This window comes from Crinia signifera, chromosome 12 (assembly GCF_055691185.1).
Source record: "Crinia signifera chromosome 12, ASM5569118v1, whole genome shotgun sequence".
Taxonomy (NCBI): domain Eukaryota; kingdom Metazoa; phylum Chordata; class Amphibia; order Anura; family Myobatrachidae; genus Crinia; species Crinia signifera.
The window spans coordinates 13,913,262-13,973,261 of NC_139228.1; the positions used below are offsets into that span (position 1 = coordinate 13,913,262).

The 60,000-nt window shown below is 43.0% G+C and overlaps 3 protein-coding genes across 3 annotated transcripts; all 3 read left to right on the forward strand.

Annotated features, from left to right (window-relative positions):
* The first annotated feature begins 30,210 nt into the window (after positions 1–30,210).
* Positions 30,211–31,146, forward strand: LOC146050305 (olfactory receptor 5V1-like). Its single transcript, XM_083167237.1, has one exon. The coding sequence runs from the start codon at positions 30,211–30,213 to the stop codon at positions 31,144–31,146; it is 936 nt and encodes a 311-aa protein (XP_083023363.1).
* Positions 31,147–41,300: 10,154 nt separating this feature from the next.
* On the forward strand, positions 41,301–44,017 carry LOC146049893 (olfactory receptor 1F1-like). Its single transcript, XM_083166564.1, has 2 exons — positions 41,301–41,486; positions 42,913–44,017. Exon 2 carries the CDS (start codon positions 43,014–43,016, stop codon positions 43,917–43,919), a length of 906 nt encoding a protein of 301 aa, XP_083022690.1. The 5' UTR covers positions 41,301–41,486; positions 42,913–43,013; the 3' UTR covers positions 43,920–44,017.
* A 7,600-nt stretch (positions 44,018–51,617) lies between these two features.
* Positions 51,618–52,523, forward strand: LOC146049482 (olfactory receptor 5V1-like). Its single transcript, XM_083166025.1, has one exon. It carries the CDS (start codon positions 51,618–51,620, stop codon positions 52,521–52,523), a length of 906 nt encoding a protein of 301 aa, XP_083022151.1.
* Positions 52,524–60,000: the final 7,477 nt, after the last annotated feature.

A 60,000-nucleotide genomic window follows, 5' to 3' on the forward strand; every position in this document is an offset into this window, starting at 1 on the left:
CACCCAGCAACAAATAGACATACATCCAAACTCATTTATATTTCATAGATTCATAAAAACATATATATGTATATATAAAAATAGAAAAATACAAAAATACATTATAAAAAGTTTATTAAAAATCATTAAAGGTGTATATGAAACTTGGTGCCTGATCTCAGCCTGTAACAACAAAATATACATTAGCAGCAAGAAAATATATATATACAATTATAACATGCAGTATTGCAGTCTTGGTAATACAATATAAAAGAACAAAATCTATATAGCAGCATTTGATGAAGCATAGTTACATAATTAATTTTTCTAAATTTATATCTATATACATAGACAGATTCTAGCAGCAAACATGATAGTTAAAAGAGATATATATTAATAATATGAAGATGATAAGAGAGTGATTAGAACATGGTATCAGATATTCATACATTATGTCGACACAAGGGTCGGCATCACCACTGTGAACACGATGTCCGATCATGACCTCCTATTAGTCTGAAGTACAGAGCACAGCTCAACATTGTCCATCAGACCAGGGGGCCAGCGATACCAGGGCACCGATTAATCACAGAAAGGGGGTGATGTCACAACCCTCGTTTAAACCTCTAGGGGCCATAGTTCCCAGCGTGTAAATCCAGAAAGTTTCTCTTTTGCTTAGTTTTTTCTGGATATCCCCACCACGCTCATCTAGAGTAACATGTTCAATGGCTTTGAACGTTAGATTATCGACATTAGAGTCACAGCAGTTCATAAAATGTCTCGGTACACTATGTTGAAACACTTTGTTCTTTATACTTCGAGCATGTTCTAAAATGCGCAATTTTAGTTGCCTTTTAGTTTTACCTACGTAGCGTCTCCCACACCTACATTCTAAGAGGTAAATAACATTAGTAGTAGTACAACACATACGACTTTTTATCTCGAAGAACTTGCGGTTATCATGATTATAAAACTTGTGTCGTTCTCGACTTGCATGTCGACAAATTTTACATTTATTACATGGGAAGAACCCTTTAGTGGTACATAACCAGCCATTGCTGCTTTCAGATCTAAGGTTACTGGGAGCTAAAATGGATTTTAACCCCTTCCCGACATTTGACGTATATATATACGTCATGGCCGGGATGTACTTCCCGACACATGACGTATATATACGTCATGACTTTAAACTGTCACCGCGTCTATAGACGCGGGGACAGAGGGACGATGTCTGCTGTCCCTGACAGCAGACCTGTCCCTGCATGCCCAGGGGGGGCTGCGATGCCGCCCCCCCGTCGGCGATCGCTGTGATTGGCTGTTCAGTGTGAACAGCCATTCACAGCGTTTTCCTGTGTTACCGGCGAATCAGACGCCCGGTAACACAGGTGTCAATCACCGCCGGGCGTCAGGGGGCATGAGTGGGTCATCGGTGACGACGACACCTCACCCCACCTGCCCCCAAGGCTGTGATTGGTCCGTGGGACCCACGGACCAATCACAGCCAAGGCGCGTGATTTAAACTAACGGTGACTGCACTGCAGACGCCATTCCGGTCTGGAATTGCGTGCAGAGCGGTCACCGTGCCAATCTGTCATGATACATACCTGATCCTTGCCTGAAACTTACCTGATCACCGCTGATCACCGCTGGTAGCGTGCTGCCAGCAGCTGGATACTTCCTGGATCTTGTGACTATATCTGAGGTGATCAGCAACTTTTTGGGGGTGCAGAGTTTTTTTTTTTATATATATACCTGTCAGTTGCAGCAAAGGTTGTGCTGCCTGTGCAACTGACTGCTGACCCCCCCTGCTGCCCCCCCTTTTGTGCTGATTGTGCTGATTAACTGATCAGCAACTTTTTGGGGGTCCAGGTTTTTTTTTTTATATATATATATACCTGTCAGTTGCACCAAAGGTTGTGCTGCGTGTGCAACTGACTGCTGCCCCCCCTGCTGCCCCCCTTTTGTGCTGGTCAGTTTAAATTAATTAATCAGCAACTTTTTGGGGGTCCAGGTTTTTTTTTTTATATATATACCCTGTCAGGTTGTGTGTCTGCTGCCCCTCACTGCTAATCAGTGTTGCATCACTGCATCACTGATCTGCAGTTTTTTTTTGGAGAGTGCAGTGGGGTTTTGTTTTTACACCCACGTTGCTTGTGTGGGTGTCCTGTGGCCGCTGAGCGCTGATCAGTGACGTACAATCACTGAACAGCATTTTTGGCACAGGGTTGATATCATTTTTTTTCTGCAGTTTTTTTTAAATTGTTTTTTTTTTTGTTTTTACACCCACGTTGTTTTTGTGGGTGTCCTGTTGCCTTTGAGCGCTGTTCAGTGACGGACGTTACTGACCAACATCTGTGCTCAATTTTTGGCGCAGGACCTTTTTTTTTTTTTTTTTAACCCCTTCAATTTTTTTTTTGTTATTATTGGGATCAAATTCCTGTATAAAGTATTTTTTTTTCTGCACTACATACACACTACACACCCCCCATGTTGAAATAAAGTTTGTACCCCCCTACACTATACACGTGTTGAAACATTACACTTACAGAAACACAAAAATAAAAATGGCATCCCAAATGTCATCCCAAATGTCATCCCAGTCATCCAGAAGAATGTATTCAGCGGAGGAGGCATATGCCATGCTTGCCTCTGACTCTGACACAGCCAGTGATGCAAGCGGGGAATTTGAAGGATTCGCCTTAAGCTCCTCTTCCTCCTCTGCTGATGAGGGACCCCCTCAAAGACGCCCCCGTAGAGCAGCTGAGACCCCCCCCCCAAATGATTGATCCCGTATGGACCCCACCACCAGACAATTTTGAGCCCCAGGTTCCTGAGTTTTTGGCCATCCCAGGAATCCAATTTGATTCCACAGGTCTCAGAGAAATTGACTTTTTCAAATTATTTTTCTCTGATGATTTTATAAATGTAATGGTGGACCAAACTAATTTATATGCCCAGCAGTTTATTGCTCAAAACCCCACGTCATCATTTGCTAGGTGGACCCCTGTAGATGCAGTAGAGATGATGACGTTTTGGGGTCTGGTGTTTCATATGGGCATAGTAAAAAAGCCAGAAATTAGGCAATATTGGAGTACAGATGTTCTGTACAGCACCCCACTTTACCGTATGGCCATGACCCGGACTCATTTTGAGATAATCCTTAAATTTTTACATTACACCGATAATACACTGTGCCCACCCAGAGATGATCCCACCTTTGACCGGCTATTCAAAGTCAGGCCGGTCATTGATCATTTCAGTGCCAAATTTGCAGAGATGTACATCCCTGAAAAAATTATTTGTATTGACGAGTCCCTTATACATTTTAAAGGAAGGGTTAAATTCCGCCAGTACCTTCCCAGTAAGAGGGCAAGGTATGGCATAAAAATGTATAAGCTGTGTGAAAGCACCTCAGGGTACACCCACAGGTTTAGGGTATATGAAGGGAAGGATTCAAGAATTGAACCGCCAGAATGCCCCCCCTCCCTCGTAGGTGTTAGTGGAAAAATTGTCTGGGATTTAGTGCACCCCTTCCTGGATAAAGGTTATCACCTCTATGTGGATAACTTTTACACTAGCATCCCCCTGTTTAAGGCCCTTGGTTCAAGAGGTACAGCAGCTTGCGGTACTGTGCGTAAGAACCAAAGAGGCCTCCCAAAAACGCACATTGCCCAAGTAATGAGAAGGGGTGAAAGCAGGGGAATATGCACCGAAATTATGTTGTTGGTCAAATATAAGGACAAGAGGGATGTCCTTATACTGACAACAATTCATGGAGACAGTACCACCTCCATCCCTGTACGAGGTACCAGTACCCACACCTCAAAACCTAATTGTATCCTAGATTACAATAGGTACATGGGCGGAGTGGATCTTTCAGATCAGGTACTGAAGCCGTACAGTGCCCTGCGGTAAACAAAAATCTGGTACAAGAAGCTGGCCGTGTATATCATCCAGATGGCACTGTATAACGCTTACGTGCTATTCCGTTCTACCAGCCAGAGGGGGACATTTATGCACTTTCAAGAGGAAGTCATAAAGGGCCTAATATTTGGGAACCAGCAGGCAGAGGGCCCCAGTACTTCTCGTACTGGCCCCCGTATTGTACCAGGGCAGCATTTTCCTAACGAAATCCCCTCCACTGCAAGAAAGGGCAGGACACAAAAAAGGTGCAAAGTTTGCTATAAAAAGGGAATAAGAAAGGAAACTATTTTCCACTGTGAAACTTGCCCCGACAAACCCGGCCTATGTATAAAGGAGTGTTTTAAAATATACCACACATCTATGGATTATTAGGTTCATCATTTCACAGTGCTTCGGGGGTCATGCTAATGCCACATAGCACCCACCATTCATTCCACCAGAATCTGAGCTGCAAAATCCAAAAATCACTCCTTCCCTTCTGAGTCCTGCCATGCACCCAACTGGTATTTTTTGGTCACATATGAAGCATTTCCATACTCGGGAGAAATTGGGGCACAGATTTTGGGGTGCTTTTTCTCCTTCATACCTTCTGAAAATGAAAAATTTTGAGCCAGAACTGCATTTTTGTGTAAAAAAATGTAATTTTTCATTTTCACTGCCCAGTTGTATCAAAATTGGTGAAACCCCTGGGGGTTTGAAATGTACACTATACCCCTAGATGAATTCCCTGAGGGGTGTAGTTTGCAAAATGGGGTCACTTGTGGGGGGGTTCCACTGTATTGGTGCTTTGGGGGTCTTGCTAATGCGACATAGCACCCACCAACATTCCACCAGAATCTGTGCTGCAAAATCCAAATATCACTCCTTCCCTTCTGAGTCCTGCCACTTTTTGGTCACACATTGAGGCATTGCCGTACTCGGGAGAAATTGGGGCACAGATTTTGGGGTGCTTTGTCTCCTTCCTTCCTTGGGAAAATGAAAAATTTTGAGCCAGAACTGCATTTTTTGTGTAAAAAATTTAATTTTTCATTTTCACTGCCCAGTTGTACCACAATTGGTGAAACCCCTGGGGGTTTGAAATGTACACTATACCCCTAGATGAATTCCCTGAGGGGTGTAGTTTGCAAAATGGGGTCACTTGTGGGGGGTTCCACTGTATTGGTGCTTTGGGGGTCTTGCTAATGCGACATAGCACCCACCAACATTCCACCAGAATCTGTGCTGCAAAATCCAAATATCACTCCTTCCCTTCTGAGTCCTGCCACTTTTTGGTCACATGTGAGGCATTGCCGTACTCGGGAGAAATTGGGGCACAGATTTTGGGGTGCTTTGTCTCCTTCATTCCTTGTGAAAATGAAAAATTTTGAGCCAGAACTGCATTTTTGTGTAAAAATGTAATTTTTCATTTGCACAGCCCAGTTGTATCAAAATTGGTGAAACCCCTGGGGGTTTGAAATGTACACTATACACCTAGATGAATTCCCTGAGTGGTGTAGTTTGCAAAATGGGGTCACTTGTGGGGGGGTTCCACTGTATTGGTGCTTGGGGGGTCTTGCTAATGCGACATACTGTAGCACCCACCAACATTCCACCAGAATCTGAGCTGCAAAATCCAAAAATCACTCCTTCCCTTCTGAGTCCTGCCATGCACCCAAATGGTATTTTTTGGTCACATGTGAGGCATTGCCGTACTCGGGAGAAATTGGGGCACAGATTTTGGGGTGCTTTGTCTCCTTCATTCCTTGTAAAAATGAAAAATTTTGAGCCAGAACTGCATTTTTGTGTAAAAAATGTAATTTTTCATTTGCACAGCCCAGTTGTATCAAAATTGGTGAAACCCCTGGGGGTTTGAAATGTACACTATACCCCTAGATGAATTCCCTGAGGGGTGTAGTTTGCAAAATGGGGTCACTTGTGGGGGGGTTCCACTGTATTGGTGCTTGGGGGGTCTTGCTAATGCGACATAGCACCCACCAACATTCCACCAGAATCTGTGCTGCAAAATCCAAATATCACTCCTTCCCTTCTGAGTCCTGCCACTTTTTGGTCACACATGAGGCATTGCCGTACTCGGGAGAAATTGGGGCACAGATTTTGGGGTGCTTTGTCTCCTTCCTTCCTTGGGAAAATGAAAAATTTTGAGCCAGAACTGCATTTTTTGTGTAAAAAATTTTATTTTTCATTTTCACTGCCCAGTTGTACCACAATTGGTGAAACCCCTGGGGGTTTGAAATGTACACTATACCCCTAGATGAATTCCCTGAGGGGTTTAGTTTGCAAAATGGGGTTACTTGTGGGGGGTTCCACTGTATTGGTACTTTGGGGGTCTTGCTAATGCGACATAGCACCCACCAACATTCCACCAGAATCTGTGCTGCAAAATCCAAATATCACTCCTTCCCTTCTGAGTCCTGCCACTTTTTGGTCACACATGAGGCATTTCCGTACTCGGGAGAAATTGGGGCACAGATTTTGGGGTGCTTTGTCTCCTTCCTTCCTTGGGAAAATGAAAAATTTTGAGCCAGAACTGCATTTTTTGTGTAAAAAATTTAATTTTTCATTTTCACTGCCCAGTTGTACCACAATTGGTGAAACCCCTGGGGGTTTGAAATGTACACTATACCCCTAGATGAATTCCCTGAGGGGTGTAGTTTGCAAAATGGGGTCACTTGTGGGGGGGTTCCACTGTATTGGTGCTTGGGGGGTCTTGCTAATGCGACATACTGTAGCACCCACCAACATTCCACCAGAATCTGAGCTGCAAAATCCAAAAATCACTCCTTCCCTTCTGAGTCCTGCCATGCACCCAAATGGTATTTTTTGGTCACATGTGAGGCATTGCCGTACTCGGGAGAAATTGGGGCACAGATTTTGGGGTGCTTTGTCTCCTTCATTCCTTGTGAAAATGAAAAATTTTGAGCCAGAACTGCATTTTTGTGTAAAAAATTAAATTTTTCATTTTCACTGCCCAGTTGTACCACAATTGGTGAAACCCCTGGGGGTTTGAAATGTACACTATACCCCTAGACGAATTCCCTGAGTGGTGTAGTTTGCAAAATGGGGTCACTTGTGGGGGGGTTCCTAAATTTTAGCATCTTATGGTGCCTAGAAACCTACATGGTGCCTTAAAAAATAATCTCATAAAAAGGAGGCTCCAAAATAAAGTAGGTGCTCCTTCTATTATGAAGCCTGTGGTTTGGTCAACGTGCACACTAGGGCCACATATAGGATATTTATGAAAACAAAAGAATTGGGGGAATCAATTTTTAGTCACATTTCTCTAGTAAAATCTACTGTGTTCCTTAGAAAAATGTATTAAAATTGCAAATCTGCAAAAAAAAAGAAATTTTGAAATTTCACCTACACTTTGTTTTAATTCCTGTGAAACACCTAAAGGGTTAACAAACTTCCAAAATGCTGTTTTGAATACTGTGAGGGGTGCAGTTTTTGAAATGGCATCATTTATGGGGGTGTCTCACATACAAGTCCCTCAAAGTCACATCAGAACTGAACTGGTCCCTAAAAAAATCAGTGTTTGAAATTTTCTTGAAAATTTGAGAATTTGCTATTCATATTGTAAGCCTCCTAGTGTCCAAAAAAATTAAAAGGAAGTTGAAATAATGATGGAAACATAAAGTAGACATATGGTCTATGTTAGTTATTAACTATTTTGAGTGGTATGATTATTTGTCTCACAAGCAGAAAATTTAACATTTTGCAAATTGCTAAATTTTCCATTTTTTTACGACATTTTGGTATTTTTCACAAAAAAACACAGACTGTATCGACCCAAATTTACCACTAATTTGAAGTACAATGTGTCACGAGAAAACATTCTCAAAATCACTGGGATAAGTAAAAGCAAAAAAAAGTTATCCCCACTTAAGTGATACATGTCAGATTTGAAAAAAAGGGCTCTGTCAGGAAGGCAAAAACTGGCTGTGTCAGGAAGGGGTTAATGAATTAGATCTTTTGAAAACAACCTGTGGTTTATCGGGTAATACAGGTTTCAAAAGGGGATCAAGCATTAGAATATCCCAATGCTTTGAGAGAATGTCTTTAACCAATTTACCTTGAGAGTTATATGATGTTACAAAAGGTACAAAGATTTTGTTTTCATCCTTAGTTTTAATACGATATTGTAGTAACTCTGACCTGTTCAAATTTTTTGCTTTTTCTTTAAATTTTTTCACAAGTAGTTCAGGATAATGTTTTTCTGAGAACCTATTATCAAAGATTAAAGCTTGTTCTTCGAACTTTGCATCAGAGTTACAATTCTTTTTCACTCTCATGTACTGAGAATATGGCACATTATCAAGCCATTTCCGATAGTGACAGCTCTTATAGTCGACATAGCTGTTACTGTCGACACTTTTCAAATGGGTATAAGTGTTAATTTTAGGGTCGACAATCCAATTCACAGTGTCAAGCACTAAATCCAGAAACTCAATCTTTGTACTATTGACATTGCTAGTGAACCGTAGATTATAATTGTTCACATTCAGTTTTGTCATAAAATTCTGGAAAGACTCCACGTCACCCTGCCAAATTATCAGGAGATCATCAATATATCTCTTAAAGCATTTTAAATTACTTTTAAAGTGTACATTGATCTCAATATTGTTCTCCTCCCATTCTCCTAAATAGAGGTTAGCCAGGCTCGGCGCATAGGGCGTTCCCATGGCAACGCCGCGTTGCTGGAGAAAAAATTCACTCTGGAAACAGAAATAATTATTTTCCATCACGAATCTGACACATTCTAAAAGGAACTCTTTGAAAGTACTAGTTACATTGGGGTCTTTCTCAAGATAATATTTCACAGCCATAATACCACCCAAATGCGGTATTGAGGTGTACAATGCTTCTACATCGATTGTACACCACAGAAAATCATCTTGCCATTGTACAGTTTCTATATGTCTTAAGACCTCAGTCGAATCTTTAAGATATGAATCCAGCTGAGAGACATACTTTCTAATATGCAAGTCCACAAACTCCGAAAGTGCTGAAGTTGCCGACCCTATCCCGGCGACTATAGGTCGACCTGGGGGTTTCTCTAATCGTTTGTGCACTTTTGGCAGATAGTAAAATATTGCAGTAGGGGTGTGTGGAATGATAATATATTGCGCTTCTTTAAGCGACAAACATTTGTTTTTAACACCTTCATCTATCATATTTTTTATTTTTTCCACTATTAAAGTGGTAGGATCGTCTTTTAACTTTAAATATGTGGTAGTGTCATTCAACAATCTATATGATTCCTCAAGTTAGTCATTTTTATTAAGCACAACTATTCCCCCCCCCCCCCTTATCCGCCTGTTTTATTACAAGATTTTTATTTTTCTCTAAGCTGCGTATTGCTGCAAATTCATTTTTTGTCAGATTTTTATTTTTATTTTAATCACTACATTCAGCATTCTTACAAAGAACTTCAAAATCTTGTTTGATAAGACTGGAGAAAGTATAAATGCAATTTCCCTGTGATTCTACAGGGTAATAAGCCGATTTTGGTTTTAAACCAGTATTATTAGTTATCTCATTTAAATCGGATCTGGTAATGGGCTGTTCAGAGTTTTTAGCGAAATGCCTTTTAAGTGTCAGAGTTCGAGTAAATTTATTTGCATCTACAAATAATTGAAACCCATCCGGGTTTTTGGCAGGTGCAAACGATAATCCTTTTGATAATAGTTAATTCTCAGTTTTGGTTAAAGTGTGGTCAGATAAATTGAATATACCAGCTGTTATACATTCTGTCTCCTGATTTTGTAACTTTTGTCTGCCTCTCTTTCCACGTCTAGTAGGCTTTTTCTTTTTAAATTCTTTGAGGGGCTCTCTGTCACTTTCGCACCTAAATTGTCTCTGTCCCTCCACACTGGGCGATCTAAAAAATCGCGTCTAGATTGTTGCAGGTGGGGGGGTGTTTCAAAGTGCTTAAATCTATTAGCAGTAGGAAGACTACATTTATCCTGCCGATTATCCCTATTGGGGAATGTTCTCTGGGGTCTAACCCACTCATTATTATTAGTGGGACCTCTCCAATTATTTTCTCTTTGTCTGGATGTCTGCGGCCATTTCCGTACATTTCCATTGCGATAATCTAACAAATCTCTTTTAAATTTCTTTACTTTAATCTCTATCACTTCATCTTCAATTTTGTTAATTTTAATATCACTAGCTTTTTTCAAACTTTTATACTCTTTTAGTTCTTTAAAAGGTTCTACCTTCTTTTCTAATGCTGCTATCTCTATATCTACATCAGTAGTTTCCTTTTTGCGTTCTTTAACTATTAGCTTCATCAATTCAATTGAACAATTATCAGTGATTTGAAACCAGGCTTCTAAAAACTCCTTCCTTTCATTACCGAAGGTAGGTTTTTTTTATAATCCTTAGACCACGCGGTATACGCTGTGATTCAATATAATTCTCTAAAGTTGTGATCTCCCAAAAAGTCGTATGTGTTGTACTACTACTAATGTTATTTACCTCTTAGAATGTAGGTGTGGGAGACGCTACGTAGGTAAAACTAAAAGGCAACTAAAATTGCGCATTTTAGAACATGCTCGAAGTATAAAGAACAAAGTGTTTCAACATAGTGTACCGAGACATTTTATGAACTGCTGTGACTCTAATGTCGATAATCTAACGTTCAAAGCCATTGAACATGTTACTCTAGATGAGCGTGGTGGGGATATCCAGAAAAAACTAAGCAAAAGAGAAACTTTCTGGATTTACACGCTGGGAACTATGGCCCCTAGAGGTTTAAACGAGGGTTGTGACATCACCCCCTTTCTGTGATTAATCGGTGCCCTGGTATCGCTGGCCCCCTGGTCTGATGGACAATGTTGAGCTGTGCTCTGTACTTCAGACTAATAGGAGGTCATGATCGGACATCGTGTTCACAGTGGTGATGCCGACCCTTGTGTCGACATAATGTATGAATATCTGATACCATGTTCTAATCACTCTCTTATCATCTTCATATTATTAATATATATCTCTTTTAACGATCATGTTTGCTGCTAGAATCTGTCTATGTATATAGATATAAATTTAGAAAAATTAATTATGTAACTATGCTTCATCAAATGCTGCTATATAGATTTTGTTCTTTTATATTGTATTACCAAGACTGCAATACTGCATGTTATAATTGTATATATATATTTTCTTGCTGCTAATGTATATTTTGTTGTTACAGGCTGAGATCAGGCACCAAGTTTCATATACACCTTTAATGATTTTTAATTAACTTTTTATAATGTATTTTTGTATTTTTCTATTTTTATATATACATATATATGTTTTTATGAATCTATGAAATATAAATGAGTTTGGATGTATGTCTATTTGTTGCTGGGTGTCAGCCTGCTGTGTATTGTTGTAAATCTGTATGTTAATTTCTGCTGTTGTTGCTTGCCAGCACTCTTGATAATTAGTGAATTAGATGAATGATTTCACCTGTGGATAGAATAGAGTATAAAAGCTGGATACTTACCTGAGTTAACCACACCCCCTGATGAAGACCGTAGTCGAAACGCGTTGGGCGTGGCTTATTCTTGCTGACGGAGTGACGTCCTGTCTTCCACCTGTGGTCCCGGTGCTCCCGATCGTGTGCGGCGAAGTCCTGAGGCTTGGTTCAAGGATCCCTGGGTCTGCGGCTGAGTGGCGGTGCTTTGGCACAATTCGAGGAGGTCCACCGAGATTAGGCTTCTACTAGGCTGGCAAGCATATTCATTTAAACTTTCAATGTACGTGAGCCTTATTGTGCAGTAAATTTGTCTTGAATTATATGCTCATGGTTGCGTCTCTTCTCTGGTTTTTTATATATATATATATATATATATATACACACACACACACATACAGAGTACCACAACACTCGCCATTCCCAGGTTGGGGTGAAAGTGGCCTGTGACCACATGCTCTAATAAATACAAATACAGGGACTCAACACTCTCCATTATGAACTAACTCACCTTAGTATACAATCAATCAAATAAATAATGGGGTTTTAGTTCATGAATTGATCAATGCATTTAAGCTTGCAGCCCATCGCCAAGGGACCCCATTTCACTGCAAGTCCTACACTAGCATTTGTTTCTCAAGAGCCTGCCAACTGCCGACACATCATAGCTAAAGTGGACATGTGTATTTTCCTAGTTTAAAGCTCACCTGCCAAGTGCCTTATGGCTTTTAAAGATGAGGCAGTCACCTAACACAACACCTGACTTAGAATTAAAGGGGCAGCTGTAACAGGTTACAGATAAATTAGCTCATCTGGGGTGAAAGAGAAAGCTATGATCACAGTAACAAAGGTTAATAAAAATTAACCCACATATATACACACATACAGAGTACCACAACACTCGCCATCCCTGCGAATGGGGTGCAAACAGCACTCGCCATTCCCAGGTTGGGGTGAAAGTGGCCTGTGACCACATGCTCTAATAAATACAAATACAGGGACTCAACACTCTCCATTATGAACTAACTCACCTTAGTATACAATCAATCAAATAAATAATATATAATCCCGTATCCAAAATGCTCGGGACCAGGAGAATTTTGGATAACGGATTATTCCGTATTTCTGAATATTTTAATATTTCAATTATGTATTTTGAAGTATCTTGCATGTATGCTGTATAAACACATAAAATACACACAAATATATTTTATTACCACATAAAATACACACAAATATATTTTATTTGTTCAAAAAACAAGGTTTCAAAACATGAAACAAAATTTGTGTACTATCTCAGATATTGAATTTGAATGCCAAGCAATCATTTTCTTGCACATATATAGTGCCAGTTACATATCATGTCACCAGTAGTGCTGTTACAAATGTCCCCAGTGAGTTTTTAGCAAAAAAAATATTTTTTATGCACTTTCTGGAATGTATGGTTTTCGGAATAATTCGGATAATGGATACTCGGATACGGGATACTCAACCTGTGTTGTGTGTGTGTGTGTGTGTGTGTGTGTATATATCTATATCTATATCTATATATCTATATCTATATCTATATATCTATATATCTCTATATAGCAAAGGAAAAAAGACTAGCACTCGTAGGTCTTTCTTAGAAATCTGTATTAAGCAAACAGTGGAACAAACCAACGTTTCGGGGCAGCGCCCCTTTGTCAAGGTTCACACACACCTTGACAAAGGGGCGCTGCCACGAAACGTTGGTTTGTTCCACTGTTTGCTGAATACAGATTTCTAAGAAAGACCTACGAGTGCTAGTCTTTTTTCCTTTGCTACACTGTCCACTGAGACAGGCACCGGGGCAATTAACCCTTCAGAGGGAGTGCCGGACCGTACTGTGACTATATATATATATATATATATATATATATATATATATATATATATATATATATATATATATATATATATTCCAAATTCCCCTTTTTGGGGGGAAATAGGAGCACTTGCCAAATGGGTAAAGTATTTTCAATTTATTCAAAAATGACAAAAATAGCATAAGTCCAAAGTGTTACCTCCTCCGACGTTTCGATCCTGCTTAGGATCTTTTTCAAGGAGAGTATGAAGCAAATCACTGTCATCAAAAAAAGACAAATAAGGGCCACCAGTAGAGAGGTTAATCAGCTGCTGCTCTCAGACACCTACTGACAAGCCGCCCCGTCCCGGGTTTATATACCCATTCTGAGCGCCAAGAGACAAATTGAGGGAGCCTCCCCGTACGCACAGCGGCTTGCAATCACCGCCGCCGCGTGCATCAGACAGGGGCTTCCGGTCCGTGGAAAGCAAGCGGCTTGCCAGCTTCCGCCTGGTGAACCGCAAGCTGTTTCCACGGGCACAGATCTTCCTGTCTGTGTTGCGTGCAGCAGTGTAGCCGTCGGCAGCGGGGAATTCGGCTCTTAAAAATCATCTGAAGCCACATACTATACCCTGTAGAATATGGTGCGAAAACTAACTGTAATTATACTATGCGTGCCTGCGAAATATATCTATATGACCAGACGTAGAAGATGCACACCTGTACAATCCATATATGTGTTAATGCTGCTACTGTATACACCGTGGAACAGAGCAGGGGATATATGAGTATAGGCAGGCTATATAAAGGAGAGCTGGGTGAAGGATGGGTATAGGATGGGCTGTGAGTTCAGAAGGAAAAAATATGAAAAATATGGCGTGGGTAAGACCGGGACTAAGGTGATACACAATCGACCAATACACTGCTTTATGTTCAGATAGACAGCAGCAGCTGATTAACCTCTCTACTGGTGGCCCTTATTTGTCTTTTTTTGATGACAGTGATTTGCTTCATACTCTCCTTGAAAAAGATCCTAAGCAGGATCGAAACGTCGGAGGAGGTAACACTTTGGACTTTACACTTTGGACTTATGCTATTTTTGTCTATTTTTGTCATTTTTGAATAAATTGAAAATACTTTACCCATTTGGCGAGTGCTCCTATTTCCCCCCAAAAAGGGGAATTTGGATTGTATTTGGCACACTACGGTGTGACCCTGGGGCACCCCATCAGTTTGTCTCCTGGTGTGTGCGAGTGCAGGTACCGATATATTTGTAAATCTGGGATTGAAGAACGCAGTTTTTTCACTCCTTTTACCTGACACCCACTTTGTTGATTGGCACAAACTGCTGTTTTGCTCACTCTCTGGCTTAAGCCAACACAATCTTTACGACACACTGCTACTTATGACAGTTATTCACTTGTTTCTTTTTCTCTTGACATGGCCACGAGCAACCTAGGCTTCCTTGATGACAATCTGCTGACTCAGGCAGAGCTTGGCATAGTATCCCTGACGGATGACGACGCCGACAAGGTCTTATTTGACCAAGCAGACTTCGACATTCTCCCTACCGAATCCCCTTTAGACCTGTATCACCGACTGTACAGGTTGCGGAAACGGGAGACTGACCTCACCCTTCACGGTCATTTTCTCTCCGAATATCACCGTAAGAAACATATCCCTAGGGGTTTTCGCATTCCCAATATACCCACTATAGGACGCTACAACCCGGCTTTTTGCAGCCGTTGGTGTGGCGTCCTCAACAAGTGCTCCTTGGACCTGATGCTATTGGTGGTAGAGGAGGTGGGTACTGAATTATCAAAGGTCAAACAGGAGATTGAGGACTTTGTCCGGGCCCATTTAGCCACGATCAAAACAGACAAGTCCACGAACCTGATCGAACAGCTCCGAACCCAGATTGAGGCATATAAAAGGGAACTGGTGTCCTTCAAACGTAATAAGCTGTTAACCGTGACAAACGACTATCAGAACCATACGGTATACCGTTGGTTACTGGGTGAACCAGGCTCTGGGAGACCCCAGAGGTTCACCAGGAACAGGCGCCAATTCAATAGGCCACCCCGTCCGGGCACAGGTTCCTCCACGTCTGCCTCTGACAACAAGATACCAGACTCCCAATCCAACTCCGAAGATTTTTTAGGGGCTGGTCCTAGACGCACCGCCCGCCAACCAAGAGGAAGGGGCGTAGGCCTCATCCAAGAAAAGGGAGCCACCGGACGCAAGGGGAGGGGCCGGGGGAGAACCTAGTATTTAACCTCTCGGACACCCCATTGGAACCGGCGATGGTCCAACTCCTCTCACGGGGCCTCTCATTTGTCCCTACAATGCACCATGACCCCTTTGATGCTTCTGTAGACCTTTATAAATTTAGCAGGAAGGTTCGCTTACGCGAGCACTTTGGCAATTCTGAAAACCTTGCCACCACCCCAAATCTTAAGAGACCCTCCACATTTGACCCAGCCTCCTCTAACCCCAGCCTCAGGACCTTCACGCGCCTTGTTGATAAGGACCTACGTGAGGTCAATACCACCAAGAAATTCGATAACCTATCACGAGCCGAAAGGTCTGCCCTGAAAACATTGTCCAAAAATAAAAACGTGGTGATACGGCCGGCCGACAAGGGCGGTGCCGTAGTAGTCCAGAATTGGTCTGACTATCACTCCGAGATCATGAACCAATTAAGTGATACCAACACCTACTCACTTGTCTCCCCCAACCCCATACCCTCGTTCAAAAGGAGGGTTGACTCAGTCTTGACAGGGGCACTGTCTGCGGGGTGGATTGACAAAGACACCTTTGACTTTCTCACTGTTGATCACCCTGTGTGTCCCATCTTGTATACCCTCCCCAAGGTTCACAAGTCCAGCACTCGCCCACCAGACAGGCCCATTATTTGGGCCCGCAAATCGCTCCTTCAGCCTCTGGCCATATATGTGGATAAATATCTTCAGCCATTGGTAACTGGTGGTGACAGTTATGTGCGGGACACTTCGGATTTCATGAACCATCTTTTGATGATGGATGTTAGAGAAACATCCTTCCTCTTTGCCACAATGGACGTCCACTCTCTGTATACGGTGATTCCTCACAGGGATGGTCTAAGGGTATTGGCTGATGCCCTCGATAAACGATTGACACTATCACCTCCTACCTCTTTCCTCGTTGAACTCGCGGAGCTAGTGCTGACATGTAATCACTTCATGTACCACAACACGTACTATGTGCAGATAGCTGGTACTGCAATGGGGTCTAACTTGGCCCCATCATATGCTTGCCTCTACATGACAGACTATGAAACAACATACATCTACCCTGCGTATCATCAGCATCTTCGGTTATACAAACGATATATCGATGACGTTTTCATTCTGTGGAACGGCACCCGGGCCGACTTTGAGTCAATGATAAATCACCTAAACCAAATGGGGCACCCAGTGAGGTTCACACATCAGATTGATGCTCTGTCCATCAACTTTTTGGACATTAATATCTCCAATGTCGACGGAAAACTGCACACTTGCCTTTTTAGCAAGGAGACGGATCGCAACACGTTGCTTCTTAACTCCAGTCAACATCCACCCACACTCATAGAAAACCTCCCGGTCTCCCAGTTTATGAGAGTCATCCGGAACAATACTGACCCTACCAAATTGGAAACGCAGCTCGACACTATGGCCGATAGATTCCGCCAACGAGGATATGATACCGACACAATCAATCGTTGCCTGTGTAAGGCTAGAACCAACATGAGGAAAAGTAACCATGGAGACGTCAATACAAAAGTTCTTGTCAAATCGAAAAAAGACCGATTGATCTTCGTCAACACTTACGACCATATGTCCCACCAGATCCAGAAGAGTATAAGACATCACTGGCCCATCATAGCCTCTGATAGTGCACTCAAGCTACAGCAGCTTGGTCCACCCATGATGGCATACCGAAGGGGCCCCAATCTGAAGAACATCCTTATGCGACCACTGGCGAACCCCAATGATGACCCGGGGGTAACCTGGCTACATAGCAGGAAACCTGGATGCTATAAATGTACCGGCTGTACAACTTGCAACAGCATGATGACGGGTCCCACCTTTCCACACCCACATACAGGAAAACCCATCAAGATAAAATACAGACTACATTGCAAACTTGATCACGTCATCTATACCCTGCAATGTCCATGTGGCCTAACTTATGTTGGCATGACTTCAAGGAAATTCACGGAAAGAATGGCCAACCATCGCCACTCCCTCAGGACGGCCATCGAGACAAAGAAGGCAGAACAACCTGTCCCACGTCACTTTTTGCAGGCTGGGCACCAGACTTCAACGTTGAGATGTCGACTCATAGATTGGATCCCCCCATCCCCACGCGGTGGTGACAGGGGACTAAAACTACGTAAGTGTGAGAGCAGATGGATTCACACGCTGGACACAATCTCCCCCAGAGGGATGAATGAGAACAATCCACTCTCTGTCTTCCTGAGATGACTTCAACAGACAATATCAATTGGATCACTTAGACGGTTCTGATCGGATGATGACACATGTACTTTTTTCTCATCACTTTTTCGTGACTTTGGACTTTGATTTTTTTCATTGATTTTTTTATTTGTTTATTTTATTTTCATTTTTTTGCTCTGCAGCAGCATTTTTTCATCAACTTTGCGGGCTGACCCGCCTTTTTTGGACATGGATACATACTTTTTGTGATTTTTTTTCTGCATATACTTATGTAAATATAAATTGTTACCAGTATCTTCCATATACTTTCCATGTTTTTTCCCCTTTTTTTTCCCTTTTTCCTTCTATCTGAACATAAAGCAGTGTATTGGTCGATTGTGTATCACCTTAGTCCCGGTCTTACCCACGCCATATTTTTCATATTTTTTCCTTCTGAACTCACAGCCCATCCTATACCCATCCTTCACCCAGCTCTCCTTTATATAGCCTGCCTATACTCATATATCCCCTGCTCTGTTCCACGGTGTATACAGTAGCAGCATTAACACATATATGGATTGTACAGGTGTGCATCTTCTACGTCTGGTCATATAGATATATTTCGCAGGCACGCATAGTATAATTACAGTTAGTTTTCGCACCATATTCTACAGGGTATAGTATGTGGCTTCAGATGATTTTTTAAGAGCCGAATTCCCCGCTGCCGACGGCTACACCGCTGCACGCAACACAGACAGGAAGATCTGTGCCCGTGGAAACAGCTTGCGGTTCACCAGGCGGAAGCCGGCAAGCCGCTTGCGTTCCACGGACCGGAAGCCCCTGTCTGATGCACGCGGCGGCGGTGATTGCAAGCCGCTGTGCGTACGGGGAGGCTCCCTCAATTTGTCTCTTGGCGTTTAGAATGGGTATATAAACCCGGGACGGGGCGGCTTGTCAGTAGGTGTCTGACAGCAGCAGCTGATTAACCTCTCTACTGGTGGCCCTTATTTGTCTTTTTTTGATGACAGTGATTTGCTTCATACTCTCCTTGAAAAAGATCCTAAGCAGGATCGAAACGTCGGAGGAGGTAACACTTTGGACTTATGCTATTTTTGTCATTTTTGAATAAATTGAAAATACTTTACCCATTTGGCAAGTGCTCCTATTTCCCCCCAAAAAGGGGAATTTGAATTGTATTTGGCACACTACGGTGTGACCCTGGGGCACCCCATCAGTTTGTCTCCTGGTGTGTGCGAGTGCAGGTACCGATATATATATATATATATATATATATATATATATATATATATATATATATATATATATATATATATATATATATATATATATATTTCTTCTACGATCCCATGGCAGCCATCACATTGGGATATCGCCCCACTCCTTGAGTTAGACAGGTTACTTTTTTCCCAGGCTCCTCCCCTCTTGGGTATATACCACTGCTCCTCCCTTCTCCTGGTGTCTTTTTTTTCCTGTCTCCTTGTTAGTTAGGGCAGGAAGGTTACTTTATTTTGGGCTCACCTTTTAGATACAGGGGTCACTCAGGTGGTTGCAGCTTGGGAGCGTGACCCTTATTAGGGTTCCTGTCCATGCCATCAGGAGTACAGCAGCGAGCGTTGGAGCCTCCTCTCTCCTTCATAACACCAGCACTAGCGCTTAACAGCGTGTGCATTCTCTGGCTAAGATTACAGGACTGGGAGGAGAAAGTTGTTAAGACTCCAGCGTGAGGCTACAAGCGCGGACGCCGGGATTTGGACTACAGGAGCCAGAATCCCTTGTATCGCGTCTTCCTGTAGCGTACTTCCGGTTTCGGCAGTACGCGCTGAGACTACAGGTCCCAGGCTCCTTTGCGCTATTGCGCACTTCCGGTACGCCAGACGGCGTTTGCACGCTTCCAGCGCGCTCTGCTTGAATAAAAGAGGGAGCCTGTCAGTGTCTGCTGTGAGGCAAAGCAGCAGCAGTGGAGTTCTGTGCAAGCGGCTGTAAGGTAGGACATGGGTTACCTTCTGCTTTCAGCATCTGTAACGCAGTGTACCTTTATGGGTTTTTATGTTGCTGCAGATAGTGGTGTTGTGAGATGGATCTGCCTTCCCCCAGTAGAGGAAACAGTGCCCCTGTGAGGTGAGCCTTATGCGTTTTTGTGATAGGGAGTTTTAGAAATTTTATTTCAGATTAGTAATAGGGTTTTTATTGTTGTTATAGTGTGCCCTCTGAAGCAAGGAAGAAAGTTGTTAAGTAGAAGCATACAGAGATTCGCTGCATGGCTTGTGATAGAGTGATTGATGCTGCACTTGACAAAACTATATGTGAGAGCTGTGAGCCACAGCCTGAAGCCTTTGATAATCAGTCTATAATGCTGGAGAAATTAATGGACTGGATGAAAAAATCCTTTGTGGCCAAAGAAGAGTATTTAGAACACCAAGGGTCTAAAAGAACAAGAGACCAGGCAGAATTGGAGTATGAAGGAAATGATACCTCTGATGAGGGGGAGGAATTTAAGGATGTCTCGGATGAGCCAGGGGAGATTAAAGAGGATACTAGAATGTTCAATTTTGAAACGGTGGAATATGTACTGAAGCATATTTATAAGTCTATGAATTATAAAGAGACTGTTGCACCCATAGAAGGGGCTGATTTATTATTTGAGGACAGATCCAAGAAGGGTCGTTCCTTCCCGGTTCATCGTGTTATGAAAGAGACTATTGTGAAGGAATGGTCAAATTTGGAGAAGAAGCAAGGAAAATTATTCCGTATTGATAAAATGTATCCTATAAAGGATGAGGAATGTCTTAAATGGTGTGGTATACCCAAGATAGATGCGTCGGTGGCTGAGGTGACTTCACGTACTACATTACCATTGGAAGATGGAGCCTCATTCCGGGATCCAATGGATCGGAGAATGGAGGGTTCATTAAAGAAACTACACCTTTCCACAGCGGTATCCCTAAAATCAGGGGTAGCGATGGCTTCAGTCACAAGGGCGTTGAGGATGTGGTGTACTACACTTCATACGGACTTAGAGGAGAAGATATCTAGACAGTATATCATGAAGAATCTAGAAGTGATTCAAAAGGCGGTTGAATTTCTTTGTGAAATGTCATTAGATGTGACTTCCTTTGCGGCCAGATCTATGGCAGCAGGGGTAGCAGCAAGGAGGGCTCTATGGTTACGATCCTGGTCGGCGGATTCTCATTCCAAAAACCGTCTGGTCTCGTTACCGTTTGAAGGATCATTTCTCTTTGGCACCAAGCTAGATGCCCTGATTCACAGGCTTACGGGGGGCAAGTCCCTAAAGCTTCCTCAGGATAAAAAGAATAAATTCCCGTATCCAAGTACCTACAAGCAAACCTTTAGAGATGCCAAAGCATACAGGCCGGGTAGGCCGTACAGTCAGAGAGGCTCCTTTTCCGGCTCCAGACAGTCCTTTCGGCAGAGTTATAGGAGGGGCGGAAGACAATGACAACCAGCTTTTTCCCCCGGTGGGAGCCCGTCTGGCCCAATTTCCACATGTATGGGACATTTCAATTCAGGACAGGTGGGTACAGAGGATAATTCGAGAAGGTTATTCTTTGGAATTCAATCAGACTCCCACCACAGATTTTTTCCAGGTGTCAAGAAGACCCAGGTCGGCCCTAGAGTCAAGAGAGTTAGAGAAAATTCTGACCAATTTGCTGTCCATAGACGCAGTGGAGACGGTGCCAAGGAACCAGTGGGGGAAAGGGATGTATTCCAATCTGTTCCTCGTAGAGAAAAATACGGGGGGGTTCAGAACTATTATAGACTTGAGAAGACTGAATCAATTCTTAATTGTAAGGAAGTTTCGTATGGAGACCATGAGAACCATTACGGCAGGAATAAGAAGGGGGGACTTCATGGTGTCCCTGGACCTAAAAGATGCCTACTATCATGTCCCAGTACATCAGCTGCATCGGAAGTACCTCAGGTTTTGCATAAAAGGGAAGCATTACCAATTTACGTGTCTGCCCTTCGGTCTTGCGGCCTCTCCGAGGGTCTTCATGAAAGTGTTAGTAACTCTGGTGGCATTATTAAGAAGAGGGATTCTCATTTGGCCGTATTTAGACGACATACTCATAGCGGCTCCATCCGAACAGGTGCTCACACACCATGTGCAGATTGTGATCGATTGTTTACAGGGGCACGGGTGGCTAGTGAATCATCAGAAGAGCCAGTTGACGCCCACACAGAGAATCAAGTTTCTGGGGGTGATAATAGACTCAAGAAAGTTCGAAATATCACTATCAGAAGAGAGGTGCATGAAGGTCAGGGGGTTGTCAGACTCAATTGCAAAAACAAGAGTGACATCCTTGAAGGAATGCACAAGATTATTAGGGATGATGTCTTCCACAATAGGGGTCATTCCATGGGCTCAATGGAGAATGAGAGAGTTACAGTGGGCAATCCTGCCACTTCTAAAGAAAAGGGTGTCCATAACAAAAAAGATAAATCTGTCTTCGGAAGCAAGAAGATCTCTACACTGGTGGGCCAAAGAAGCTTTGGAAGACAAGACGACATCTCTCCAGTCACCAAGATTCCGGTTAATCACAACCGACGCGAGTCAGCTAGGTTGGGGAGCTCATTGCGAGGGAGAGACAATTCAAGGCACGTGGAAGGCAAAGGAGAGTGCAAACTTGTCAAACTGGCGTGAGGCAGAGGCCGTATGGAGAGCGATGAGAAACTTTTCCCAGACGATCAAGGGGACGCATTTAAGAATCTTCTCCGACAATACCTCGGTGGTTGCTTACATAAATCACCAGGGGGGCACCAGGAGCAAGTCGCTCATGACAGTACTTTCAAGGATACTATCTTGGGCGGAAGAGAACGTGGAGTCATTAACAGCCATTCATGTCCCAGGGGAGCAGAACATACTGGCAGATTTCCTCAGCCGGAACAAGGTGCACCCAGGGGAATGGGAGCTGTATGGAAGAGTCTTCAGAGAAGTGACCAGTCGTTTTGGGGTGCCGGAAGTAGATCTAATGGCGACACACTTAAACAAGAAGGTGAACAGATTCTTCTCCAGATACTCTCTTCCCCAGACAGCAGCGATAGATGCTTTCTCCGTCCAGTGGACATGCGGGTTGGGGTACGTGTTTCCCCCATTTCCACTAATCCCCAAGGTTCTAAAGAAGATAATGGACGATGGGACGGAAGTGATAATCATTCTTCCCTTTTGGCCCCGGAGGGCATGGTTCACAACAGTGCTGAGAATGGCAGTTCAAGAACCTTGGACATTGCCAGTAGTTCCAGAACTCCTGATGCAGGGGCAGCTGCTACATCCAGATCCCGCAGGGTTAGCTTTGACGGCGTGGAGATTGAGCGGAGCCATCTGAGGCAGAAGGGTCTTTCGGACCAAGTAATTTCTCTGTTGCTCCAAGCAAGAAAGAAGATTTCTTCTGTAGCTTATTATAGAGTCTGGCGAGCGTTTCTCAACTGGAGAGGATCGATGGAGGCAGTACAGGAGGTCCCAACTGCTGATGTCTTACAATTCCTCTACAAGGGGTTTGCAGATGGTCTGGCCAATTCAACATTGAAGGTTCAGATTTCAGCCTTAAGTGTCCTATTGGAGAGAAGACTGGCGGAAGAACAACTGATTATTAGGTTCGGGAATGCGATCAAGAGGATGAGACCTCCAATTAGATCGCTGGTAGCCTCTTGGGACCTGAATCTAGTATTGAAAGCTCTGATGAATCCACCGTTTGAGCCGTTAACAGAAATCTCATTAAAGTACTTAAATTGGAAGACCGTATTTTTAGTCGCCATTACCTCAGCGAGAAGAGTTAGTGAACTCCAAGCGCTATGGGCAGAGGAGCCATATATGAAGATTCTTCCTGATAAGATTGTTCTTAGAACCAATCCTCATTTTCTCCCCAAAGTCCTTTCCGAATTTCATTTGAACCAAGAAATTTCACTGGCAACGTTTTATCCGGAACCCAAGAGTGAGGAAGAGATGGCCTTACACAATTTAGATGTAGTAAGAAGTATTACTACTTATTTGAAGAGAACAGAGGAAATCAGGAAGACAAAAAGCTTATTTATAATCCCTGAGGGGTCAAGAAAGGGATTGACTCCTACGAAACAAACCATTTCAAGGTGGATCAGGGAGATCATTGTATTCGTGTACAAATTGGAAGGAAGAGAAGTTCCAGCGATTGTCACGGCACACTCTACAAGGGCTACGTCGACTTCGTGGGCTTTGAAGGCGAAGGCGTCGATAAAGGACTTATGTGACGCTGCTACTTGGTCCTCAGTTCATACGTTCTCTAGACATTATGAAGTCAATGTGTCTGTTCCTCAGTTTGGGGATCAAGTATTACATGGTGTGATGGATAATTAAAAGAATTATAACTTGACTGGCCCTCCCGTATTTTTAGCTTTGGTATTCCCAATGTGATGGCTGCCATGGGATCGTAGATGAAAACATCGGATTATACTTACCGATAATTCCTTTTCTTCCTAGAGACCATGGCAGCCATTATTTGCCCTCCCTTATGTTCTTTTTTCCCAGAGAGGAAGGAGACACTCGAAAAGACACCAGGAGAAGGGAGGAGCAGTGGTATATACCCAAGAGGGGAGGAGCCTGGGAAAAAAGTAACCTGTCTAACTCAAGGAGTGGGGCGATATCCCAATGTGATGGCTGCCATGGTCTCTAGGAAGAAAAGGAATTATCGGTAAGTATAATCCGATGATATATAGATATATATATAGAGATAGATATATATATATATATATATATATATATATATATATATATATATATATATATATATATATATATATTAATGTGCAGATATAAAGTAGCTTTTTATGGTTTGAAGGTCAGGTCTTGGGGTACATTTACTAAACCTTCTAAAATTAAAAAGATGTTGCCCATAGCAACCAATCAAGTTCTGTCTATTTCTCAATTTGTTTCTTAGAAAATGATAGAATCTGGTTACTCTGGGTAACTCTAAATTTTTAGAAGCTTTAGTAAATTTACTCCTTAGCGGGGGAGGGGGGGTGTTTAATCCCCGATAGTCGGCATCCTAGGCCGTTTTCTTCTCCTACTAACTTGACAGCGGCATTCCATGTTCTGGCTGTCAAGTGGCGGCAGATTGCCGAAAATGGACAAGAATTGTCGAAATATGACTGACTTCGACAATCTGTTATCGTTTCCGACAAAACATCCGACTTTTTGAAAAAAGTTGCATCTCACACATTTTTATGCTTTCCCTAACAGCAGCATTGAATAGGCAAGGGCTGATATTTCCCCTATTGGGAAATATTGACCCTAGTCTGACTCTTTTTAAAGAGCTATTATTTAGTATAGGATCAGTCATACTGTATATTATTAAAATATATTGGTCAACTGAGAAGCTTACATTAAACATACTATTTTCTATAGGAACCTCCATTATACACCTACCCCTCCACACCCTTACCCCACCTTACATATGGGGTAAATTTACTAAGATAGGAGTTCTATTGAAAATGGGATGTTGCCCATAGCAACCAATCAGAATCTATTATCTTCTAGAAGGTGCTAAATAAGAGAGATGTATCAAGCATTCCAAAGAGTGCAGGAGAGGTTAAGTGGAGACTGCACCACAAGTTATGTTGTCCAAATGGGTATTGGTCCTTAGGTTGACACTGTGACGGTCGATATGCATTGCGTTGACCATTGAAGATTGACAGCTGAAAAGGTCGACATAGTTCCCGTTGACAGTCAAAAGGTTGACATGGGTTTTTCACTGTTTTTGTTTGTCCCAAATATAGACATCGTCAACGTGAAGTGTCCCCTCGCATGGCTCACTGCATTTGCCATGCTTTGAGCACGGTGCCTCGCTGTGCTCAGCATACTATTCTAATCTCCTCCATACCTTAGTGCAGGCATTCCCAACCACGGTCCTCAAGGCACACCAACAGTGCAGGTTTTGTAGATATCCAGGCTTGAGCACAGGTGACAATTAGTACCTGAGTGTTTCTGATTAAACCATCTGTGCTGAAGCCTGGATATCAATAAAACCTGCACTGTTGGTGTGCCTTGAGGACCGTGGTTGGGAATGCCTGCCCTAGTGTATGGTAGGGCATGAAATTCCGCCTGTCTGATAAAAAAAACCCATAAAAATCCCATGTTGACCTTTTGACTATTGACCTTCCCAGTGTTGACCTAATGCTTTTGTTGACATTTTGACCCTGTCGACCTTAGGCATATTGACCTTCAGTGGTCGACACAATGTAACGACAATATATCGTCCAAATGCCACCTTCCTTATTTAACATTCATTGAACTTGAATCGTTGTTTGTTAATATAAATCAAATCCATGAAGGCCAGATTAAGGCGTTAGAAGTTTCCATTGGTAGAAATGACTTGTGGGGGATCGTACTAATAGTAATAACATATCCAGCATATTCCATTCACATTTCTAACTATAATGTGTAAATGTGAAACACTATAGTGCCCCCGTCTAATATTATGCCACACACAGGAGACCCGCCCCATTCACATTATGCCACAGTGCCCCTATGCTAGTGATGAATTTTGTGCGGTGGCCCTGGGAGTGACCGCCATGGATGCTTAATTGCTAATGTGCCATTAAAACCCAGGAGTAGCCTACCCCAAAACCAGCACAGTCATTCTCTTCCCACATTGTTCACAGATCCTATGGAAAATTTCTATATACTGGAACAGACGTGTTTGAAAGTGATATACTGTAGTAGCAGCCAATCAGCTCAAGAGTGTCATGTTGCATGATATGTATTAAACATTACAGTTAGGAGCTGTCTGGTTACTAGTTTGTTTCTCTCCACTTTCTTTCTCCAGAGCTCAGTACACCCATTTACTTTTTACAGTAAGTCAATATAACAAGGACATTGGAACTTGGAAAGGGGATATACCTAATACATTAAATGAGGGGCACTCAAGCATTATTTAAAAAAATATATCAGTGGCTATTTCTATTTTTAATTTAACACATCCAATAATTGGGCTGCTCCCCGTACCCCCTCCTACATGTAAATAATTTCATGTGGAAGTTAAATATCTAAACACTTACAGTACAAAAATAGCTAAATTGCATTGGGAGCCTCCAGTTCTCCAAGCTCTACATTAGAGTTCTAAGATCATATTAATTTCACCTCTGGGCTTAGCATGGATGGAATCCTTACATGATATATAGGGTCACAGAATGCAATCTACCTGTCTGCTTCAAGACGCAGATGTAGCAGCAAGATCGTGGCACAAGCGGCCAAATAAAAGCCACAATAGTAAGTGAGGAGGGGGCTTATTATATTGCAGTAACCGGTGTATTACCAGCTGTAAGCCGTACTCGGCTGTAGGTTAGACCAGGAAAACAATGTCATAGAAGATGGTACAAGCTGCACTTGTAGCACATTCTGCCTTAAATTGCACAGTAGCACAAAATATGTAAAGAAAATCTAATTTTTTTTTTTTTAAGCAAAAATAGTTTAGTTGCCCATTTTTTATTTTTGTGTGTTTTAGAGGAGGAAGATGTTGCTGTATATCCTGGAAATTTAGAATCTTTTTTTTCTTTTGGTAGTGATTTCAGTTAAATGTGAATTTAACTGAATCCTTCCCTAACACTTGCCTGTATGTGAGTGGAATCTAATTTGCAAGAGGTGCGACAATGATTGTGTTAGATAATCTGCTCGTACCTCATAGGGGTGCAAAAATTAGTGAATAACGTCCAAATTTTAAACCATTACTGCATATCCTGTGAAATAAATCATTCTCCCCTTTCAAGTGGAGAAACAAGGCAATTCCTAGCTAAAAAAATTGACTCCTCTAGCAGGGGCAAACGCAGGATTTTAAGGGGGGGGGGGGGGTTCCAGAGGGGCAGAGCAAAGCCGGGTCAGTTAAAGTATTCTAGATAGACCAGATGTATATAAATAATAATAAATATATATAGTGGAGTGGGCTTATTATTCATAATTTTCTGGTGGGAGCACAGCTTGCTTGACTGCAGATATCTCCAGTTCCCAAAATTTAAATTTCTTAGATTTTAATGGAATGAAAAACTAGAGAATACCACCTACCAAATGGTATTGGGGACTAGGGGATCAGAGTTCAGGAGGCAGAGCAATCTGCCAACGAGTATATAAAACTACATACCAGGTGTGTGGAGCTGGAGCAGTAACCAGCTGCTGGAAGGCTGATATCTCCGATTCTGAGAACAGTAGAGACAAGCTACTAGTGTCCATTAAAGGAGGAGAGTCTCAGCTTTTGGAATATATCCTCAGAAAAACAGAACCTGAAATATCTGACTGGGAAAAGCAATTAACAGGCTTGGATGGGGACCACTGCTTTGAAGTCAGATATCTCCGGTTCCCAAGGGCCGATTTTTTTAAATTCTTGTACCTATGGAAAGAGGGGACCCACAGCTTTCAGCCTTGGGCCCTTAGACTCATGGGGGGGTTTCTGGGTACTCAGAACCCCCCCCCCCCCCCCTGCGTGCACTACTGCTCTAGGTTATAGAAGAATGCTGATCATCTGTACAAAGCTATATTTCTTAAGGCCACCTTACACTAACTCGATTTGGGCCGATTTCACCCGATGCTGACAGAATGGGCCAAGAAATCTGCTCAAAATGAGTCGTCGTGATGTCCCCTCAGAGACGGTCCTATCTCCCTCCCGGCAGAGGGCCAGCCGGAGAGCAGGGATCAAATGTGGCCCTGCTGTCCAGGAAGGCCCCGGGCAGGTGATTGGCTGGGCATACACTGCTGTGATAAATCGCAGTAGTGTATGCCCAGCTTTAGGAAGACCGTGCCACCTGACAATAGATAGATAATGTAGAGAAAGCCACTCCAGTCCCAAGAATCAGAAAGCAGCATAAACATTGTCTTTATTGGAGTATATTTATATTTTTTCATGGAATGGAAACATTTCTATTGCTCAGTGTATTTTACTGTACACTTAACTTTTTGTGTATATAGTGGTCTACTGACCTTGAAAAACTTAAATTAGAGTTATTGCCAGTCTAGTCGGGATAAATCCGGGATTGTAGATGCCAACATATTCAAATTATTTTAAGAAACTTATTGGGATGTGGACTTTTTTTTATTTATTTTATGTTTTTTTATTGTTTTTTTATTATTGATTTTTAACCCCCCCCCCCCCCCCCCAAAAAAAAAAAATTGTTCTAAATTGGTGGTATGATTCAGAGGCTTAAAATACACCTGTAATTAGAAACCTTTTTTATTTTATTGTTTAAATGTTAGCAATTGAGTTTTTACCCCTGAAACATAACTTAAATTCAGATTTGTTTTTCACGAATTTAAAATCTATTAAAAAAATATATGTATGTCTTTAGTAAATATATCCTTAAATGTGAATATGGTGTTTTGAGCATGACAGTGCTATCCTGCGCAAATGTTGAGGCGCTAAATCCCTCCATGAAACAAATCCCAGTCATCCTGGATTGCTCATACCCACTGGATCGATGTTAATGAAGGATGAAACAATCCTTCATTAGCGTGCAGGGTGTCTCTAGCAATATTAAACCTGAATTTATCGCATGCGACAGAGGGAGAGCGCATATCAAACTACACACTGAGCGATATGGGTCATATGCAGACCCAACTGCCTGAACGGCAGATTGCTCAGTGTGTACCCAGCTTAAGACTAGATGGGAAGAGCTGATTGTGTACACAGTTGTTAAAAAGATAAATATTTAATAAAAAAAAGTTGTACTTCTGGATAGTCTCTGGCCAATACATTTTTACTAGAAGCTCACAATAGACTTACAGTAAGTACATTCTCGGTATGCGCTGCGGAATATGTGTGCGCTATATAAGAAACTGTTGATAAAAATAATAAAATAAAATAATCTCTGCAACAATGACCAATAACTCTTTAGACTGAAATATGTACTTAACACATCTTGGGATCATATACACCATAACCATATAACTTGCTGTTAACATTTTCAGACTGGTAAGGAAGCCGCCGATCACCACTCCCAACCATTTTGCTGACTGGGACACACAAGTGAGTGAGACACTTGTGCGTCTGTCAGCCAGTCCACTAGCCGGCACTAGCACATGCAATCTGGTGATTCTGCAGGATGCCTGATGGCGGCTACATCTGTATTTGCAGAAAAATATTGGCTTTGTAATGGTTTTTTTTGTTTCAGGAGTTCTGTGGCAAAACATCCACCTGCCATTTTCCGTTATGCTCTGGAAAATGTAATAGTTGGTGATTTCTTCCTGTGAACCTGCTGAGTGGCCTAGGACATGTGACTGGAAACCGTGCGTGACAGTTATTTGCTGCCACCTACTAAGCAGGGATCTTTCAAAATTCAACTCCTAAAGGGGTAAAATGTTCTGCCCAGCAAACCTTTGCCCAGTGAAGACCAGGTACATCAGCTGGTTATTAATTTTTATTATTTGATCTACTGTATTAGAGAAGTTCTTAATGAAATCAATTGGAGTAGAGAACAGTTTGCACTATTTAGAAATGTTTGTAAATTTCTGTATTAATTCATTTCTAATTGTTACTCTGATATAGGAAAATAGTAAAAATCTTATGGAGAATTTGAACAAGACCTTGGCGAGAACATTCATTCTTCTGGGATTCTCCAACAACCCCGGGCTGCAGATTGTCTTCTTCCTGCTTTTTTTTCTCATGTACTTGGTGACATTATCTTTAAACCTTCTACTAATCATTGCTGTGAGATTCAATTTCCAACTTCACACCCCTATGTACTTCTTCCTCTGCAACCTCTCGGTCATTGACATCTTCTTCTCTACAACCATTGTTCCGAAAATGCTCGCAAACACCTTATCTCAGGACAAAAGTATTTCCTTTGTGGGATGTGCAGCCCAAATGTATTTCCATTTGGCTCTTGGAGCTACGGAGTGCCTAATACTAGCCGTTATGGCCTATGATCGGTATATTGCTATATGTAAACCTTTGCGATACAATGACATTATAAATAAGAGCATCTGCCTAGGTCTTGCTGCTGGCTCATGGACCGTCAGCTTTTTGAACTCTATGGTCCATGCGGTGTTCACTTTCCAGCTCCCTTACTGCAAGTCTAACCTTGTGAACCATTTTTTCTGTGAGATGCCTCCACTCTTCCGGCTGTCCTGCGCAGATACTTGGTTCAATGAAGTGGCCGTGTACATCTCGGGTGGCTTAATTGCTTCTTGTTCTTTCATACTCACGTTATTGTCCTACGTTCATATAATTTCTACCATCCTGAAGAATGGATGCCGTAAAGGACAACACAAAGTTTTTTCTACATGTGCCTCCCACCTTGCAGTTGTCTCCCTCTACTATGGGACCATTATGTTCATGTATTTGCGACCAAGATCCAGTTACTTCCCTGAAAAGGACAGAGTCCTCTCCATCTTTTATACAGTGGTAACACCAATGTTAAATCCAATGATTTACAGCATAAGGAACAAGGACTTCAAAGTAACCATCAGAAAGATGTTGAGCACGTTCGCCAGTTTGTGAATATCTCATCTTTTTGATGCTATCAATTAGAATTAAGATCCTCTGTTCATGTATTGGACCCCACAATCTTACTACTTCATTTAGACAAGTTTTATATCATTACTCCTATACTCTTTTGCGGTCACTGATCTGTATACTAAGAAACTATCTTTCTGGCTTCATTCCTTGATTTGCCTTCCCAATGTCCTAAAGTTGGCATGCCAGAAGTGAAAAACTACTCCACACGGTATTGACTTCTCCTGAAATAGATTTAGGTGTATGAAACCTTAATCTATGACCAAAGTGAGCCGAGCAGTTTTTTTTTTTTTAATGAATCAAGTTCCTTTATTCCACTTCAAATCAATACAGGGTTTCAAACTGACTGTTTAAAATTATAATGCTATTTAGTCTTAAACCCCTCTGTATGCTTTATAATTTGGGCCCAATTTTGCTGATTCTGGCAGATTGGAACGCAAAATTGGGTGAAATCGGCCCAAATAGCAAGTGACATCTGATCCGTGGTCCCATACACATGGGATTTTCTGTGCTGCACGCAAGATCTGTGTCAGACCCCCTCCTGGTGGCAGTGAATGAGGATCACATGCGATACATCACAGGTAGAAGCACCGGGTGGCTTAAGGGGGATCGGATGTGACATCTCCAGGGGAGAAGTTGCAATGTGTATGGGGACCTTTAGGCCAATATGCATTTTAAGTTCTAAAAGCTGCATTTTTAATGAACATTTTGAGTTTTCGGTTCCGTTTGCAGCTCACCTACAGTAACTCAGTTAAAGAGCTGGGCCAGGTCTCGTTTTAATACTCTTTTATATTATATACAAAACACAGCAGTATGTTTCAATAAAAATTAAAAATGCAACCTTTTCTAAATCAAACTTTTGCCTTTTCAGAATCCGTTTTGTGTTTTTGTTTTTTATTTTGATAAAAAAAATCTTAAATTGTACATACTGTTAATAAATCTGTAAAGTTTTATTTTGGGCTCATGAGTATAATTTTCTAGAAATGATTTTACTATGGACAGTTTGAAATATTTAAAATGAAAACCATATAGGTCTTCCTGCTCTATAAAAATAAAAATAAACTTTTTTTTGCGAACTGCTGTGATCGGGTAGTGTGTATGGGGCTTTAGCGCCTAAGGACATTGGTTATCATTGACTAAGCATCCTGACCTATTTGACCGTCACTAGGCAGTAGGTCCACACATAAAAAAAACAGTAGACATGAGTTTACGCATATGTGCAGTATTTAATTTTATTTTTAAACTCTTGATTTAAGTAGGTAGAGCCAGGTTTAAGTACACATAAGTAGACAAATAAGAAGCAATCTATATGCAGGTAGCTCTACATTTTACATAAAACAATGGTTAAATAAAATAAAGGGAAATAGGTGGGGGGAGGGTTGTTGCAAAGGTATAAATAGGGAAAAGCAAATAGTTAACATCAATATTTCTTACAGAGGCATAATACAATACAGTTGGTTGATATACATATAAAATAGTAAAATATTTGAGGAAATCATAGGAAGGTACGTACAGTATAACCATTGAGAGGAAGGCTTAAGATTAAAAAGAGGAGAGTCTGAGGCAGGAACCCTAAAGAAGTGATAATGGGCTCATTACTGTTGGAGGCACTATAGCAAGGCTAGGTAAGGAATCCAGGGATTCCAGGTTTGAGAAAATACATGGGGGGTATCATGGAGAGAGTAATCTCGTCCATGTTTGCTACATATCCGATAAAATTGTGTAGTGCCTGAAGAGTGAGGGGAATGGGTGATTTCCAGTTTTTGGCAATTATAGTCTTGGCAGCTGATAGCACATGGGAGAATAGTTTACTTGTGTGGGGGTCAACATTCTGAAATGGATGAGCTAAAAGAAAGGACCAAGGGTCCATAGTAAGCGGGATGTCAGATTTCAGATTGATAGGGTAGCAGAGGGAAAGATTTTTGAAAGTCTTACAGGGGTATAATTCCTCCTGTAATACAACTTGTAGGAGGTTTCTTTAATTAGTGGAGAGATTGAGATCTTGGCAATCCCCTCAGAGATCATACCCCTGCCTACTGGATTTAAAAGGGGTAGGGGTTACTATATACCTAGTGTGGTAAATTGTAGTAAAAAAGGACAGATCTGTAAATACACAAAAAAGTTGGTATTCAGAGAGGAAAAATGAAAGTTATGGTAGACCTACACTAGCTTAACTTTCTTCAAGGTCCATGGTAACCACAGGGGACAACGGGTTGTAGGCAGTTCTAGGGTCTGTGGCACCAATCAGCAAAGCTTTTTTTCAGTTTCCCAGGATTCCTGGTCCCTCTCCCCTATAACCCCACCTCCAGGCTTAGCTCTTCAGTTTTTGTTAGCCATCTGTTAGCAGGAAGCGGAGAAGAAAGAGGACAGAGAGCACATGCCCAAGTACTCATACACACTACTTACAGTACATGGACAAGACTAAGGTCACAGAGTAGTATACCACACATAGGGACACCTCAGGGCCAAATTTAGGGAGGACACCCTGTGGTTACCATGGACCTCGAAGAAAGTTAACCTAAGGTAGGTCTACCATAACTTTCATTTTCTTCTTCGGGTTCCATGGTTCCCACAGGGGACATCGGGGATGTCTCAAAGCCGTATTTAGGGGAGGGAATTTGACTGAGGTGTCATGAGAACCCAACAACCGAAGGAAGCATCCTGGGAGACGAACGTGTCAAATACATAAAATCTTGAAGGTATGGACAGAGTACCACGTTGCAGCCTTGCACAGCTTTTCGGCAGATGCATGGGCATGCTGCCCATGATGGGCTTACCACTCTGGTGTAATGTGATTTTATTGAAAGAGGAATAGGCAGATTAGCCTGCTGATAAGCTTGTTGAATAGCCATGCAGATCCAATGAGCCAGCGTCTGCTTACTCGCTGGCCAACCCTTTTTGTGCAATCTGTAGAGCACGAAAAGAGTATGATTTTCTGATCGAGGTAGTACGGTCTAGGTAAATGGACAGAGCCCTGACCACATCCAGTAAGCGTTCCTCTGCAGAGATCCTCTGCATTGAACGCCGGACGCCGGAATCACAATCTAATGATTGATGTGGAATTTGGAGACTACCTTCAGAAGGTGAGATGGTCTAGTCTGTAACACCGCCCTATCCGGATGAAATATGAGGAAAGGGGGTTTACAGGAGAGAGCCGACCATTCCGACACCTGTCTGGTGGATGCAATTGCCAAAAGAAACACTGATTTGGCTGTCAGCCATTTGAAATCCACCGACTGTAGAGGTTCGAAGAGAGGTTTGTTTAAAGCCTGTAACACGAGTGATAAGTCACAAGGTGTTGTAGGGGGAACATAAGGGGGCTGAATATGTACCACTTCCTGTAGGAATGTACGAACGTCTGGAAGGAAGGCTATTTTCCTCTAAAACCAGATTGATCATGCTGAAACTTGGATTTCAAAGACACCGGTTTTAAGCCAATGTCTAGGCCCTTTTGGAGGAATGCCAAGATTCTGGCCACCTTGAAAATTCTAGGATTATACATTCTAGAACTACACCATGAAATGTAGGTGTGCTAGACCCGGTAATAAATTCTGGCTGATGCTGGTTTGCGTGCTTGAATCATAGTCCTGACCACCTTGGTGGAAAAACACTTATTCCTTAGTAAGGCAGTCTCAAGCGCCACGCCATCAAAGACAGGTGCTGAAGCTCTGGGTGCAGACAAAGTCCCTGATTCAGTAAGTCCACCCGGAGAGGTAAGTGGAAGGGTGGCTGGAACGACATTTGTTGCAGGTCCGCATACCAGTACCTGCGTGGCCAGGCCGGAGCTATCAAGATGAGATCCCCGCCTTCCTGTTTGAATTTCCTGATTACTCTGGGAATAATGGATATTGGAGGAAAGACATATGGAAGATACTGTTATTCCATTAAACTGAAAGAGAATCCATGAAGCTGGCTTGAGGATCCCTGGACCTTGACCCGAACGTTGACACTTTGTTGTTGTGCCTATCAGGAGAGAAAACGCCTCTGGGTGACCACTCCCCCGGATGGATATCTTGGCAGCTTAGGAAGTTTGGACTATGTGTGAGAATCCTGGATACCTCCCGGAGAGCTGCTGCGCTGCGATTGCCATCCTGGCGATTTATGTGTGCCACAGCCATGGCATTGTCCGATCTGATCTGGACTGGTTTTCCTTGGAGAAGGTCCTGTGAACAGATGAGGGCATTGTAAGCTGCCCGAAGCTCCAGCATGTTGATGCAAAGGCGGGTTTTCGGGGTGGCCCATACGCCTTGCAAGGATCGGGATTCTACTTCCACCCCCCCAACCTCGCTGGCGTCGGTAGTGAGAATCTGTGAACCAAATGGATGACTGAGTTAGATGGTCTGTTTGAAGCCACCATTGAAGGGAAGTTCGCACCTCCTGTGTCAATGTGAGAAACGTGGACCTGATGTGGTGATTTTCGTCCCATTTCAGCAGTATGAGGCATTGTAGGGGGCATAAATGGAATTGTGCCCACTCTAACATATCGAAGGTTGATACCATCAGGCCCAGGATCACCGGATTTGATGTTGCAAGGAACTGTTCTGTCCATGTGGAGAGACATCCTCAAGGACCCAGCATTTGCTGTGACGGGATGAGTGATTTTTCCAAATGAGAAGCCAACCGTGTTGTTGGAGTATCCTGATCATTATCTGTAGATGAGATAACAGAACTTCCTGGGATTTGGCCACAAAAAGTAAGTCATCTAGGTATGGGAATACTCGGATTCCCAGGTGGTGAAAGTGTTTTGCCATAATTGCCATGATTTTTGTGAAAACCCTGGGGGTAGTGGCTAGGCCGAATGGAAGAGCCTGGAATTTAAAATGGCGATTTTGAATAGCAAACCTTATATATTTTTGGTGTGCTGGTTAAATTGGGACATGCAAGTAAGCGTTCCGAATGTCTAGAGAGACCATGTAATACCCTGGCATCCGGAACTTTAAAACCTTCACCACTTTGTTGAGTGACTTCAGGTTGAGAATTGGCCTGTAAGTCCCATTTTGGTTTTGGGACCAGGAACAGAGTTAATCCGGCTTGGCAGGGGCCTGTCTAGCGGCCCAGGCCTGCTTGGGCTTTGCCTTACTTGCTTTAGTGGCAGGAGCGGTTTCTGGGGTAGGATTGGCCCTGGGCTTTACCCTGGGGATGAAAGTACCGAAAGGAGGCGGGCTTGGATTTTTGTGGTAGAGCTGTAGACACACGCAGTCTTAGCTGCCGCCAGAGAAGCCACAATTTTGTTAAGCTCCAAATAAGTTTTCCCCTTTAAAAGGCAGAAGTTCCAATTCTTCTTGGATTCCAGGTCCGCTTTCCAGGGTCTTAACCAAATGATGGGGAGCCTGAACAGAGCTAGCTGATTGCTCTTGCTTCTAAAATTCCTGCATCTGACATAGCCTCCAAAATGGAAAGTGCCGCTTGTCTAATGTGATTCACACATAGTCTAGCATCCTCAGAAGCATCTGGGGTAAGTTCTTCTTCTAGGACCTGTATGCAGGGTAAAATGGCTTTGGCCGCCCAAGTCGCTGCTATGGTAGGTCACTGGACCGCCCCAGTGAATGAGAATATGGCCCTTAGGCAGTGTTTCAAGCGCCTGTCTGTCTGGGATCTTTTAAGGAAGATCCTGTGGTGACAGGCAGTACTGAAGGTTTAACTAACCTGGTAACATGAGAATCTACCAGGGGAGGAATCTCCCAGGGTTTACAATCCTCAGAAGGCAGGGGATACCTGGACAATAGCCTTTTAGACATAGTAGACTTTTCCCCAAGGCCTCCCATTGATCCTTTCGGATCTCGACTAAATAGTCTGAGTGAGGGAATTGGGCCTTAATAACTTTCTGCTTTTTAAAAACATCTCTGGTTTTAGCAGTTGGTTCTGGCTTCTAAGAGTCTGACAATAAGACTAAACGGATTGTGTCAATGAGAGCTGACACATCCGTTGTCTCTGCCTGTGAAGCAGGGTTGTTCCCTTCTGGAATGACAGGATCATCATCCTTGTCATCGTCATTAGCAACGTCATCATCTGCATTATCATCCTCATCCCCATCCTCATCTGTGTCATCCTGTGCTACCAGGAGTAAGGGAGCCAACATTGGCCTAGTAGGTGATACAGCATTAGGTAGTAAATTCTGCATGGCTACCGTGGTCTGTTGCAAGGTCTGCACCATGGTCGACAGGACTTCCACCCAAGGTGGAGGGGATTGGACTATTGAGGTGCAATAGGAGGAGGAAGGTAATCCACTAATAACTGCTGAAAGGTTGCCCCGGGAGGTTGTTGGGAAACCACCGTGGCAGAGGACTGGCCAGGGGGAATGAAGCAATTAACACACAGCCCCTCCAGGATGACATCATGCTCAGATAAGCCTCCAGCACAACTCTTGCAAGACAAGAGCTTGGGAGACTCAGTCTGAGTGCGCCCCTGTTTGGACACGATACAATAACCCAACGGGGAGATTACAGTATACAATAGGTATAACCTGAGAGGAAAACCTAGAGTGATACACCAAGTGTACAGTATGTGACCTGAGAGGATAAACCTCTAAACCTTCCTCAAAAGATTTAGACATACAGTGGACAGTTACAAAGTTACTGACAGAGAAATGAGAATAAAAATCTAGTACTTTTCAGTCATATATACAAGTAGCTGGTAAAAGCCAATAAATGCTATAACACCCTATTCAACCACTGTACCCTATGGAGTAAGCAGGATTATGGAGTCTGTGAAAGCGTGAACTGTCCCTGCACTTTGGTAGACTCTGGCCTTGTGTAGAGATGGCGGCTGGTCTGAGAGATAGGCAGGAACAGGACAGTACAGCTTCCTGGACAGCAGATCTGCGGGAGATTAGCGCCCAAAGCTGGGGGAGGTGCTGCAGGCTAAGCTCCACCCCCCCTGTGCTGGTCTTCCCCCAATGGCGCATAGTGAGCCCTATTAAAATGGATTCCAAGAGATCCAGCCTGCGCTCTGGCCCCGGTGGTGTAGTGGAGGCCCTGCCACACGCAGCAGTGTCCACCCCAGCTGCTGCGACTTTCTCCTCATAGAGAGCCTTACCTGCTCCTGGAGTCTGGCCACACTGCCTGGGGGAGATGTTCGGCGGTGCTAGGCGCTGCCCCCCCCCCCTCTGCGGAGTACCCCTCTGACCCAGGTCGTGGGGGAGCGCCGGCGAGAGTGATGTGGCCACTGCACCACCGTCAATGATTGAAAGCGGGGGCGGCCCGGCAGCATAAGCGGCTCAGTTTAAAAATAAAAGTAATAAAATAAAAAATAAGCTTTTTATGGGATTACCTCAAAGATCCCTGCTGAAAAAAATGGTGCTACAGCTTCCTGCTGGCACCAAACACAAACTGAAGAGCTAAGCCTGGAGGCGGGGTTATAGGGGAGAGGGACCAGGCATCCTGGGAAACTGAAAAAATCTTCGCTGATTGGTGCCATGGACCATGGATCCACCTACAACCCCGATGTCCCCTGTGGGAACTATTGAACCCAAAGAAGAAATTTTTGAGATCATCAAGGGAGGCCAACGAGCCTTTAACAAAGAGGTCCAACACTAGTTTAATGCCCACTTTAGACAAGGATTTAAAATAGTTAGGAGAACAACCTGGTGGGAAATAAGGACTATCCCATAGAGCAGGCATTCCCAACCACGGTCCTCAAGGCACACCAGCAGTGCAGGTTTTAGTGATATCCAGGCTTCAGCACAGGTGACAATTTGTACCTTAGTGATTCTGATTAAACCAAGTCACCTGTGCTGAAGCCTGGATATCACTAAAACCTGCACTGTTGGTGTGCCTTGAGGACCGTGGTTGAGAATTCCTGACATAGAGGTATGAAAGGAGGAGAGCTTATACTTGGCAAAAGAGCAGGGGCGCCAGTGGGGACCCGGCAGCAGGGGAGAGACGGGCGCACTATGTGGATGCCCGGCGAGCGGTGGGGCGGCGGTTACCCGGCAGCAGTGGCAGGGGAGAGCCGGGAGCTGTATGTGGACATGGGGGGGGGGGGGGGAGCAGCGGTGAATCTGCAGGAGCAGGTGAGAGCTGGGCACACTATGTGGACGCCTGGTGAGGAGGGGTCGAGCCAGCCCAGCGGTGACCCGGTAGAAGCAGGGGAGAGCCGGGCGCAGTACATGTGGATGCCCAGCAAGGGGGGAGAGCACCGGCAGGGAGGAGAGCCAGTGGGAGCAATGGAGTCAGGGCCCCATTAGGTCAGGAGCCTGGCAGCAAATGACTCCATTGTCTCAGAGTTCCACCACTGCACCCACCGCCCCCAGCAGCCGTTTCCAGCTGTAATGTGGGTGGATTATAACTTAAACTATGCTGTATCTGCCCATCAAGTTGACACCGCACCCTCCCCATTATGGTATTCTTATGTGTTCCCTGCCCACTGCTGGATGCCAACAACTTTTGTCTCCCCCAACCCAGTGTTCCATGCTCATGACTGCTTGCCTTCTTTGCCCCTCTGTGAATAGCTACTGTACAATCTATGTTGCTTCACCATATAAGGCTGGTTAGAGACCTGTGCAAACCTTAGCAAATCATAGGGTTCCCTGCGACAAGTAACTTGGTTACCCTATCTTCTAATAGCCCTATAAGTTCTTACTGGCCATTGACAGTAAGAGGGTCCCATGTTTGTTACAGCATTAACGTAAGCGGTGTAATGTGTGTCAGGGCTGAGGTACTACTGTGCAGTGTAATATGTATAATGGACACTACTTTGCGGTGTGATGTAAATATTGGATACTACTGTGCTGGTGGTGTGAATAGCTGACACTACTGTGCATTATTCACATCACTACTACTGCTGTGCGGTGTAATGTGAAAGACACTACTGTGCGCAGGGCCGGCGCCACCACTAAGCAGCTCTGGAGGGCGGCGGTTCGCCCCTCACCCCCAGCGAACTGTGTAAAAAAAATTGCTGCCCCGGTGTCCCTGCAGTGCTGGGGCGGTCAGGGGTGTCCGTGCCGTAGGGGTACCTGCGGCGCCGTCATGTGTATAAAGCTGGCTGCGGCCGGCGGGGTCCCTGTAGTGAATAGCAAATAACTAGCGCTATGCGCACGGCGGCGCGGGAAGCGCTAGTTTTTTGCTATTCACTACAGGGACCCGCCGGCCGCAGCCAGCTTTATACACACGACGGCGCCGCAGGTACCCCTACGGCACAGACACCCCTGACCGCCCCAGCACTGCAGGGACGCCGGGGCAGCAATTTTTTTACGCAGGTACCCCCCCCTCCCTCCCCCCGGCACCGGGGCGCCCCCACCCCGACTCGCCTGGGGCGCTCCGGTGCCTTGCACCGGCCCTGACTGTGCGGTGTTGACCTTTTGCTTGTGTCAGTCTAACAATCTGCATCTGGTGTTTACCTGCTAGAGAAAGGGGCATGAAATTATGTAGCACCCAGACTTTTGGTCAATAGTTTTTTTTTAAGTGTACTTTATATGGAGGAACATTATTAAAGTGAAAGTGTATATCAGGGTTGACAACTTTTTTAATCTTCTCTCCGGGAGAAGCCCAGAGAGGAGACTTTCTGCAGGCGTTTGGGGGGCGGGGCTTGAGCGTGACATCATTAAGCCGCATCCCCATGGTGGGAAAATGACCCGATCTCCGCGGAGGGGGCGGGGCTAAAATAGCGCAATTATGACACTTTAGCCCCACCCCCTCACCGGAGATTGGCAATTCGGCAAAACAGGACGTTATTTAAATGGTGTGGTCAGGAGGGGCGCGATCAGGGGGGGAGAGCAGGGGTCCACCAGAAACCGGGAGGGTTATCCACCTTTCCGGGGGACCCGATTTTTGGGACCCTCACAGCCATTCCGGGAGGGTAGGCAAACCCTAGTGTATATACCCCCCCCCCCCCCCCCCCCCAAAAAAATACTTTAATATACATTTTTGTAGTCATTGTCAATGTTTTGTAACATTGAATATTGTATAATATCTCTCACTTTAAAGCCGCAACAAACCAACATAAGGGAAAAAAATTATATCCCAGTCGCAAATAGATTGACTCTGGAGGATGTCTCCAGTGTTTTTAAAAGGTTTCCTCAAAACAGCGATTTCTAATTTTTTAATTGGGCTGGGCATCTCACATTAACAAAGCACTATCTAGAAGACTGTCTATTTATATTTAAGCTATTCTTGTGAGATTCGAATGTACTTTACTGAATATTATTTAAAGGCCACATCTTGCCCTGCTTCTGTCTGCAGAGCCTAAAGCTACAGTACAGATGCTGATGCTTTGCAGATGCTCTGACAAAATAGGAAGAAGATTCAACAATGACAAAACTACTGTATGCACTGAAAACCGTTTATCCATCCACGGGACCGATCTCCAGTCCATCACATATCCTTAAAGTCAGTGTGATATATGTACTATTCTTGTAGCACATGGGTACTCAAATTCTGTCCTCAGGACCCCACACAGTTATACCCCTTACACATCGCAACTAATTACCGGGTACAAGCCGGTTTGACCCGGTAATTAGTGCGATTATAGAGTCCCGTATACGGGTAGTAATACGAACCAGTAAAAAAAGCAGAGTTCTTTCCGGTTTGTTGCCGTGTTGCTTGGCAGTGTGAACGGGTTAAAGGGGTCGAGGATCCCATTTCCCATTCACACTATGGAGGAGGTAGCACTTGGAGCAGCGCCAGCATGAAGCACTGCCTCCGTCCCCGATGACGCACCGACTCCCAGCAGCACCCCCGGATTACGCCAGTGAACCAGCAATAATGCTGGTTCACTGAGGGAATGTGCACATCCCAAAATGCTGGTTTGCGCCGGGACTGAACAGTTTTGCAATGTGAAAGCAGTATAAGTGTTTTCCAGGTCTCGTCACAAAACCGCAAGTGAAACAAATGTGGCTCTTTTTAAAATGTCTCCATGAGTTACGTGTACACATGCAGCTGCTGAGTGACCTGGGAAATTTTTAAGGGAGTAATCAGTACACCTGTGATCCAGCCGAGTAACCTGGGAAACCCGGGGGGGGGGGGGGGGGGTGTTGTGACCAAAAAATAAAATTTATAATGTTGGGAAATTACAGTACATTCCAGAGAATATTCTATAAATTTGGAATATACTGTAATTTTGTCAAAATAGGTGTAGAAATTGCAATGCAAAAATTTTGTAGTCATCATAATGACCTGTGATGTTTACTTCAGGTTGCGTATCCCTTATCCAAATATCCATTATCCAAATTATTCCAAAAACCATACATTCCTGAAAGTGAGAATTTTTTTGGGGGGGTGGGGGGGGGGGAAACTTACTGGGGACATCTGAAACAGCACTACTGAGGACATAATATGTAACTGGCACTAAATATGCCCAAGAAAATGATTGCTTGGCATTTAAATTCAGTGCCTGAGATTGTACACAAATTTTGTTTCATGTTTTAAAACCTTGTTTTATGCGCAAATAAAATATATATTTGTGTGTATTTCAGGTGGTTGACGTGTTTTTATACAGCATAAATGCAAGATACTTCAAAATACATCATTGAAATATGAAAATATACTGAAATACAGAATAATCAGTTATCCAAAATTGTTCTGGTCCCAAGCATTTTGGATAAGGGATACTCAAACTGTATATGAAATATAATCTTTTTTTACACTTTTTTTTTTTTACTGTAAATTTATATAGAAAATGTGAACAATGCTGGCATCTTGAGCAGATATTTAGAACATCTCTCTAAGAAATATACTTTAACCCTACGATATTTATCTATAGTCCTTGAAACTTTAATTTTATAAGATGTCATAAGAATCTTTTTTTTTTTTATAGAATATCCTTATACAAGAAGAACCTGCAAATGGAGGTTTTAAATATCTGCCACGTTTTACCAACTGATACCAGAAGATTGTGTTATTTTCCATCCTAGCAAAATGTTGGAGAATGCGGTGAGCACCAATCAAACATCAATGAGCGGATTTGTTCTTCTAGGACTCTCTGACACATACGATCTTCAAATCATCTTTTTCCTTCTGTTTTGGGGTATATATATGATGACACTGTCTGGAAATCTTCTCCTGATCCTTGTGGTAAGACTGAATCCCCAACTCCAGACCCCTATGTACTTTTTCTTGAGTAACCTCTCTGCTATTGACATCTGCTTTTCCTCAACGGTGGTACCCAAACTTCTGTTTAACACCTTATCACAAGACAAAAGTATTTCCTTCATGGGATGTGCAACCCAGATGTACTTTCATTTAGTTCTGGGGCAATCTGAGTCTTTACTATTGGCCGTTATGGCTTATGATAGGTACACCGCTATCTGTAAACCTTTACAGTACACCGTTATCATGCATCAAAGGTTCTGCATAGGTCTGGCTGCTGGATGCTGGATTGTGAGCTTTGTAAATGCAATTTTTCTAACACTAGTCACCTTCCAGCTGCCTTTCTGTAAGTCCAACGTCATCCAACATTTCTTCTGCGAGATGCCTCCTCTCCTCCGACTCTCATGCGGAGAGGTTTGGCTCAGTGAAGTTCTAGAGTACATGACTGGAGCAATCATTGTTCTCTCCTCTTTCATCTTAATTCTCATGTCCTATGTCAGTATCACATTGACTGTATCAAAGTTCCGCACCGCTAAGGAGCGACAGAAGGCCTTCTCCACATGTGTCTCCCACCTAGGGGTGGTCTCTATGTACTATGGGACCATTATGTACATGCACATGCACCCTCGAACTGCTTCTTCTGCAGAACAGGACCGAGTGGTCACAAAATATCTATACGGTGGTTACTCCTCTGCTAAATCCCATCATCTACAGTGTGAGGAACAGGGAGATTAAAGAAGCAATTAAAAAGTCACTGAGTGCTGCCAATTTTTGTTAATATATTTTCCATGGTAGCAATGCCCTAAATGTCGGTGTCTGTATACACCAGGAACATAAACCTCATTAATACATTTTTCAATAAGTTTTTACTGAATATAAACAAAAAAATTTTTTAAGTAAAAAGTATGGAATTTTAATCTGATAATTAGATTATATTGTGTATCAATCAATCAATTTCCATGTACAGTAGGTTATTATACTATCTGTTTTGTTCCAAACAGTAGTTCAAAGTACTTTGTTGTGGGGCTTCCAGATGTACGAAGTAATTAAACTGTCACAAAATAATTTCTTAGAGGGCAAATATGCAACACAAAAAGACCTGTTCCGAGGCACACTGCGATAAATTACTATTATAAGTACTGTATAATGGTGAAATAGGTTTTAAAACATCTTATATTATAAATACCTCTAAATAAACCTGCTGAGATTCTGTAGTAAGGTATATAATTGAATTGCTTAAAATGATATTAAATAAATCTCTGCCTATTGGTAAAAGTCCTGGACCTGATGGCTTTGGTGCTGAATTTGATAAACTTCTAAAAGTAGAAATTGCACCCACTCTAACCTCACTTTATAATCATATAATAACAACTGGGGAGATGCCTCTTCAATTTAATGATGCAAGGATTATAGTCTTATTAAAGACTGGCAAAGATCCCACCTTAGTGGGCTCTTATCGCCCAATATCCCTTTTAAATCAAGATTTTAAAATATTAACCAAATTAATGGCTAACCGCCTACAAAAATTTTACCTCGTCTGATTTCGCCTGCCCAGTTGGGATTTGTGAAGGGCAGACAGTCAGTAATGGGTGTACGTGCAGCTATTGCGGCAATAACCTACACCCGCCTTCACAATCTCCAAGATAATATATGAATTAATTTAGACGCAGAGAAAGCTTTTGACAAGATTTCTTGGTCCCATCTCCATAACGTGCTTACTCTGCATCTTTTTGGAGGACCCTTCCGGGGGCTTATTCAGACGATATACACTTCCCCATCTGCTCAAGTAATGGTTAACTGTAATGGTTAACCGAGCCCGAGCCCGAAGTTAAATGGTCAAGTAATGGTTAACCGAGCCCGAAGCGTGGCGAGCGCACGCAGACACCTGTGAAGCCCGCAAGGGCACGCGGATACCTGTGAAGGTATCCGCGTCCCCTCGCGGGGCTCGCTGCGCTCGCCACGCTTCGGGCTCGGTGGCTCGCTGCGCTCGCCACCTATTCTATTCTCACTCCACGCCCTAGTGGATAGTAGGGGTATGAAAAGGTCGGAGGACGCGTACCGCCGCCGCTCGCCACACTTCGGGTTGGCGTCAATAGCGGGGTGGCGTTAACGGTGGTGGGGGGCCATGAAACATTTTTTTTTAAAACATATCCAATGTGAAATGGCCATATTGGCCAATTTCACATTGTCATTTTATTTTAACATTGCTGTCTATGGGAAATCGGGTCCATCGCGTCTTTTAACATTACTGTCTATGGGAAATCGGGTCCATCGTGTCTTTTAACATTACTGTCTATGGGAAATCGCGGGCATCGCGTCGCGGCCCCTTATAACGGCCACGACCGACGCGATGCCCCCGATTTCGGCTAAATCGCGGGCATCGCGTCGGTCGGGTGTCCTTAAGTTAAGGACAAAATCGGCAGCCCGGATAACTCACAAGTACCGAAATCAACTCCATGCCCACTTGGATAGTGCGGGTATGAACAGGGTGGGTATACAATAAAAAAATGGGGTCTGGGGGGCATTTAACATTGGACCCAATGTAAAATCGGGTCTCAGGGACCATTTAAAATTGAATCCAATGTAAAAATCGCATCGATCGCATTGCATGCGATTTGCTTGCATGCAATGCGATCCGATTTTTCCGAAAAAAATCGGGTCCATCGCTTCTGATTGTATGCCTTAAGTTAAGGCATAGATTCAAAAAATCGGGCGCCAAGATACTACATAAGTACCTTTTTTGTAAATTAGTTCAGATTTAATTTCCCATTATAAGTATGTGAAACATGATCTTGTTACTAATATAAAAAAAGCAATGTCAATTTAAACGGCTTGGATCAATATTTCATGAAAAATACTGAACACATTTTTTTCACGAATGTATCGATTTTTTTTTTTTACTAAAATAGGCTTATTAGTAACAAATTGAGAATCTTTCCATCCAATTCTCAGATCCAAAAAAGTTAATAGAAGTATTGCTATAATCAAATTTTAATTTATTATGCAGGTTCATGAGGTTAATCAAAGTTATTGCATCTCTAATTTCCTGTTCATTATATTAAGTGCTTTTTAAAGTGTGGGGATAATGTGACCTCTTGTTGGCAGCAGCTGTGACTGGGTGTCTGACACCTCCTTATGATGTCACTAGTGGCAAAAGATGCCACAAGTGGAGGGGATTTTTGATCATGTATGGCTCTTTTATAGAGTGAGTTGCACACTATTGCTTTTATATTTTTGCTAGAAGTCTATCCGAATGGAAACTTTGAACTGTAACACCAAAGTGTAATGTGATTCTTCGCGAAATCCAATGACTGTCACCTCCATTAATATCTGTGGGACATGTAAGTGATATGAAGAGGGAACCATGGTTAATTTGAACTCCCACTGGAAATCATGGAATTGGCATTTGTCCATATATATCTATATCCATATTACAGCTTGAAATAATTAGCAACCATTTTTCCACAGGAAAAGTGCACCAACCGTTAAATTGGCCAAGGACTATACAGCTATAATTACTTACATTGCACCTTACAGAACATTATATCCAGATACTGGTATTATTTATTACAAATAAAAACTAAATGTGAAAAGTAATTTGGGTGAGGGACAAATGAAAGTTGCGAATAGGGGGATGAAAGAAACAGTTGGTAGACCTAGATTGGGAAATTTAATGGAATGTTCTATCATATCAACATGACTTTAGAAGCTTGTTCAAACAGAAATGTTAATTGCTAGTTTGAAGATAATACATTTGTTGTCATTGCAGTATTAGAATTGCTGGGGAAGGGTTTGGTGAAAATGATGATCTAGTTCAATAAACTAAACATTTTCGGTGTCCATTTATTTGCCCTTCAATTATACTGGTAATTGATACTTGTTGTAGGGTTCTCTTAAACATGCCCTATTCTCAACCATAAAAATGATTGGGTGGAAACATCTACATTAATCCCTTGAGTGGTGGGTTTTCCTGGGGCAGGACAAACCTACTAGGGCAGATTAGTAATGCCCCAGAATTACTCACCACTGAATGGGGCTGCCGGCTTCTCTTCTGCAGCAGGTCATGCTCTCCTGGCACTGCTGCTGTCTTTGGCTGTTTGCAGCTGCTCTGGGAGGTTCGGGGCAGCTTGGGCATTAAGGTGTTTGGGCACCCAAACTTTCACAATCTGGGGTGGTGACTAATGGCGGGGGGGGGGGGGTATATGCAGAGGAGTGTGTGCTCCCAGATGGTGGTGCACAGCTGGAGGAACCACTGGCACACCCCTACTTATCTGTGGCATGCTCAGAAATTGTCAGGGATCTCCCTCTCCTGCAGCGCAGCTCAGCCTGGAAAATTTCTGTGAACACCTCCTCCGAAGTGGTTAATCAAGAAGAGAAAATTTTGTGTGTAACCTGTAACCAGGCCTCTGTTTGTGTGCAGGTGTTTAATGAAGCAAAGACCTTAACCTTATTCTTTATAGTCATTTGACTGAATTTAGCCAGCAGTAAAAGTCACCAACCGTTGCAATGCTGTCTGTACTTCCATACTGTCGTACTCGGTGGAAAAGTGGTCTGATGACATTGCTGCTGAATAACTAAAACAGCTCCACGTTCTCATTATAATGGAACAATCTTGTGTTGATGCAGAATCAAGATTGTCCTGATTTATACCCAGCAATGCTATGACCTATATACATATCTGAACACCACTGCACCCTGCCTTATCAACTACCAAAATCCATCGTTGGCATCCCACTTACCATTCATACAAAGGAGATCATTTTGGTATGTTTGAATCCACTCAACTATTCCACAAACATCTCTGGCAATGGGCCTAGTTTTCCATGTATGGCAAAGCATATTTTTTCCTCTAATGGACAAGTACATAGCGAATGGGGAATGTAACCTGGCTGAAAGTTAGAGTAGTTGTGTGGGATAAGTCTGCATTCAAATATGAATTGAAGTGTAAAAATAAAGCCACAATATCTACCCTGCACAGAAACATAACTAGCCCAAATCTAAAGCCCCCATACAATGGTCCAATTTGTTTGAAGGCGCAAGTCGGACCAATTTTCCCTTGAACTTTCCTGGCAGCTTCCCGGGAGTTTTTTGCCCGACTTGGCACTTAATGTGCTATATTGTACATGCTATATATCACAGATTTAAATGACTCCTGTGGAGCTATTGGGATGTTCAAGGGAAATTGGATACAACACATTGCAGGTGATAAAAAGCAACTGCAATGTGGACCTGACAGCTGTACATACAATTTATGTTATGAGCAGCAATTCGGGCCTTCATCCTCGACCTGATGCACACAGGACCGTACATCTGATCAATTGGGATGGGGCCTGCTCGGTCAGAATTGAATGAAAAAGGCCACAACACAATAGTGTATGGAGGACCTTTATGCTCTCTGCACATGTTATATGTCCCCACCTGCAGTGCATATGGTTTTGTCCATTGAGAAAAAATGTGCTTTGAAATCTAGTCTTATAATAAACCCAAAATGTTTCTAAGGTCTGAGGGTTTAATATGTCTCAGGCCTACTTGGTCATCTGAAATATGTACAACTGACTTAAATTTAACTCTGTACCATCACCACTGCCTACTGTACAGATGGAGCGGGAGACATCTTTGTAGGAGAAGGCGGAAAAGTCGCCTGCCGCCGTAAGGGGACCCGTGCGCGCGTGTACCCTTACAACAGGGCTCCCTGCAGCCTCACCGACGGTCGCCCCGTGTCCTCACCACACCCCCCCCCCCCAACCCTGTCCGTCTCCCTGAAGCGGAGATGGACAGGGTTCCAGTCCCCCCGGCGACGGGAAACTGGGACGCACGTGCCGGTGAGACGCACGCGCATCCCAGTCTCTGTCGCCGGCACTCGCCAGTGCAAAGGATCTGGCGAGCACTGGCCAAAGATGTCTCCTGCTCCATCTGTATATCAGTGAACTGAAAAGGTCTAAGTTTTAAGTATTTCCATACTAGAGTATGCGTGACACAGTAATTCGTATTTCAGTCAATTCGATGTAGCTATCTGTGCTTTACCATGGCTAACTTTTGAAACCACACAACACATTTGTTGGCAAGCTGCTCAATCAGAGGTGATGTCACTCAGGTGCTAAAAGGGAGGGGCAATTCTGGTTAGGAAAAAACATTTTGTATCCCAATTGCACAGTGAGTGAGTAACTTTTGAAGCTACCAAAGTAGGGTGAATTCTTAAAGTCTGTAGGCTACATACAATTGTATTTTTAATCTGTAAATATATTACTTTTTTTTGGTACTTGTTTGCTAGCACGGCGCCTGCGAATTTGATTGTATCCATCGGGGCCAAAAAAATTGCTTAAATCGCATGCGACGCGATCGATGCAATTTTTACATCAGAACCAATGTAAAATGGTCCCTGGGACCCTATTTTACATTGGGCCCAATGTTAAATGCCCCCCCCCCAGACCCCAATTTTCATTGTATACCCACCCTAATGGGTCAAATGCCCCCTCATTGTTAACGCCACCCCACAGCGTGGCGAGCGCAGCGGTACGCATCCTCCGACCTTTTCATACCCCCACTATCCACGTCGGCGTGGAGTTGATCCTATATAGTGTGGCGAGCGCAGCGAGGCGACGCGCATTACTTCACAGGTATTATGCGTCCCATCGCCACACTATATAAATAGTGGGGGTATGAAAAGGTCGGAGGACGCGTACCGCCGCCGCTCGCCATGCTTCGGGTTGCCATTCATCGTGGGGTGGCTTTAACAATGGGGGGGGGGGCGGGGCATTTCACATGTAAAATAACCATAAGGGTGGGTATACAATAAAAAAATCGGGTCTATTGGCCCATTTAACATTGTTACCTATGTAAAATCTCGTCCATCGGTCGCATCGTATGCCTTAACTTAAGGCATGCGATGGACGCGATTTTTTAATTGTTGGGGAAAAGGCTAAAAATAGCCCTGAAATCGCGTTGGTCGCGTCGACCGCATACCTTAAGTTAAGGTATGCGATGACCTGCAACGGGCGCTGTGCTAGGAAACAAGTACCCTTTTTTTTAATATTTTTATTATGTTTTCACCTTAAATTTATTTATGCATACAATTACAAAATGAAAGGTAAGTTTTCACAGCAATCATATTTATAAAAAAAAAATGATTAGGGGGGAAAAAAGTGTACAGATGTTATTTATATATATATATATATATATATATATATATATATATATATATATAATCAATGTCATTAAATCACATTCATAAAAGAGTCAGTAATCATTTCAATGTCTCAATAGAACCAATAAACTAGGTATAATCATACCTCCCAACAATCATTGGTGGTCCAGCTGGACTTTTGGGGGCGTGGTCTTCAAATCACGTGACACGTTTGAGGCCATACCCCTGTTTTGCTGCTGCTGTGCCTATGTGCACAGCGTCTATTCTCCACTGACAAGCGGGAGGCAGCAGGGACACCCAACTCCCCCCCCCGCACGACACTGCTGGCCCCGGGCGGGCCACAGAACGTCTCCGAAAACCAGGACATTCCGGCGGTAACCCGGACAGTTGGGAGGTATGGTATAATGAGCATACCAGATATATGAATATTCTGTTGCGAGTGAAGGGACTGTCGCCCTAGTTCACCCCCCAGTGCTCACCATCTCTTCCTCTCTAAATCTATATATTTTGAAACTCCTAATTTTTATTATTTTCCTTATAATGTATATTTAAAATGAAAAGCTCAATTTTATGTGTTACAGTTTAGGACACATTGTATGACCCTGAAGGGTATCGCCAGTGTTTCCTCAAAAGACTCATTAGTGTATTTTAATTGGGTTGGGCAATTCACAGTGTATCTTTGACTTTAATTGCATAATACTTGTGGGATTAAAACAAAATAATGAACATCAATTAACGCTACATCTTACAGTACTTATATTTCCAGTCCTTCGTTTTACAAATGTTGGACCACGTCAGAGACGGTCTTTAATATAGAAATAAGAGTACATAGCTTTTAAAACTAGGGAAGAAATCTAGCCCAACATTTATTTTTATAAATTCAATCTTCTGAAGATCACCCTGCCAGACTATTGGTTTTATAGTATCCGAAAACTTTTTGTAAATTTCTACTATGTAGGTTATGTGACAAAAAAGAGAACCTTAAATTGTTCATTCTGAGAAATATTCCCAAATTATCGAACATCAAGGTAAAGATATAAAATTTAATTGCTCGCTTTATTAATATCACAAAACCGTAACCATGCCAAAAGATCAAAACAAATCACTACCTGCTATTCAACATCTACTTCCACAACCGTTTCAGTTTTAGAAGATCCCAAGTCAATGTTTTATTTGCAGGTCACCTCTACAAAAACAGTCTACTTTCAAGAACACATAAAAAAATAAAAAATTGTGTTATTATTATTTTACATTGCTATCAAAATATATTGGAGAATATTCAAAAGAACATGAACCAAACATCAGCGAGAGAATTTGTTCTTCTAGGACTCTCTAACACCTACGGTCTTCAAATAATCTTCTTCCTGGTGTTTTCAGGTATGTACATGGTGACACTGTCTGGAAACCTTCTCCTAATCCTTGTGGTAAGACTGAATCCCCAACTCCAGACCCCTATGTACTTTTTCTTGAGTAACCTCTCTGCCATTGACATCTGCTTTTCTTCAACTGTGGTGCCTAAAATTCTGTTAAACACCATATCGCAGGACAAAAGTATTTCCTTCTTGGGATGCGCAACTCAAATGTACTTTCATTTAGCTCTCGGAGGATCGGAGTGTTTAATCCTTGCCGTTATGGCCTTTGATAGGTACACCGCTATCTGTAAGCCTTTACATTACACCATTATTATGCATCAAAAGCTATGCATTGGTCTTGCTGTTGGATGCTGGATTGTGAGCTTTGTAAACTCTTTTATCCTGACATATTTCACCTTCCAGCTTCCTTTCTGCAAGTCCAACCTCATCAGCCATTTCTTCTGTGAGATGCCCCCGCTCCTCCGTCTCTCCTGCAGAGATATTTGGTTCAATGAAGTAGTAGAGTACATCTCCGGAGCAATCATTGCTCTTGGTTCTTTCTTGCTGATACTTGTCTCCTATTTTTGCATTGCATTGACGGTCTTAAGGATCCGCACAGCTAAGGAAAGACAGAAGGCTTTCTCCACCTGTGTCTCCCACCTGGCAGTAGTTTCTCTGTACTATGGAACCATCATGTTCATGCACTTGCATCCACGAGCTGCTTCTTCTGCAGAGCAGGACCGAGTGGTCACCATTCTCTATACAGTGGTTACTCCTCTGCTCAATCCCATCATCTACAGTGTGAGAAACAAGGAGATTAAAGGAGCCATCAAGATGCGATGACTATTGCATTGCATCCCTGGAAACATTTTTTGTTACCGTATGGTATTGTGAATCAGCACAAGCTTTTATTAAGTGCTTAACACTATATGGTATCCATGCGTTATACGGTAGATGAAAGGTAGATTTTTTTATTTTGTAAAGGGCTTTTTCCACTATAATTCAGTGTGACCAAATATTGGGATGCTCATTCTATTTTAATATAATTTGTACTATTAATAATTGTGTCAGTATTGAAACTATTTTAATGGCAGATAACATCAAGGATAAAAATAATGGGGTACATTTACTTAAGCCTCTAAATATTAGGAGATGATTTTGCCGATGGTAACCAATCAGATTCTGTCTGTCATTTCCAGGATGCAATATAGAAATGATAGACAGAAATGGATTGGTTGCTATGGGCAATATCATCTCTTTTCATATTTAGAAGCTTAATAAATGTACTCCTATATCCTATTTATTTATGTGGATTTGGCTATACATTTTTATTTTGTTTTGCATTACGTCATAATCGGTGTTTAACCCTTTCAGGTCCAATGTCTAGTCAGGCTCAACAGCCCTAGCGCTAGTAGCAAATACAATGGTGAGCCACTTTGAAAATAAGACCATTAACATCGTTCAAGTTTCAATGTAGACCATTTTTTTATTAAAAATAAATAAAATTACAATGAATTTAAACATTGAAACCAGACTGTTTGAATTACAAAAAAAATATGTTGGACTGCAAAGAGTTAAATAAATCAGAATACACAACGCATAATAAGGGATGTACCAAATGGATCATATACACTAACCAAGGTTGAACTCGATGGACGCTCGTCTTTATTCGGCCTTAACTACTATGTAACTACTGTATACTGTATGTAAGTATTTAATATTATTACTTATTGATATTCATTTTGTTTTTATATATTTTTTAATTACTTTTTCCTATGATGCGTATGATTACTCATGGAGGGAGAAGTTGGGCTCTTTTCACTTATACCCCATTGTGGGAATTCTCATAGAATTGCAGAATATTGTCCCCCCTACACCACCAAATGGCATTGATTCCTAACATCCTAGCCTACAAAATAAATCAGTCAAAATTGTGATAAAGAATATTCCAAACACACTGGTGTGTGTGTGTGTGTGATAAATCCCAGCGTTGGCAGACTGAAGGGTGCTAGTTACACCCTGGGGAATAAGACTTCTAGGCCTGTAAAGACAGATAGAGATAAAGTAACATCCAATTAGAGTCTAACTGCAATGTTACGGGATGTTTTTCTGTTTTTAAATGACTCAGGAGCTAATTGGTTGATTCTTTCTCTCCCCAAACTTTGATACATCTCCCCTGTGCCTCTTATTTTATACAAGCCATGTTGCTGGTACTGCTTATGGGAAAGAAGCCTAATCTGGGTTAGAGGAAACAACCCACCAAAAACCCCTTTTACACCATCCTAAATAACCCTAGTTTTTGCACAAGAGCGCGCAAACACCTGGGTTTGCAGGAGGTGGCATTTCAAACCGGATACTGAGCAGGGTTGAACACCGGTTCAACACAGCACACTGTACAGTGTAAATGGACAAGGAGAGATGCTTTCATCATTATGCCGGGTGTTGACTCTGGTGTAATAGGTTTTACACCAACAAGCCAGGTCATACCTGGGATTTTGTACTTCGGTGCAACCCAGCTTGTAAAAGGGGCACAAGAGAAAGATATTTATTGAACATGTTATGTTTGCAGATACAAGGATTCATTTTCTGCCGCACACCCCATTTCCTGTACAGAAAGAAAAATGTGGTCTGGGTAAAGGAAATGCCATATAATTATTATTAACAGTTTCTTATATATAAATTCCATTGCACTTCACAATGAGACACACTGATAAAACAAAACTGGTTAACAACAAACAGTAGTAGAGGTAGGAAGGCTCGCGAGCTTACAATCGATATATATGAGAGATTACCAGCATCGTACAGGGGGGGGGGGGCAAAAATGATGCTATCTGGAGCCCATCACATGATCAGCTACATGATCCGCCTACTTTAATTGTTAGGTGCAAGGTGCGGATGGCTCCGGAGACATGCCCACTTTCCCAGGAGGCCGGGAGCATTATAAAATTTTTGGAATCATCCCGCCCATTCTTGGAGAGTAGGCAAGTATGTAATAAGATATTTCACACAGGAGCTGCCAAGTTTCTGGAGATCACCTGAGAAGGGTAGCAGAGTGGAGTATAGTCCCGCAGCAGACTGTTCTTTAGATGTTGCACTATAATACATAAAACAAGTTCAACATCCGACTCAAGACACCTGACTAAGGATCCAGCCATCACCCACCAGCGCTCCATGTCTCTATATCACCTGGCAGCCAGGGGGGAAATTACAGCTATTATAAATAACATTGATTTGAGGATTCAAACTAGTGACCCCACCATGACCATGTGCAGGGAACCATACCATTAGGCCCCAGAGGCTGCACATTCCTCTAACCTGCAGAGAATTATCTCAGTGTCATGAACCAGCTGCACAAATCAGGACCCTAAGCTAAAAAGAAAACAAAGAGGACACTAACCAGGACCCACCCTCCCTCCCTATTTAGTAAATAGAGCACCAGGCTACTAGCTCACTGAGCCTTCTTCACTGTGTCTGGCATGTGAAACTATTCTCAATCTGTACCTGATACTTGGCTAACCATTACAGAGGGCATGGTTCAGAACACTTTGCAAAAATGTACTGTATATACTGCTAGTACATTATAATGTACCAGGTTATTAACAGCAAAGCCCTGTAGGGAACACACCAAGCATTCCCAGCCATGGTCCTCAAGATGATAAGATTTAAAAAAAAAAAAGTTAGTTCACTAAAGCATGTATAGCTCAGTGGGCTAGTAGCTGCTCTTGTGTACTGGCAATGTATGTGTGGTTCCTGGTTCTAGTCCCATGGTGGTTTTCACTTTAGCTTTTTAACTTTGCATATAACTAGATGATAAGATTTAAAAAAAAAACCTAAGCAGTCTATAGCCTGCATAGCTCAGTGGGCTAGTAGCTGCTCTCGTATACTGGCAATCCTAGTCTGGTCCCCGGTTCGATTCCCATAGTGGTTTCTCTTTAGCACCTTGGATCCCTCATGGATGATGAGAAAACCTTCGCCGCTTCTTATGAGCTGGCGCCCTCCACACTGCATGCTCCCCACTTACCCTGCATGCTCCCTCCCCCAAACTCTGACAGCGATGGTCGTATCCCCGTAGCTAAGTGCCTCATGTGGCGGATGCTCCGCAGCAGCCCTGACGGTGTATAACGCACAGTCAGAGCGTGCGAGGAGCGTCCCCCGAGCTAGGGTGTTCCCGGATAGGGCCGGTAGGGAGAGCGGCTACAGCAGAGCTAGGTGGGCTTTTATTGTTTTCTAGCACTAAGCAAAATCATTACACCAGCAAAATCCTCTGTTTATATCATTGAGCAGAGTACAAATCACTGTGGGATTCGAACTCCAGTCTCCACCACCATGACATACCAAGTACCTGCCGATATACTGACTGAGCCATGGAAGGTGTTACTGAGAGAAGACGATTTTCTATAATGTTATCATCTAGCCTAGTGGTCTGTACACTCAGCAACATTCAATATAAAAAAATGATACAGGGTAATATCTTGCATTAGACTGAAACTCTGGTATTTAGTTAACAGCTTTTCAACAATTGTGGCTTATTTTAATTTGAATATGTTATACATAGCTATGATTTCTGTGAGCTACCTCACCATGACCAGTAAGCTCTGACCAGTTCCTGTGCAAGCACACGCCCACAGGAAGTTTCTTCAGGCAGCATTTGGGGTTGCACAGTCCAGTTCCATTCAGACCTCCAGACTGTGAGCATGCAGCTCAAACCACACAGGACCATGGTCATTACCTACCCATTAGGAGAATGGATCAGCAAGGCTTGGATCTCCTTTTCCAAACCCCACAGAAAGTATCAGATTATATGGCATACTGTAGATAATGCTTAGTTCCATGTACAGTATATGTTGGTCTGGAATTGTTAATATATTGTAACATGGACACATCTGTACTATGACCTGTGTGGTATTTATTTGTGGATGGGGAGATGTGTGTGTGTGTGTGTGTGTGTGTGTGTGTGTGTGTATATATATATATATATATATATATACAGCTTTATATTCAGATACATTTTAAAGTCCATGCAATGGAAGTATACAGCAGTATAGCATCAGCAATAAGAACATTCCATACTTCTCACATGCAGAAAGGACAACAGCAACCACTGCAAGTCCGCCATGCTTATATTATATATGCGTATACTTACCGTTGGAAGATTGGGTGGTTTTGTAGAGGCCAATATTGGCTGAATTATGGACTGAAATAAGTAATCATTTATTACTTGTAGTACAACAACGGTCAAAGGGCCCATTACTACCTTTTATATAAGTATAGGATAATGGAGTTTAGCTATTATGGGGCAGATGCATTTATCTCTTGTTAAGGCTTAATACAAGTGTGATAAGGAGAGAAATGTCCAGCCAATCACCTGCCAACTGCCATGTTAAAGCCTGTGTTTGAAAAAAGTCAGTTAGGAGCTGAATAACTGGACGTTTATTTCTCCTTCGCACACTTGAATTTATCTCTTGTTAAGGCTTAATACATCTGCCCCAATGAATTATTAGCCACAATCTGGGGTCTTTCTGAGGATTTGGGGCTAGAAGACAATTGCCAATGTGTGAGTGAGTTTCAAAATGGAGTCTAGCCAGCCATGTGCTCCAATAAAGAGGCCCCTGCCCCCATTCATACCAACTTTCCCTTTCTCTGTATTTTCTCTTTATCACTGTCATGTCACATTGTTTGATTACTGTTTAACCTGTATGCGAATTTTGAATAAATTGTTTCTATAAAATGCTCTACTTTCCACATGAGTGCTGTCTTTTCTGATATAAATATCCCAATGACTTTAAACATTTACCTTTTACTATGTAACTTAGTTAAACTATGTTATTAATTCTAATATGGTTATAAATGAGTAAAATAGTACTTACTTGGTCAATGATATGTGGTAAAGGGAGTAGAGACCTTCACAGAAGGGAAAAACGTTCACCTGTACACTAACATTACAGCTAGCCTCTGCCATTGCTGGTAAGGTATACTGACTCATTGGGCTAGTAGCCTGATACTGCACTGGCCAGTGATGGATTTATTTTTAATGCGAACACTTAAAAGATATAAAATGTCATCTGTTCGTAAATGAGCAACTTGGCTCCTGACCTACAACACTGAACAATCAATCTTTAGTAAATGTCCTCCTTATTGTCTATTGCTGCTGCATTAGAGAGAGGACACTGAGGCATGTGGCTGAGCTGACTCAGTTGTATCTCGTTATGTTACACCAGGGTCTAGGTAATCACTGATCTGACCCAGCTGCTCAGTAGACATTTGGCATCCTACCAGCAGAGGGCTCTACTTGGTATCTGGGATGTTGTACCATGTGGGAGACAAGTCAGTAGTGACCTCTATTATTATTATTATTATTATTATAATTTTATTTATAAGGCGCCACAAGTGTTTCGCAGCGCCGTACAAAGGAACAATACAGGGAGACAAAACTTGGCATAACATTGAATAAATAACAAAAATACAGTACAAATAAAGAGCACCACAGTTCAATACACATTACAGCTTAAATGTAAGTAGTGAGGACCCAATCAACATACAACTAGAGGCTTGAGGCCAATGATGGAGATGAGTATGAAGATGGTCACTGAGTGTTGGAGTAAAGGAGAGCTGTGAGTGAAATGTGAAGAGAAGTGGGCTTTGACAACAGGAGGGAAGAGGGCCCTACTCGGAGGAGCTTACAATCTAGTAGGAAGGGGAGACAGACAGATTACAAGAGGTGCAAGCGAGGGGGTGGTGGTTAGATAGCAGGATCTAAACAGGCAAGGGGTCGGAGAACCAGCTGGTTTATGCAGTGGAAGGGCGCTTTGATGAATAGGTGAGTTTTCAGTGCCCGTTTGAAGCTTTGCAAGGTCGGGTAGAGTCTAATGGAGCGAGGGAGTGCGTTCCACTGAAGGGGTGCAGCACGGGCAAAGTCCTGTACTCTAGCATGGGAAGCAGTGATCAGGGTGGAGGAGAGACGACAGTCGTCAGCTGACCGTAGAGGGCGGGAGGGTGTATGAATGGAGATGAGGTTAGAGATATATGGAGCAATGGAATTAGAGATGGCCCTGTATGTGAGTGTGAGGTGTTTGAAGAGGATTCTGTAGGGGAATGGAAGCCAGTGCAGATTTTGTTGAAGGGGAGTAGCAGAGTTAGAGCGGCGGCAGAGGAAGATAAGCCTGGCTGCAGCATTGAGGACAGATTAGATCTCTAATGCTGTGTACACACGGGGAAATATGATTGCTGGGGATATATTGCTAGCAATATATCCCCAGCAATCATATTGCTCAGTGTCTCCTTTTCATCAGCGATGAAAAGGAGACACTGCTACGGGGCGGAGGGGGAGTGCAGCAGACGCTGCTGCTGTCACTTTGAACAGAGGAGGGAGGGAGCAGCCGCACGGGGCTGGGGAGATCAATGCTGATCTCCCTCTGGCGCTGACCACCCGGCACAGCGATCGCAGGGAAAGCCGCTGGTCGCAGGAGCATGCTCCTGCGACCAGCCACCATTAGGCAGTGCACACGGGAGCGCGCTCCAAATCACTGGCAATATGATCGGTCAGCGACCATATTGCCAGCGATTTCACACAATATTGCTCCCGTGTGTACACACCTTATCGCAGGACCTTGCATAGTGCACTATTATAGTTCCAAGATACTTCCTCACAAGGTGTATTCTCTTCCCAAGGCATAGTTCAGCTCTGTCATCACTATCCCTCAAACACCTCACTGCTAGGCTACATAGTCTCTGCTTAGGGTCCCCAGGCATGGTGATGTCCCTGTATTTGCCTTCTATGGCAGATGGATTACAGGAACAAAATGGCCCCAGTCACAAGATTTACCTTACTGCTATCATCTAGCCTAGTGGTCTGTACACTCAGCAATATTCTATATACTAACTGATACAGGGTAATATCTTGCATTAGTCAAACTCTGATATTTAGTAAACAGCAGATTAGTTGTTCAGGCTGAATTCACATTGCAACAGATGCTGCATGGCCCATAAGCTGTGACCACTTCCTGTGCAAGCACACGCCCACAGGAAGTTGTCATGGATAGCATTTGGGGTTGCACAGTTCAGTAACATTAAGACCTCCAGACTGTGAGCATGTACCTCATACCACACAGGACAATGGGTCAGCCAGGCCAGGGATCATCTTCTCCAAACCCGGCACTAAAGGTGTGTACACACGGAGGTGATATTGGCTGAAATCACTGGCAATATGGTCGCTGAGCGGCCATATTTGCCAGTGATTTGGAGTGCTACGATAAATCGCCAGCTGCTCGCTCCCGTGTGAACTCCCTAACGGTCGCTGGTCGCAGGAGCATTGTCCTGCGAC

What these genes read in the sequence shown, in the direction of transcription:
- LOC146049482 (XM_083166025.1), top strand. Translation starts at nt 51,618, where the DNA reads ATGAACCAAACATCAGCGAGAGAATTTGTTCTTCTAGGACTCTCTAAC.
- LOC146049893 (XM_083166564.1), top strand. Translation starts at nt 43,014, where the DNA reads ATGTTGGAGAATGCGGTGAGCACCAATCAAACATCAATGAGCGGATTT.
- LOC146050305 (XM_083167237.1), top strand. Translation starts at nt 30,211, where the DNA reads ATGGAGAATTTGAACAAGACCTTGGCGAGAACATTCATTCTTCTGGGA.